Raw genomic sequence first — 72,089 nt, 5'->3', positions numbered from 1 at the left:
AGAACTGTGAAAAATGTTGAAAGATTGCCGAGTGTGCTACATACAGCGCTTTATCAAAAAGGATGGCTCAAGGAAAAGCAAAAATAAAGATTCACCATTATGTGGTGAAAGAAATAAATAAAAGAATGAAGGAAGGACGGAAGGAAGAAAGGAAGAAACTACGAAAGAAAGAAGACAGAATATTGCCATCCTTTCCCAAAATACGTCAAGATGCTTGCCAACTTGACGCACCACGTAAACCAAATTAAACGGAACTCTCTATTACAGCTCCTGAATGGGGCGTAGAGTTAGCCGTTTGAAGAAGAAAAAATAGTCCGAGGAAGGGCTTTACGCTTTCGAGCTTTATATAAAATTTTAGTTAATATTTCATAGCGGAGACAAGTGCTGTGTGGAGCCAGGGAGAGCCGGTAAACTTTCATTAAACAGGCTATTTCGCTGGAAGGGAGTTTCAGCATCTCTCCTTTTTTCATCTTTTTTATTGCAATAATACTGATATCTCTGTCTCAGCAGCCCCTCCTCATTCAGCTCATTTTGCCCTCTCTGTCTCACTTCGTGGTTCTTTTTTTTTAGTTTAGTAATAAAAACATTCTAGATCCTTTTAAACGCACTATTACTTACCATGGCCTTTTCATATTGTACCATCACAGGCGTTTTAGAACAGCCATAAAAGCGCGTCATTTATTATTCAAAGGCAGCGTCTTCTTTTGCATATTGTCTTCGCTCTTTGCAGCAAGCCTGCCAGACATCCGTTTAAAATGTTGGGGGAAATTGATAACGGCAGCCGCACGCAATAAAAACAGTGCCGGGGGCAGATCGAGTGGCACGTGCGTCGTCCATATGCAGATCCACAAAATTACCCGAACAATTCGCGTGCCACAATTCTCTATGCTCCCCCAATGAGTATACTTAACGTTCTCAGTTTGCTTTTGTGTAGGCCTATATATTTGATCCCGAGACCCCGACATGTCACCTTGCGCTTTTTGACAGATGGGGCCGGGGGTCAAAGCCTAGCCTACTTGCCACGTTCAGCTACTAGCCTAAAACATCTCAGTTTATGAAGACATGCCCTTATGGTTCTACGTAGATTATATCCTCAATAATGACTTTACTATTAATCTCAAGATATGCCATCAAGGCGCTGGCAAGAAGCCTACATTATTGGACATGAACCAATTTATGGCCTAGTGAGAATGCTGAAATACTCTTACAATTACTGAACACCAGACTGGTGTTTGCCATATTTTGTGAGACCCCATTAAACACAACATTGATATATAGGCTACTTAAACAGTGTAAATATAGGCTACAATATAAAAAAGCGCATTATGATGTACTAATTTATCATCACTTGCATGTTATGAGCGTAATGTCTGGATCAGATTTCACCACGCCGTGATTTCAGATTTAGCAGACGAAGAAGCACTGCTAGCATGATGTATGACGTCAACGCCATTGAACAACTGGACAGTGGCTGGTTTCCCAAAGGGATTGAGCATTTTACCCCGGCACTCACTGATGGTCGATTAAAATATCAACTACTTCAAAGTAAACGGATTTCAGCCTCACCAGTTCCAGTCCCCTGAAGCAAATCAAACGAGGCGGGCAGGCCAATAGAGCATAATCGTTTTTACGTAGAGGATTACAAGGAACCACTTAGATCCGTTGTCAGCAGATCGGGTATCCCGACGCTGTGAATTAAATCCAGCGCTCTCAGTGGAAAATCTTTAAGTCCAAACAAAAGTTCCTTCTCCAGGTTATGATAGACTGTGGCTCCAAACCCCATCCAAGAACTTGCAAAAGGCTATTCAACACAACTACATGGCTATTTTATGAAAATAGTCCTATGCATTTTCTTGATGAAATGAGTTTTCTTAAGTCATCAGGCATAGCGGATGATGACAATATTAGCCTATTTTGCCAAAAATATGTCTTACAAGCAGAAAAAGCACGTTATAAAACACATGTTAGGCCTATATTAATCCTCCTGTTGTGTTTGTTTCATGTTTAGGCTACTAGTTTTGTGTTCCTGGTCAAAAATGACCGCTGCATTAGGCCTAACTTCTTAAATCCACAGTAACCTATATTATCATCTAATGTTAGACCTTTGTATTAACTTGTATTAGATATTACCAGTTTTGAACTTCCTTTTGCTATTTATGGCCTACTAGCCTCATTGACCTGAGCTCATGCAAGTCAGAAAGGCATAGAAGCAAAGAGGGGAAGTGAGGGTGTGTGTGTGTGTGTGTGTATGTGTGTGTGTGTGTGTGAATGTACAGAAGCACAGATACAGTCCATCTGATCAATATGTGCCTCAATTACTAAATACTACACTGACCATTTCCTCGCCCATTTATTTCAGTCGGTCAAAAAATACACATGGGTGTTGTAAAGTTAAATAAAACACACAAATTGGTCTGAAAATGATCAACATTAGTTTTGTGTGTTCAGATGTTCTGTGTTAACAACGCCACAGCCTCATGATAGTCAGAATAAATTAACAATATTTTTGAGAGAAAAAAATGCACAAACACAACATGAGGGTAGGCTACGTTTAGTCTTATGGATACGTTACTGTAAAACTATATTAGAAACGCTTACAAAGCCTATCCATTTAATTATCTTTTGACGTTTTTCAGTGAGGTTTAAAGGCATCTAGGCTACATACATATCAAGGTTGGCTATTCAGCGATGAATGCGTTATTTAACGTAGCCAAAATCTGCGCCTATAATGATGGCAATTCTGCTTGTTCTAATCTTACTTGCCATTTAACAGTAACCTACCTATTCAGAATGCATGAATTTTGATGCGCTGCGTGCCATCATTGAAATCCCCCAAAGCAGCCATGAACATGATGCAACAATAAAATAAGCGTGCTATTAAATTTATTAGGCAACCAGTGCACCAAATATAACATCATTTGAAGGGTGATGCGCATATTAAACGATGTATGGGTCAGGCACTGTAGGCGAGACTACCTAGCAATGCATACTTCCCCTCCACCGTCGGGGTAAATAGCCTCGCTTTTAATACAGCAGCTCAAGTTTCTTATCGAAGATCTATAGCGAAAATAAAGGATTTATCATATTAGCGTTCTCTCAAAAGAGCTCCACACATTAGGTTACACCTCCATAAGTGGATTGGTTCCATGTTTGGAAACTGGATGGGCTGAGCGATACCCAGACTTAGAAAGCATGTCTGCCTTTTACTGTCTATAGGCTACAATAAGCCGACGATTTCTGCTAAATTGTTACATTATAAAGAAGGTGCACCAATCCATAGTGGCACTTTGAAGGTAAACCGCAGGTTTACTGGTAGGCTATGCTTTTCACTCATCTGTTTAATGCCTCGACTTACACAAGTGAGCAGATGACGTTTCATTTACCAAAAGAGTAAAAGTAATTGTTACATATGATGTTTGAAGGCCCCTAAGAGAAGTTTGATGTAGCTCACTATGCCCTGGTGTCATTTTGAAACGCATCCTCCGTTTCGCACAAAATATCAACCAATGGGACGGGGGGAGGGAATTCTGACCAATCGAAAGGGGAAGCAGAGAAACTTACTGTGCTGTGCCGGAGCTGCCGAGAAAGACAGCCGGCAGCAAGTGAAACTAATCAATTCACAGAGTGACAACTTTTCCCGGACGAGCGTTGAGCCTGCGCTCGAATTCCCTGGATTTCTCTAAAGAAAAAAAGACAAACGTCAGTAAATTATTTGGAAACTATTTTAAATCAAGCACGCAACTTATTTGTGTCTCATCCGTAGCCTATCTACCAACTGGTTCTGCGGTGGACCTGCCAGCGACCCACCTGTCAGTGGATCAAGTCCGGTAGAATCAGAGAGGGAAGGGAGCGAGGATGGACCGAGCCTCCAACCCGACTAGCCCGACTGGCACCAGCCAGACTCCGCAACCCTCCCAGCACGAACCTATCAGCTTCGGTATTGATCAAATCCTCAGCGGGACCGACCAAGAGAGCTCCCAGCAGAACACTTTACGAAACAATCTGGAGACTGGCACCACAACAAGTGGAGCTAGCTACCACTTGGGCAGTCCTAGCGGGGCTGGCGCGGCACCCTACACTACACTGTCGGGATCTTTTCATGGTATTGCCGCCCCGTATGAAGACACAAGTTCTTATGGAGTCAACCTGACCCTTGCGCCCGGTGGAGTGATACGGGTCCCTGCGCACAGACCTCTGGCTGCGGCAGTACCACCACCCATGGCCAGCGCAGTGCCAGGACTGGGAAGCATCAGTTTCCCTTGGATGGAGAGCAGCCAGAGGTTTGCGAAGGAACGTTTTGCAGGTACAATATTCCTACGTGAGTTTTGTTTTAAAATACGAAGCTGTCTAGAAATGCGTTTGAAATGCGGATGTTCCATGGATCTATAAGGCCTATGGCCTAAATATACTAAGGCCTAAATATACCTATATTCTGCAAGTCAAGAACGTTTAATTTTGTGTATGATAACAAACTGTAAAAAGGACATAGGCTAGTGTTGCATCACTGATGTTGTTCATACGTGCCCTGACAGTGCCATACGGTGCCTATGACAGATTTAGGGTAACGCTATCACTTTATTTTTTAAGTAATTCGATATATTTCTAATGAGAGAAAATAGTGAAAAAAAGTGTATAATATTAACTTGTTACATAGGCTATAGGCTACAATTAGGCCTATATTTTGGAGATAGAATATAAATAAAATAGGATGTTTATCATCATTTAAATCCTTCAAAATGTGTGTGGTTTGTTTGTTTGGTAGCACAGTTATATTTTTATTACATACAATTATATACAGTTATATATAGGCCTACATGCAATTATGGGCCTATATTAGCCTTAACCTATTAATATCTGTGCACCTTTAGATAATTGTCATAAAACATTCATTAACATTATTAAATGTAATTCAAAACAAAATTACGCACGTAGCCGATATAGGCCTAGGTATTTTTTTTGTATTTGGCATTTCCGTCAACATTTTCATTCTCTTCGTCACAGGACTCCTTAGCTATATTTTAATGACCGATGAAACTACTCACGCTGTAAAATTGCGGCATTGGGGACCCCTGCGCTCCATTCGCAGGGCCAAAAATCACAAACTCTTGATTTAAAGAGCCGTTGTCTCCTGTAACTCGATCTCGTCCAATTACTTCGACACGTCTGTTACAGCTCGTGTTGATAGTAATAACTTGTACAAGTAGTTGTCACCATGAAGGGATTCATAGAGTGGAGACATATCGACTTGTGATACAGTATCACAGGATATACTCAGACATTATATCCCAATTTATTACATTTGCCCAATATTGAGGTAATCTGTTGAGGTCTTGAATACATTTAAATCCATTAGACAATATTAAGATATTCATTTAATTTAGGCATTTACTCATTTCATTTCCAGAAAATCGAATATCACCACTCTTTTAACTTTAGATGTTGAGAGATAACATTGTAGATATTCAGATTGACAACATTGCAACATTGCACTTGAGAGAAGTGAAGTTAGATTAAAAGTAGTAAGAGTTCATAAGCATAGCCTACTTATTCCTATTTGAGGCTTAGAAGCAAACACAAAATGTATCTTGAAGTGTCTTGAAATGTTGACCATGTCACATAAATGCTATTAGAAGTAGCTAGTCACAATCATGAAATGTGAATACTGTAAGAAATAGTTATTTCATGGTGCATAGACAACTTAACCCACAATGGACCACTTGAGAGGTCATAAGCCTATCTGTTGAAATCCCTGATGTCACTTACTGCCTTCCCTCTGTTGGTCATGAATAGCTGTCGAGCTGTCACATTTATCAGGAGCCTTTTTTCTCCTCCAGCCAGTTAAAAAAATGCAATGCAGTTATAAAGGGGCATACATATTTCAGGAGGGTTATTAATGGTTGCCTGTGGGCAGTTTCTGGGGTCCTAGCACTTTTGAGAGAGGAGTTTGACTTAATAAATAAGTCAGGAATACACACAATATTACTCATTAGTTACAACGTCCATAAACTTTCAATTCAGCTTCAAGGCTCTGGCTTAATCAAGCAATACTGCTGTTATATTGTCTCTAAACTGAGAGGAATTTAACAACAGAAATATGCTGAAATTGACCTCCCTCCAAGTGAATACTCAGAGTATAATATGTGTTTTTTTCACCCAACTAAATGAAGTGTCCATGATGTAAAACTGAGTAAAATGGTGACATATTTTAAATTAAAATAAAATAAAAAAATCAGTGATTGCAACTTATTTTTGTTATCAAAAAAAGTACAGAAAAACAACTTTTCTTACCATAATCTTTCTGTTAATTTCTCATGACTTTTGACATGACTCATGCCATTCCAATAGAACCTCTGTCCATTTCATGCTTAATTTATTCAATCAAATATTACACATGTGCTTGTTGTATTTATTTTTTCCGACTTCTATGGACTGCCATTTATTTATTATGAACAAGGTACTGAACCCCAAGGAGTATTATTATTATTCTTTTTATTTGTCACTTTCTTATTCTCTTTCTCTTCTGCTCTCTGGCTTTGTCTCTCTACACACACACACACACACACACACACACACACACACACACACACACACACACACACACACACACACACTTTAAAACCCAACATACAACATATTGCACAATAGCTGCCCTCACACCTTTCACAGTGGCACGGCGTATAGGACATCCATACCAGAACCGGACGCCACCGAAGCGGAAGAAGCCCAGGACGTCCTTCTCACGGGTGCAGATCTGTGAGCTGGAGAAACGCTTCCACAGACAGAAATACCTGGCCAGTGCAGAACGGGCCGCTCTCGCCAAAGCCCTGAAGATGACAGACGCACAGGTCAAGACCTGGTTCCAGAACAGAAGAACCAAGTGGAGGTGAGATTTAGTGTACTTGTATGCATTGTGTGTTTCCTTCTTTCAGTGTGTGTGTGTGTGTGTGTGTGTGTGCTTGAGTTTGTCTTGAAGTATAAGTGGTGATTGAGAAAAGCGCTTCATGGTATAAAATAAGTTGGTGTCTGTATGTGTGGTCATGGTAAAGTGTGTCTGTGTGGTATTGGATGAGTGAAATGTAATAAGACATAATCTGTAATGCACATGTGTGAATGCTGCTAACCGGAATACAAAAAGGCTTGTTTTACTGAGGCAGAAGTCTCTAAAGATAATATCCCATCTACGCCGTTCAAATGAATGAATAACAAAACTTTAATCCATTTATTGATGTTTTTTTTAAAAAAGCATTGTAAACGTACTGGACCCATAATAAATACTTCACAATCTAGCACAATCTACACAAAACATTATTGTTTAGACACGACAAGCAAGTGTAACTAAATGCATGTGCCAATGAAATATCCAGAGACAGACACCATCATCATTATATAACAAAAATAATGTTTATGTTAAAACTATGGAGAAAGGATGAAGAGTGTGTGCTGTTAAAATACACGAAAAGCCAATTATTCTAGCTTTTAAAGATGGAATAGAAATAAGAAATTAGATGACCACACAGTATCACCATATTTTATTGAGTCTATTTTTTTCATCCACATGTTTCTTTAAAGATTGCATGGAGGAGATGAGACTTGTCTGTCCACAAGTTAAATTATTATTATTTTGTTTCTAATTTAACATGAGAATAAAACATATTATTCAAGGAAGACAAAGTTTGCAGGTCAACTTTAAATTAACATCAACACAGTTTCCCAGATTGCTCTGCTTCATGAGTGAAGTGGCAGGCAGGCAGGCCTACAATTATTGATTCATCTAAGCTTCTACTGTAACCTTAGGTAAACAAAACAAAAAAACGAACTAGAGAAACATGGAAAAAAATAGCTTGATCATTTACGTATTTTGGTCCCTGAAATCACGACGTGGCCAAAATATTAGAACAAAATGGGAACAAATAGGAAACGCAAAAAAAGTCCATCTGCAAACTTCCGGTAGGCTATGCCTTAGAGACCATCTTCGCGGACTGAGCAGACGGGCTGAGAGCGTGAATAATTCTCAACGGTGGCAAATAGATCAGAGAGTTTGTGTCATTCCGAATAGACGGTTTGATGGCTGCCCAGATTAAACACTCCAACTGATGAAATATTAACGGAGTGCTCGGCTAACCGTCTGACACAGTGCGTGTAAACTACACTGCGTTTTTAAATTAAAGTGAAGAATGTCTCCCCGCGACTCGGGTCGGTAGACATATAGGTCTAACGTTATTTAGGAGAGCATAAACTACTGAGCGAGCCGTACATTTCCAGTGGTATCTCAACATAGTGCCATATCTGCATAGACTACACTTATAAAATTAAATTATAGAACTATTACGACAAGTGTGTCATGAATGTCGATGTGTAATAATTTGTCATCTGCAGGTGACAAAGCTCAATCCTAATACACCCGTTGGTTTAGCCCTAATACTCCTCCACTACAGCAGTATGGAGTGCACGTTGACCAGTGACATCCTTTCCTTCTGGGGCCATAGGCCTACAAATTCTGTCTTTGGAAATAAAATGAAATTCTATTACAACAGAGAAAATTGATTATGTAAAGTGTAGTCTAACAGTACAGGTGCAGGAAACTGACTGGCTTTACTTGCTGACAGTGAGCATTAGCTATCATCACCAATACATATTGTTTTATGCAAATAGGGATAAAGTGATTTTTTTGCCTACAGAAAACAATGCTTTCTCATTCTAACAGCATGGTATAATTCACAGTTTACTAGATTAGATATAGTTATTTTTCCTCCCTTTTACTATAAGCAAGTGCATTTCATGTTTCCAATGCTATTGCCAGGCACTGGACTGCATATATTGGATTGAGTTTTTGATGCAGACCTTGTATGTAATGATTTTCAAAGTGAATTTGCATCCATTTAATATTGACCTTTTCTTAGTCAATCAGTGTGGATTTCCCTGACCAACCCTTCTCTTTACTCCACGTTTCTCCTCTCCCTCTCTACTCCACCCTTCTCCTCTATACTCCACTTTCTCCTCTCTACTCCACCCTTCTCCTCTCTACTCCACTTTCTCCTCTCCCTCTCTACTCCACCCTTCTCCTCTATACTCCACTTTCTCCTCTCTACTCCACCCTTCTCCTCTCTACTCCACTTTCTCCTCTCCCTCTCTACTCCACCCTTCTCCTCTCTACTACACTTTCTCCTCTCCCTCTCTACTCCACCCTTCTCCTCTCTACTCCACTTCCTCCTCTCCCTCTCTACTCCACCCTTCTCCTGTCCTCTCCACCCTTCTCCTCTCTACTCCACCCTTCTCCTCTCCCTCTCCTCTCCATTGGCTTTGGCAGACGACAGACGGCGGAGGAACGGGAGGCGGAGCGACAGCAGGCCAATCGGCTGATGATGCAGCTCCAGCACGAGGCCTTCCAGAAGTCCCTCAGCGACTCGATTCCGACCGACCCGCTCTGCATCCATAACTCATCCTTGTTCGCTCTCCAGAACCTGCAACCGTGGGCCTCTGACGACAGCAGCAAGCTTGGAACCGTCACTGCCCTGGTATGAGCAAAAAGGAACCCCAGGAATTCCGAGAACTTCTTTGCAGATAGGCCACTGGGGGTTTTCCTGAGCAACAGATGGACCATTACGTCAAATGGCTTTTGTTGCTAAAGGACCAACAGTTACCAAGCCAAACCTTTTATTTTGACTGTTGATCAAAGAAACTGGTTACTAAACTGCTGAATGGGGGCACGTTGGGGAACTGGAATCCAAGGCAGGATCTTCAAAAGACTGCTCGCTCATAGTGTTCAGTGAATCATGGATGTATTCTCTCCCAGATAAAATGCACGCACGCACGCACACACACACACACACACACACACACACACACACACACACACACACACACACACACACACACACACACACACACATAAGCACAAGCCCAGCGTGGATGCTGCCACAGAGACCTGTGGAGAGGACTAGTTCATGCGTCCATGTGCTGGCTCCCACCCCCAGTGTGGCATATTGACCGACTGACAGGTCGCAGACACTCTTGGACCCTCCCATATGTGCACTACCTCCAACGCTCTGCCCTAGTCCAAACAGAGCTCAGTACTGACAAATGTAACAATATGGAGGAAATAAAAAAGAAAGAATGGTTATTTTTAAAAGCTTATGTTTATAATATATGGTGTCTCTCTTTTTTGGAAATTGGAACAAGAAACAGCCAAGAAGTATAAATATCTTTTATGAAAACAAGCAAGATCAAAACAATTTACACAACGTGCATACATACACACATATATTCATAGTATATTCAGTATTCAGTAGTATTCATTCATATCTGCAAAATTGAACTCATGTTTGTTTTGCATCATGTGTGTGCATGTTACAGACCTTACGTCTGAGAAAACAAACACACATATACCATTATTGATGAATCAATACCATAATAAACTCAAGGGCTTCAACTGATACAAATATCTGGATAAGAAGATGTCAACAATGCACACAGAGTGAAAAGATAAAAAGAAGGTTCAGAGAGAATATGGCTACTGGTAGTGTTGCTGTTGAAATTAAATGTCTGATTTGTAAGTATTTCACATTTATGAACATTGCACTAGTGTCTAGGGCTTCAAATCCATGCAGTGCAGAAGAAATGATCACATGTAGGGGTTTCCACATGTAAACAGTAATAATAGGCCTAATTATTGAAATTATCCTGTAAAATCCCTCCAGGTTTTCCATTGACTTGTGTAATTAAAAAGAGAATTATTGCATTCATCCATGTATTATAGTTTGCATTTGATAATTATGTAAATACTGATGAAACAGTAATAAAATGTTCTCACATTTTCTGTAAAAAAAACTCAAACTTCTGGCCCGTTTGCTGTGAATTATGTCGGCTACTTTCTTTGTTCTCTCTCCATATGCTTATGGTAGTGGCCCAGATATTTGCTCAGCTCTACCTTTTGGAGATGCTCAAGGGTCTTTTCTTTTAGTAAAACAAAGCCTTCCGTCATAGATCATAGCCTGAAAACAACAAACCCACATTGGTTGTCTGAATGCAGATGATTATGCCTGCCGCAGCACGGAAGCACTTAGGTCTTCACGCAGACAGAGATCAGGGGAGTCCGCTGGGAGCGCAAAAATTGCCTTTATGTTCTGTGTTAGCTGTTTGCCACCCCGCCCCCCAATCTCTGAGTGCTGACTCCCAGGAATTGACCCGTCTCAAATGGGAGCGCGGAGGGACTGGCGAGCCCGCACTGTCCATTATCAAGTGATTTAACCTGCCTCAGCTCTGTGCGGGGCTTTTATGGCCCTTGCCAGGTGAACACCCCACCACACATACACATACACACACACACACACAGAAACACACACACACACACATTCCCCTACACATTCTTCCCGTGTTGTTATCGACTGCAATGGGCTCACGTAGTTTAGTTCACCAAACAGTCCCGATAGATGCAAAGAGATTGGGAAAGCCCTTCCCTCGATGTCTGGAGGGAGGCATTTAGTAGAGCAGTCATTAATAAGCACTCCCGTTCCTGCGAATTGATACAGGAAGTCTCATGACCTCTCGGACCTCGTTCAAGGGAGTGGTTGACGTCATCTTCTAACTCTTCTCAACAGAGCTCAGACAAAGTTAGGCTACACCGCCATCTCCTGTATAGTCTGTAAAATTGCATGGTATGAACAGCATAAATGCCCCTTGGCCAATGTGAATGGAGGTTTGTGCTAATGCATATTTAATGGCAACTTAGAGTTACCTCATCTCTTTGTAAATTGCATTTTTTTTAAACCTGGAAAGTCTAGGCCTAGGCCTATATCACACCTCTGAGAACAGCAAAATGAATAATGTACCTTTGTGACAGATATGTAAACATTATTAAATGTAGAACGCTCTCAGTCAGTGCTACGTAGTCTATCACTAGAATAAAACAACTAAACAGGGCACTGTTTGGAGCAGTCTCAGCAATTAAATCATGTACAAATTCAAGATTTCCTGCATCCTATTATTAGAATGTTTTCTTTCTTTCCTTTTTTCTTTGTTTTATGTTCTTTTCAACATTATTTTTAAAGTATTTTCAGCTTAAAATAGGTTACTTACCTCACAGTAAAGATAGGCCTACACTGAAAATGCAAGTTGAGAGCCGTCTCTGTGTGAAAAGTCTCCAAGTATACAAATCATAAATTGTTGTGGTCAACATTAATACATTTTGATGCAGCTGTTGTGTGCAGATGGAAGGTTATAAATGCAGCAAATGAAGACACCTGAGTGTGTTTTCCTCTTGTAAGATTTATTCTTTGATAATCGTAGCTCTGCACAGCACATTGCCAGAGATGCTGTTACACTGCCTTTGCCTGAAAGTCACTTCATCACATGCTACCTGTACAGACAAATATTTAGTGTATTTTTCAATATCAGTCAGATTGTACTGTCCGCTGATTATCATCCAGCACAAAAAGGACATCTCTCTGTGTTGTGTAAACAGTTAGGTCTGTAAATAAAATCTTTATTCTGAATTTGTAAAATCTGAATAAAAGCTTTTATGTACACAAATGGCAAATATACACTAAAACACTGACCGAGGTATGTCACCCAAAAAATAGGAATGTCATACTGTAATTATTGATGCTCACATACTGTCTTAGTGACAGTTATGTGTTTAGGTCTGTAAAATATATATCTGCTCTATTTCTCCGTACAACAGATGGACATAGTGGAGAAGATACTATGTTTACATATACAGAGTTTGGTGAAGTAAGGTGGTTAAGATCACTTTTTTACAATCTGTAACAATCACACACACACACACACACACACACACACACACACACACACACACACACACACACACACACACACACACACACACACACACACACACACTTTGTCACAGACTTTTCAGTTTTCATGTACCAGTGGGACACTGCAAGATCACAAGATCACAGTCTAGTTTTTCAGACCCAGAGTCATTTACATGATTTTCATGATTCCATATTTCATAGCAATTCATATCCTCAACACAAAATCATGCAGTTTTGCGCTTGCAATCTGTTTTTAAAACAAATGTTTCAATGAGTCTAATCGCTCATATATTTCTAAAGATATGAGTCACGTATATTTAGACAAGGCAGAAGACGTTGAGAAAGAGACAGACAGACAGTCAGACAGAAAAATTGGCAAACAACAGGACACAAGAACACACAACAATAATATCATGACACTCAATACATGCCATGAACATATAATTTGGACAACCAGTAAACTATCAGAATGAGGCCAATTGCAAAATGTACACAATATATAATTTACATAAATAAAATAATAAATACATATTTCATATAATTTAGAGGCTCAACCAAATTCACAATCAGACAACTCAAGGGATGCCTCTTCATTTGAAAACATGCAAATTCGAGAGTGAGACGAAGTCCAAGATATTTTCCACTGCAGTTCTGTTTTCCACCAGCAGGGGAGGCGTCTGAGTCACACTTTTGGTATCTGTCCAACGGGAGGCGATAGTGTCCAGAGAGACATAAGTAAATTGAGCTGGACAGTTCCCCAAACAGTGCCCGAGGACAGACTGAATTGTCATTTGGGTTGAGTCAAACCAAGTGGTGGCCATTCCAGGCCATTCTGGACCAATCTGACTCAGTAGACACAGGGGGGGGGGGGACACAGGGTTCTACAAGGACTACGTCTCCTTCAAAAACAGAACCAAAAGAATTGTGATCACTATAAATTTCCCCTGGGAGCCACTCAAGATGTACGTTTATTTATCATGTATATGTATTGGCACTAAATAGCAAGCCCCATGTTCTCTCATTCTCTCTTCACACACACATACACACACACACACACACACACACACACACACACACACACACACACAAACACACACACACACACACACACACACACACACACACACACACAAACACACACACACACACACAAAAGGTCTTCTCTGTGGGCACTTCTTTGCTCCTGTCAGCTCTATGGCCAGTTGCTTTCCATCTTTGTCCACTCCGCCTGCCTCTATATTACATTCTCAAAGAGCTGCATCGACCTCATCATGGTTTCATCCTGAAGTACATCAGAAGAAGCAATTCACTTGATATCCACAAGATGTCAGTGTTTACATGAGTAAATAAGGAATGGAGATGGGACTATGAACCACAACATAGTGTACAGTATATTCATTGCATAGTAACTCTTTACACATGTATGAAGGATGAAGGTGCAGTACTCTCTCTCTCTCTCTCTCTCTCTCTCTCTCTCTCTCTCTCTTACACACACACACACACACACACTCTCTCTCTCTCTCTAGGCTTCAGGGAAAACACCACCATAAAAAACCTCACCTCTTGACATGCCAGGACAAACTCATCTAAAGTTACAACCCCATCTTTGTTTTTGTCCATTTTCTGTTGATTCAAACACATACTGTTATGGAGGCAATCATAATATGCTATTAAACATTAAACATTGCTTGTAGAGCTTTCATACACAACGTGCTCATAACTAACAGACTGCCCTGCACTGACCTGAAAGAAAGCATCCACGTGTTGTTTGGGAACATCACCTTTCAATGCAGGGTAAGTATACTTCCCCATCATATCATAAATTGCTCTCACAATCTCAGTCATCTCCTGTGAAACAGAAAATACAGTGCCAGTAAATGCACTGTACCGTGCATTACACTGTGCAAACATGAAAAGAGAGAAAGGGGCACACACACACACACACACAGACACACACACAGACACACACACACACACACACACACACACAGACACACACACACACACACACAGACACACACACACACACACACATACACACACATACACACACACACACACACACACACACACACACACACACACACACACACAGGAAAAAGAGGAAAATGTACAAACACAATACATTTCTTTACCTCTCTGCTAATGTAACCGTCCTTATTGATGTCATATAATTGAAATGTCCATTCAAGTTTTTCACGTGTTGATCCACGCAGCAGGAGGGATAGTCCCATCACAAAATCCTAACAGATGAGAGATGAGGAGAAAACAGAGGGATTTACAGTGAATGTTCTATGGAAGAACAGAGCACAAGGTAAGAGTTAAGAAGTCAGTGCTCTTTTTGGTAATTTGCGATGTACCTCAAACTTGATGGAGCCATTCTTTGTTGAATCAAATGCATTGAAAAGGTAATGAGCATATGTGCTTGCATCTGTTACAAGAGAGAAGTCAGACATGAATGGAGTAAATCATTGATTAAACAAGACGTACAGGACAATTGTGTGAAGAAAAAAATTAAATTGTACAGTTTGTCCAAGTTCTTGTACATTAATGTAGCCCCACTTGTCACTGAAATGTGGCCCTCCAAGTTGTGTTACCATATATCATACATTTGGTTTACAAGGTAAAACAGACAAAACAATAAATCTGCTTCTAGCATACAAGAACTGCCATGACCCAGTTTAAACTGTGAAGGCCATACTGAATAACATTTTCGTGCATTGGATGCAACCATGGTGTGTTATGAATGCATATATTCAATGTAATTTAATTTTATCACATTCACATCCGAACAATGTTGATGAATGTTATTTTCATATAAACACTGATAAAATCATGGGGAAGTTATGAACTGCAGAAGTGTTTAATTCGGGCGGAGGCAACTCCTCTCCGCTGCGTGTCGGGGATGTCTTTGCCCCTCGCCCTCGTCCAATAATTCCGTATAACAGGACACCTTGGCGGCCGTTATCCCTTACTTATTATAAGCTTTACATTCTAATGTAATAGGGAGATTTTATAATTCGGGGTAGCCTACATTTTGTGTCTCCAAGATAAAGATTTAGTTATTTAAAAAAAACATCTTTATGGAATCAATTTTGAACAATTATGTTAATTAAAACAACCTTTCACCAATAACAATGCTTTATATATAGAAGAAGAGAAGTTTGCTATTTACAATAGCAGAGTAACATATAAATACATTGCAATTCTAGAGGGAGCTCTAAACTCGCTAAAAATATCTAAACCTGCATAGTATACATTTAAGCTTCTTCTCTCATTAATTTGAACAACATGTTGAGGATACACATTTAAAAATAAAAAAATATTAAAATCCATTCAATTCTGTTTTTTTATACATATCATGCGGAAGCTAGTTTGAGGTTAGGATGTGGAGCAAAGCCACAAAATAATGGGAAATGTCAACTCTGTTATCGTCAATTCAGTTAATTCTGTCATATGTGAGTCATATGTGTTCAATAGCATTTAAGCACGTTGAATGAGAGTGTCAACTCTGTTTGTTTAAGATTTTGCTCATTTAATGATGATAAAGTATGTATCTAGAATAAAACAACTAAACAGGGCACTGCTTGATGATTATGATGATTAAATATGTATTCTTGTTTTAAATGTAAATCAGAAGATGTGTTACAACTAATATATGTACCACAGTATTTCTTTTTAATATATATATATATATATATATATATATATATATATATATATATGTCATATATGTTAAAGCTATCTTTTTTTCAGAAAATATGCACCAATCAATCTTATCCAATTTAAAGTTGCTTCAGTGAGTGTAGAGACCAAGATTCTCTTAGGGAAGACATCATTTTAAAATGTATCACATTTGCTAAATATATATATTTTACCGAGTTTGTCTCTAACAGAGTTGACAGATTTTTCTGTTAATACATAATTAAAATAAATACTTGAAGTCTTACAGGTTTAAGATTAGTAAATACTTAATAGTCATGTTAACTTTGAAGAGCGTTCTATGACTATAAAAAAGTTTAATGATAAAAAACATTTTCTCAAAATGTCCCCTGCATTATAGAATGACCCAATAACATTTGTGTTAACATAATTTTGTATTATGAGAAACATTGATGCTGGCTTAGAGGCATAAAATAAATACCACAAGGAGAAGTGAATGCCTTATAAAACTTTGTGAACTTGTTTGAAATGACACTTCAGTGTTACCCTCAGGCAAGTCGAGAATAGACGGAATAGATACGTGTACCTCCATGCGGAAAGAACTGTGCATAGATGTGTTTAAACGTCTCCTCATTCACAACTCCACTGGGACACTCCTGATGGGGAAAAGAGTCAAAGATCATTAATCTCTCAACCCTCTCCACTCCACCAGAGAGAACATCTGTATGCCGTTTGCCTGTGGAATTCAATTAACAGCAACCGAGCATATGGGTCTCTGAGCACTAATTAGATATACAAGGAAGTGGGCTTCAATACACCTGACAACTCCATAGTTAACGTGGGTTAGTAATGGGTGTATAATCTGTCAATGCAAAACTATGCATTACATAATAATTCATTTTGTTGTTCTGTTTGTTATTCCCAAAAGCTGTTTCAAGGCATTGGCTTTACCTAGACCCTCTTACCCAACACGAGTCACCTGAAATACTACTGCACTCTTTGCTATGATGAACCATCTACTTTATTTGCTTCAGAACCCTGTGTGTTTGTGCGTAGAGAGTGCAGCTTTCGCGGGCACTCGTGTTTGTGGCGTTTGTGTGCTTTTGACGTGAAGTGTGTAATGCATCACGTAATTGTTCTCATTATGGAATATGACAGGCAGGGTAGATCTCTGCTGCAGGGGCCAGCACATCCAGATTAGCAGCATGGGAGGTGAATTGGCAAGACTAAATGGGTATCTGCTTTTCACAGACAAAGATGAGCTGAGCCAAATATAGAACATGAGGGACTTGCTTCAAAGTGGCTTTGAATGTGGGGATTGTGCTGTGCTGGTAAGGGGGGGGGGGGGTGAAATCGAGGTAGGGAGTTTACTTGTGAAACCAAATGGAAAGCAGAGTAGTGGTGAGCCAGCCAGGAGTGGGCATCTAGACGAGTTAGCAAACAGATGGACTTGCAAAAGCAGGTCTGTGCATGGGCAGTGCTCACGTTTTTGAAGCCCCTGTAGAGGACCTGCAGCTCTCGCTTGGTGAAGTTGGTCTGGGCCTCCAGTTGCTCCAGCCCCTCCGGCCGATGGCACACCATAGTCATCTCCAGCTCATCGTCAAGCTTATCTGTGGACACAAGCCATCTAGGTCAGCCCTTAGGTCACAAATCTACCTTTTCCCCATGCACAGATATCACTCATCATATGGAAGTAGTTGTACATTGAATTTGTTTCTCATACTCATTCATTTCTCATCAGTTTTATCAGAACATAAATCTAAAAGCAACTCTCAGGGTGGTAACCTCTATCTACTGCTGAGAAATGCAATTTAATTCCAGCAGCAGGAGATATATTATAGAAATACATAATATGAACAAGATGAAAAATACTGTACAGCATGAAATTTGAATGAAACACAAAATTTAATCTGATGCATATGTTGTCTCCAGACACATTTAATAACTATGCATTAAATTATTATTATAAGTCATATCTATAATGTATATTTTATTATATAATTACATTTATGTATAAAATAATTTATGATTTAATAGTTCTAGCAGTCTACAGTTTCCCAGCTCTGAAATAACAAACTGATGGCTAGATGGCCTTAAAATGCAATTGGTGTTGCACGGATTAACTGAAAACAAGTGCTTATCCATTGACATTAAAAATGACTTAAAAGTAGACACCTCTTGCCACAGATCCCTGTGACATTTACTCACAGACGCTCACCAGTCTGGCAGCTACTCGGCCATAGAAAGATCGTTTGAACATTTAATCAGAACAGCTGCCCGACTGGACAGCAGTTACACGGTCATGTAAACTGCAATTATGCAGGAGAATATTCAAACGAAGTGATCTATGGGGAAATTTAATAAGAGAAGACAGGGGAGGGCAGTCAGACAGGAAATATGATGACTGTGACCTTTAAACCTCACCAAACTGCCAAACAGGGCTCTGGTTTATATGTGATTTGAGAGTCTAGACCTTAATAAAACCTCACTGATTCCTTCTCAGAGGGTAATAGTGTGAAAGAGGAAATTGGAAATTTAAAAAGAAAAATGCTTAAATCAAAATAACATTATGGAGCCCCTAAAAGTTAAAATAGAGATAGAGATTAGATATTAACCAAACAAAGCAAGATTGTGCAGAAAATACTGCTATTACTTCTGTATTGGTTGATTGGTGTATTGGTTGAGAATGAACACATTAAAAGTTCCAGCAGGCACTGTTCAGCAATAAAAAGGATCAGATAAGGATATACTGCAATAGCCTATGGCTTGAGGACAACTACTGAAGAAACTGAAGCAAGTTGTGATATTGTTAAGCTACACTCTTATTTACGCAAGTTGATGTAAATAAAAATGTACACACATACACACACACACACACACACACACACACACACACACACACACACACAGTGATCTGTCAGCTGTCAGCCCTGCAGAAAAGTTGGGACATAAGCGGGACAGATACTCGGGCATGAAGGATAAGTGAATTTGGCTGAGCAGATGAGAAAACGTGTAGAAGTGCAGCCCAGAGGGAGCCCATCATCCTTCACCACAGACAGACAGACAGACAGACCCCGTGCCACGGAGCTGATCTGAGTTCAGCTCTCTCCCATCAGTAGAAGCCATGCAGACCATGCCTCAGCCTATTTCAGTAACACACCACACCACATGTCACACCTGATGGGCCGGGGACAAGTTTTTTGTCAGACCCATAACTTTGAGCCATGTCGGACGTTCTCGCCCGGATCGCTGGTCATCATCTGTCTGGGCTCCAGCCAACGCGCCTTAGCTGGTGATTTATGGAGTCTGTCAAAACACCTGTTTCAGCACCGCCCTGTTTCCTTCCGTTGGATCCCTGCCCATTCTCTCACCACCCAGCTCATTCTCTTGCCACCTCAGGAACAGACGGACCGTACGTTACTTTCTTTTGCCATCAGGGAGATGGACATACGCCACTCTCACCAAGGAGTTTGTTCAGTGCTGTTGAATGGAATAGTATTCACAACTTTCCTGCGAGTCTTATTGGCCGTTGGGAAAGTTGTGGATAAGATATAATAGAATACCATAATACAAAATAGAATACTATGGCTCTGGAATAAAATACAGCCACAATAGAATAGTATAGATTTTGAATAAGGTTTTTAAACTGAACAGCATGATGAAACAACAATGCAATGCAGTGGGTGGGAAAGGGACTGAAGTGCTCTGTTCTATAATGCAGCGATTTGAAACCAATGGCTGATACATAGTAGCTGTTTGGAAGTCTTGGAAGCGAGGGCATAAATTCAGGTTCAGAGGTTGATCTGTATAAAGTGGCTCATTTGGTTTGCTGCTTGGTGCTGTGGGCTAGGCAGTGATTCTGTCTCTTCCTGTTGGCAGCTTCTGCTCTGGGAGAGCAGGGCTCATTGCCGATAATGCCCATCATGCAAATACACCCAGTGTCCTCTGGCTGCCCACTAATCTGGAGGAAGATTTGAAACATCTGAGCAGTTACCCATGAGAGGGCCTCTGCCATTTGCCCTTTAAGCACACAATCTCAGAGCCTTTACATTACATATAAGGACCTTGTTACTATTATTACTCTCTTCAAAATCTTATTTAGACATTTGCTTTTCCAAAAATTCTTCCATGATATTTGCCTAGAGACGGATGAAACAGGGAGAATTGTTTAATTTTCATGACAACAGGGAACATTTTTGTTTTTGACTGAGGAACATCTGTTCAATATAGCGTCCATGAAACATGGGAATCGTTGCATTTTATAATCACTTCACACTAATTAACACATTGAGGAGGAAAACTGACAGATGTGAAATGAGAGAAGGAGGAGATATAAAGGAGGGGTGTGAGGGATCCAGTAGAGACTCTTCTGACGGAGAGAAACAAAAGACATAAAAGAGGAGACAAATAGACGCATAAACAGATTTAAAACTCAGAAAAAACAAACAAGCAAGTCGAGAACAATGAACAGAGTGGCACTGGGTGGCATGCTTACACAGGAACGTTGAAAACCAGAGGAGAGGACTTACAAAATATGCGGAAGGCCTGGAGGCGTGTGTGTGTGTGTGTGTGTGTGGGGGGAGGGGGGGGGGGTCGCAGAGATGAATGGAGGGACGCAGAGAGGGTGATTTAAGATTGAAGATTTGAGGCCATAAAATATTTAGAGCAACTCCGACTGCTGAGCAGAGAACTCGGGCTAACGGGCCACAGCGGAGAGGAAGGAAAGACGTTCATCATTTAAGGCCGAACCCTCCTGCTCGGAGTCTCCATCATGAACGAGCTATGAGGCCCGAATACAAACACATGTGGGGAATGTGCCAGAAATATTCTCACTTGTCAATGATAGTTTGAATAGCAAGGTTAAACTTGATAATTACACATTTTATACACAATACATATTGTATTGTAAGTGCACGCACACACACGCACAGAGAGAGACAGAGAGAGAGAGAAAATAGTAAATAAGTGTTACAGGTTTGGTGCCCCCCCCAGGTTGTTTGTTTGTTTGTTACTCACTACGTGCGTAATGGAAATGGATTGCTCATTAGTTGTTTACTATCTGACAGAAAGAAAAACTCAACTCTGCACTTAGTCTAAAATGTGAAACTGCATGAGTAACTAAATCAATGAGGAAGGGCAGAATAATTTTAAGCTCCCTATGCCGCCCTAACAGACTTTTAGATGATTCATCCTGACTCTAAATATAAACCTTGCGCCAATTGCAAACAAACAACCTGTCCTATTGGTGCATATGATGATGTTTATATGGAAAAAGTGTAATCTATATGTGAAATATATGTTCTGTTAGGTCAACATGAAGGTAGTACAGAGTATATACAGAGATGTGGCCTATAAACCATTTTATGGATACCACTGTGTCAGTGAGGAGAAAATATCCTGGGTTTCAACAAAACCACATGAATCAATCAATACCCTGTACAATACTGTATATTCTCTGCAAATCATCAAAAACGTCTGAAATGTATTAAGGCTAATGTTGAAATAATATGTGTCACAATATAAATTTATTTGAGACACAAGTTGCACTAATTCTTAATGAATTCATCACCTCAGCAGATTGTACCTACTACGACAACACATTTGTACTGTATTATGTCAGACCAGAAATATAATTCATGTCATTATTGCTATCATTTCTAATTACTTTGTACCCTTTGCCTTTCATGAAGAGTAAAGGCTCTTTACAAACCGACATTTGAATTCTCACATCGGTGGCTTGCTGAATCACATTAGTATTTGCTTTTGTGGTGAATTGTTACCCTTCATTCCATTAACAACTGGTTTAACACCTACACATAATTGGGCACTAAACAGCAGGCACCAGTGATATGATTGTTGATTTTGCATTGGTCGACCGTGAGCATCCCATCTGTCTAGACTGGGCCCTCACCGACTCCCATCCAGGCTGCCAGCTCTCACAGCAGACCCACAGGAGGACAACAGCAGGATGCCGCTGACCTCACGGTCCCCACTGAATATTCACTGCCACCTGTTAGCGTGTCAGTCATATCACCGCTCTCGGCCCCCACAGATCATTAAGCTCTCTCTGTTTCTCTCTCCCAGTCTCAAAACGCTGAACTTGTGTGTTCGTCATCACCAATTTATTCATATCAAAAGAGCACCATGGTTGAGCAAGATGAGTAAGTTATGGGGTTTTTGTTAGATTGTTTTTATTTATTTATTTTTTGGCTCACATAAGTCGACACAGAAAACGTAGAGAAGAATCTGGCTTGCTGTCTGTTCAGCTTTAATTTGGATGTATTTATTCCGTCACATAAGTTTGCCTTTCTTGTATGCATTGCATACCTAAGCAAATCACATGACAGCTTATTCATCAGTAGGAAGAGCTCTCTCTAAGCAGGCTCTCTAAGTCGGGCGATATCACTTTTAAATGACATGCCTACCCTATTTTAATAAGCTCCCTTCACCAAGAGGCTTGATCCAGGGTCCAAATTATACACACTCTTCTGTGCGCCAAAGCTGTTATATAATTAGCCCTACTTATTATTTAGATGGCTGTTTCATCTCAGGTCTGAAGACATCAAATCTCACACATTATGGTTTTTGGATCTCATATAAAACATATAGTCAGTGCTTTGGGGGCAAAAGAGTGGGGGAAAAAAGATAAACCCACAGAAGATCTCACTGTGTTTAAATATGAATGTGTACGACCTGAGGTTGTTTTTAAGGAGAGTACAGTTGCTAAGGATACGGACATGATTGTGGACCACAGTTAGCAACACTAACTTCTTATGTAACAGTGATATAATAACACCACCACACAAAACCTCTAACATACCTTTCATCTACAATTTAGGCATTTTCCAAGTAAACCTGTAAAGTTGCCTGATGAAATAGGCTGCAGTTTTGAGCATGTACTGTTTATTTTGCTTGTCTGTATTGGACACTTCATGAAGGTACAACTAGATGACTCTCAAACTCTTTACAGCGGTCTTCAACGTATCTTCAGAAGTATCTGAAGTATCTTCAGTTTTCAAACAATTGCACATTTTGTCTTATTACCTCAATATGTTCAGGAAAAACGAAGCAAAGCCATGGGATTTCTGCATTGTTTGTGATTGACATTAAATCACCATATTTTTGGGGCTTATTGCCTGAGAGACAGGAAATGATGTGATATAGAGAGATGAGGGTGGGATCCCCGTGTGCAAATGTGGTCGGGATACGTCCGCCTGCACCACAGCTACCCCAAGATCACTACAATTTGAATCCGTTTTTAATCAGTTGGCATCAACAATCGCAAGAACCTGGATCACAATTTTTAGAAATTTCTGCAGTAAATAATGTCATTTTCAATCACAATCACAACAAAATGCTACATTTTTAGAGGGACTGTTTTCAGATGCAAGCAGTTATTTTGTAAAGGTATATGTCCATGTGGAGGGGCAAATGCTCTCCTGCAGAGAGGAGGGAGAGAAGACCTCAGACGGATTGGACGACCTTTGCCACTGCAGCACATACCGTATGTCTGCTAATCCCTCACCTGAATTCTCTCTGCCTTTCAGGACTAATCACTAGGATTATAATGGGCAAATAGCAGACATTCTTCACACATTGTCCAGACACAAATCCATCTAAATTAGTCAGACGTGTGTGTGAGTTTCTGACTGTGACCCAAAAGCTTGTGTGTGTGTGTGTGTGTGTGCAGGTTTGTGTGTTTCTGCAGGAAAGATGTAGCTGTTGCTCTTCACTCGGTCCCATCAGCATCAGCCACTATTGTTCCCGCTTCCATTTTTTGCTTTCACAGACCTGTCTCCATGACAACCGGGCTCTCAAGCATGTGGACAGGAAGAGGGATGCTATGTGAGGTGGGTGCTAATACTACTGCTGAAATATAACCGTACATGCGGCACACACGCACACACATACACACACACGCACACAAACATACTCCGACCTCATTTAGGTCTGTATGTGGGGGTTCGCTATCATATTTACAAACAGATGTACAGTGTGTCTGTGTGCATACAACACCACAAGATGCACAATACTCAAGACATGAATATGCACTTGAAACTGCACTTAGACATGAAACTGCACTTAGAAGAACACACATAGAGATCACAGAGAGATCTTGAATGCAAGACCCAATTCAGATACAATGATCCACACATGCACAGTAGGGGCTACAACTGATGGCGAACTACAGAGCTGAACTACAGAGCTTATCCAGTGGAAGAAAGTTAATCAGTGGAGCATAAATATGGTTATGGCCACAATTCCCTAAAAGCCTCCACTCTTCCCTCTCTCTACTCAGTCTCTTTATCTCTAATCTCTCTCTCTCTCTCTCTCTCTCTCTCTCTCTCTCTCTCTCTCTGCCCCCCATTGTTTCTCCCCTCACACTCCAATTTCCTGTCTTTGCTCAAGCACAACTGTGTGAAAATCATCTTTGCTGTGTAGTTAGCAGGTGTGAGGAGCATTACCACAATCAGCATGTGCTTTGTTTTGTATTTGTGTGTGTGTGTATGATGGAATATTCACAGGTAAAAAAACAAAATAGCTTACATATTCTTAAGACATCAGACACAAAGTACAATTTCTATTCAGCAGCATTTGAGATTACAATTTCAACAAGTCTCTCCCTCCCTCTCTCTCTCTCTCGCTCTCTCTCTGTCTCTCTCTCTGAGTGTGTGTTATGGTCGTACCGCTGGATGTCTGAGTGTGTGTTGTGGTTTTATCTCTGGATGTGTGTCATCTCTTCCCCTCTGAGTGTGTGTTATGGTCGTACCTCTGGATGGTCGCCTCTGCTTGGTCTGCATGGTTAGGGTGCCCACTACAGCGCCCATGTTGTCTCCGTGGCAACTTGAGTATCCAAACAGCCGCTCGGTTCCCTCTTCTTCCCTTCTTACTCTCTCACCCTCTCTCTCTTTCTCTCTGAGACACTCTCTCTCTTTCTTATCTCTCTGTTATCGTGTCCTTTGCTGTTCCTCACAGATTCATGTCCTCTCCTCTGTTTTCTGTCACATACAGATGCTCTCCCGGTCTCTGGTTCTCAGGCTGAGGAGAAAATAGCGTGCCAGCTGTCCCTTATTTCACTCTGCCCCTCCCTCTCTCTCTCTCTCTCTCTTCTGGATTCTCTCTCTTCTACTTCTCTTTCTGACTCAGTTTCTCTCCTTGTCTTTGTATCCCTCTCTCCATCTCATTAATCTCCATTTCTATCATTCTGCCTCACTCTTATTTTCCTTCAACTCATCTTTCCAACTCACTCTCTTTGTTGTCTTTCTTACTCCCCTCCCCTCTCTTTTTTTTGGTTCTTTGCTGTTGTTATGGGGTGTATATGGGGTATATATTGCTGTACAAACAACACTGAATCAGTGCAGAGCAGTTGTTGAGGCAGAACTGTTTTGAAAAGACATCTGAGCAAAATCTTTTCCCTTAATTGTCCATTTATACACTAACTATGCAATTTAGATGATGAGAAGATATAACATGAATGTTAGTACTGTATCACGTTTTTCGTCCCTCTTTTCTCTTGACACGAGGGTATGTATTTCCTGTTCAGTGGACACAACGTTGAAACTGTAACCACTGACTCAGAAAACAGGCATTACTGTAACGACCACATTGTGGCTGATTGCAGCAGTTCAGATAATCATAACAAAAAATACAATATACTTACTCTCTCTCTCTCACACAGACACAGACACACACAGACACACACACACACACACAGGAAGAGAGAGAGAAAGAGAGAAAGTGTTACATAGTATTTGTGTATTTTAAAATGTGTTTACTCTCACTAAAGCCAAACAATACAAGAATCGGTATTTACCATCTAAAAGGCATTTACCCCTTGGCTTCAATTTTAATCGTACTACCCCATGGCATAGTGTTTCATTTGGAAACGGATGCCAAAAGGCCAAGGGTACCCAATATATCGAAAAGCGACAAAAAGGGTCACCTTTCCTGCACATTACACCAAAGCTGCATACTGCAATACCAGGCGTTCCTGCTTTGGCAATGACAGAGGCACCATTCTCTCTATTAGAAGTCAGTATATTATCAAAATCAGTTTGAAGTCATTATTTTGAAGATGACATTGAATGGAAAAACATTTTGACCTGGGCATTGTTGCGTAAGAAGCGTTCAGTGCATGGCTAAAAAACGTGTGATGTCATAGCAGGCTGTGACACAAACCATCCCTCTGATCACCGCCCCTGGATCCTATTGTGAACAGTCTTTGGGTGCTAGGCAGCTAGTCAGCGTAAACAAAGTCCTTTTAGGCAAGTCCCTCCCCTCGGCAGCCATATAGCAACGCTATACAACACATGATTGGGAAGATGTCTTCACAACACAACATATGATTGGCTCAATGTATTCACATCACACCACATGATTGGCTCAATGTATTCACATGTCGACGTTTTGCCGAGGAAGGGGTGGGATATGTGTAGACAACAGCCATATTGGCGTTACAAACTAACCCCATGCATTTCTATAGAGGATTTTTTAAGTGCTGTGTCTCCTTATTAGAAAGTCTCTGGCGTAAAGCTCACTTAATTATACATATGGGTGCCAGATAACCATGAGGGGGTGCAAGATATCTGCTAAAATGGGCCATTTTATTTCCCAGCCTAATAATAGTTCATGGGCTTGTAAAATAGCATCTGAGCATTTTTGACAGGCCAAAGTTGCCTACCTTATATGTTAACATTAAAGAACAAGGTAAAATACACTGTTCCTCCATTCTATTGTTATTATTTAGAAACTACAACTGTTGCTTTAATTCACTGTTGACCTAAAAGACGTTAAGGTGATGACCAAATGCCTACCCTTCTCGGTTTCCAGTATGCCAGTATGGATCATGATGTGCAGAAAAACAAATTGAAAAGTCATATTAACAGAGTGTGTAGTCTAATCCTTTCTCTTCAACCAGATCCAATCCCAGATTTACATTTTGATGAATTATCTTATGACTTCTGACTTATAACTGCACCAATGTGGAACAAAAAAATCTTGTTTCACAGTTCTAGTACTGTGTGTTTCAATTGGAAATTAATATCAATTAGCTGATTCTGCAGAGAGCTCTCCTCTGCCCAGTTCTCTCCTGATATACAAACACGGGCCATGTTTTTGGTTCCCTGAGATCTGCTCACTAGTTCAGTGGTTTGACAGAACCCAGCTAACATTGCTAATTAGGGAAGTTCACAGAATGGGAACATCACAGGGGGTGGGGTGGCATGAGTATAGAAAGAAGGAAGAAATTGAGGACAGAAAAAGCCAAAGTCGAAACATCTCTGTGTAGCCTAATTATGGGAACAAATCCTGCTACACCCCCCCCCGCCAGCACCCCACTCTGAGAGGCTCCTGTCCTCTGAGGCTGAGTCCAGTTGCATCTTACAAGACTGAAACAACAGGTCTATGCACATCAGAATCCACATACGTAGGAGGAACCTTTCACATCTTTCACTATCTCAGGGAGAGAGAGAGAGAGAGAGAGAGAGAGAGAACGAGAGAGAAGAGAGAGAGTATCTGGTTCAAAGTGAAAACACAGAACAGCATCCCCTGTCTGTCTGTCAAAGGCATCAAATGGCAGTGCTCCTCAAACAGTACACATCCAAACGCAACCCCCCAGATGGTTCTGACCATTTCTCATGGAAATCAAAACTGGCCAGATGCTCTGAGCAGCAGAACTGAATCGGAGTCTGACTCACAAGCTGGGGGGGGACTCTGGGGTATTTAAGCAAAGGCTTCAAACATATTTGTGGCTTTTTTGTCTTTCTGCCCAGACCCCCTAATCCGTTTAGCATGGTGCGTGTGTGTGTGTGTGTGTGTGTGTGTCCACGTGTGTGCTTATTTTTTAAGTGTGTGAGTTGTCTGTGTGTCCGCGTGTGTGTACATAGTGTCTCTGAAAAAAGAGAAAGGAAAGGAGACAGCTACGCAGCAAGAAAGGGACAGAGAGAGAGGGGAGGAGAGTGCGTGCGTGCGTGCACGTGCATGGACGTGTGTTTCTGTGTGTGTGTGTGTGTGTGTGTGTGTGTGTGTGATTTGAAATAAGGCTACATCTGTACCAACATCAGTATAGGCCCACATACAGAATCTTTCTCAGCCCACGTGTAGTTCCAGTTTGTTTGTGACTGTGCAAAAGGTGGGTTGAGATTGTGTGTGCACAGATAAGTTATTTGCGTTACACAGATGGTGATTTGCATTCAACACAAATATTCAACACGTGTGTGTACATCTGTATACAAACATTTCGTACTTCTATTGCACAAGCTAGTTCTTTTTCATATTCAGTATATGACTAGAGAGTTTGTAGAGCGTTGAGGAGATAACTGCAGACTTACATTACAGTTTATGATAGAATTCTGAGTAAATAAAGAAACTTAGCATAGAGTAGAGATTAATTAAACATAAAGGCATGAATAATTATGGATGTGCAACCATCCGCCTCCTCTTACTCATTTCTCTTCCTCTATCTGCCTCTCTTATCTCTCCTTCACAGACTCCTGTTTCCATTTTTTCATGTAATTTCCATCGCCCCCCCCCCCTCTTTCTGTTCTCCCTCGTCATTAAATCCAGCTTCCGGCTAGTTCTACGCATGAGGAGATAATAGTTTTGGAAAGAGCCACCATGCAGTACTTTTCAAACCCAAAGTGCTTTACATTGAGTAAGCCTCGGCTGTCACACACAGCAAATTAGCAAAAGCTTAGAGGCAGACAAACATGTGAAACCATAACACACTCACATACACACACACACACACACACACACCTTTATCACAGACTTTTCAGTTATCATGTACCAGTGGGACACTGCATGATGAGAATATCACAGTCTAGTTTTTCAGACCCAGAGTAGCAAAAAGTAAACACGATGCTGCAATGTTCTTCAAAGTACATACAGTACTTCAGTTCATGATGAATTGAATATGAACATGTTGCCAGACAGGTTCAATCCATTTGCACATCTAAACCTGGGCACTTGATACCTCTTCATGACAGAACCATGAAACTTGAAAACCGCCAACACAGACAATCCCAGCAAGGAAAGATTGCTAACTAAAGCTACAGAAGATACTTTGAAGACACAAAGGAGGTTACCCTGAACAATGATGGGGCGATGCATGGATGACAGCAATAGACAGACAGCAAAACATAAGTAAGACACCTGACATGCAACAACCATAACTACACACTCCTAAATATGCACAAAATGGCTTACAAAGATACACACACCAATACCCTACTTCCACACAGAAACATGCCACGCATTATCATATTAAGCTCATTCATTGCTCTCCCTACCTTTCCTGTAGTTGACCTGTTTAGTGTGCATCGAAAAAGTGCCCAAGACTACTCCCATCTTGGAGTCTGTGGTTTTCTTCTGTCTTCTTCTGCTGGTGTACAGTGAAGTCTCCTCACAAGAGAGAGGCTAGTACTCGTGTATTTCTGAAGTACGCAAGTCTGAGCTACGCAGGGAGAAGAAGCGAGTGAGTGAGGGAGCGAGGGAGTGAGTGAGTGCTGACTCGGTCGAACACTTGTTCTCACCCACACCTGTGCTGCTCCACACTTCGAGCCAATCTCCCTTTGTTGCAAAGAAATATATAATAAATAAATAATCTCAGATCTCCACCTGCCCTCTATCTTTTGCTTTGTTGTTTTTTGCTTTATCTCTCTCTCTTTCTCTCTCTTTCTCTCTCTCTTTTTCTGTATTCTTGTCTGTACAGTCCGTTCTTCCCACCAACTCTTCTCCACAGTTTAGCTGCTTACCTTTTTTGTACCTCTACTCGTCTCTCTCCCTCTCTCCCTCTTTCTCTCTCTCTCTCTCTCCCTCTCTCTCTCTCCCTGACAGTGTTATGGATTTTGAGTTCCACATAGATACAGAGGGGCTCACAGCAATGGTGATGAAAGGGTGATGAAAAAGGGGGGGGGGGGGGCATTGTAAGAGGTTTCTGACTTCAACTAAACACACCACTGTGCTGTAAATAAAAAACAAAAAAACGCTGTTGCCTTTGCCTTGATCACATGAGACCATATGATGGATTCAGTTGAAAAATTGAACAGCGTTTGAATGCTGCCTTTCGGCTGCTCTATCCCACTCTCCCACATCTCCCGTCTTTGTATGATATTTCATCGGTAGATCCTGCAAATATAAACAAAAATCAGTACCCTGTAATTCAAAGTGGACTATATGACAGTGTGCCCACATGGGATTTTCACCCACAACCAAGTCTTACTCCTTTGAGCAGCTCAATGGATTATATTAAATAAAGAATCTCACTGGAGTTCAATTTCTGTGATGCTATGAAACTCTTGTATATTCACTCACAGAAAGACAAGCCATACCATCTAATAATAAATAATTCTGTTAGTTTACACCCACATCCAGTGCTGCCACTACAAAATGAATAATTCTCCTCGGCTGCAATGAGACATGGAGTCCTATATCTATCTGAAGCAGTGGAAGAGTCATGGCCAGTCAGAGACCGGTGTGGATATTCAATTAAGTCCACCACAATGCACTCAATTAGTCTGTAGCATCCTCTCCTGCGAACCAAAGGACCCTCACAAACACAATTGATTAATTGATCAGTTTTGAAATGAACATAACATAGAATAGAATAGAATAGGGGAGGGAGTTACCATACAAAAGTGTGAGAAGAAGTAGAGGCAGAGAGGGTGGTGGAGGAGGAGGAGGAAGTGGGGAGGGGGTTGTCAGAGTGTAAATTTGTTTTCTCCTCACTTCTCACATTGAGGGCTCGTCCACACTGAGACGCTTTGAGGGTTTTGCTTCGTCTTGGCCGACCGTCCAAACGAATCCTGTAAACGCACTGCCCGAAACTGCACTTTTTTGAAACCTGGTCCCAGAGTGGAAAAATCTGAAACCGTAGCCCTTTTGAATTTGTTTGGACAGCAAAACCGCACATCCTACTTGCGTATCGATGATGTCATCGCCACACCTCAGCTGCCCTGGACTTGACACGTACTGCCTAACAATGCTAGTTTTCATACATGACATTACCTACGATTACACTCCGTAGGATAAATATCACAACTGGTGCTGCGCAGCGCTGATAGCTTATGACTTGGTGGACTGAACACTGTCTTTCCCGGTGTTTTTTTATGCATTCTCGCTACTGTCAGTGATGCGAGAGAACTTAAGTTATTAGGGAAGTGCGATGTAAGTTTACATTAATTTGTGCGTAGTGCCGGTGTCATTCATTTATTTTACATGTCTTAAACATAAATGAATAGTGAAGTCAGATATGAGCATACAAAGACGCTAAGAACTCATGTTAAGCCTATAGATGCGCACTAAATGCGAATGCGCGATTTGATGCAAGCAAAAGTATCGACTGTTACTAACAAAGGTATTATAGCAATAGTATAAATGTGGCGACGGAATAGCCTAGTACGCCTAGCCTTTGCACTTGCGGTGATAACCAAAACTAATGTGAATCACGGACTATCCTACAACCAAAGAAAGTAAAGGAGATTATTTTTACCAGCGTTAGCCAAATACAGGACGGGACTGCACCCTTCACAAACCGTAAAAATTAAGTTTATTAGTTTTACAGTTGACAGTTCACTATAAGTCCACACAAACAATTCTGGTTTACTTGCACTAGCCAGTTTTGTCGTAGCCTACTCTGTCTGTTGTATGGCCTACACAGCGCACAAGCTTTGGTCAATTTCTGTAACAAACAGTGGCACCTATAGGCCTGGGATATAAAGTAACGTGTTGAGTCGTGTTGAGATGGATCCGTTTGGACGCAAATATTCTTGATACGGTTCCAGGGAAGACGGAGGAAAAAAAGATCGGTTTGGTACGTGTGGACTAGGCCTGAGATGGCCTTAAAGGGATATTCCACCATTTGGGGAATTACACTCATTTTTCACCTCCCCTTGAGTTCCTCCCCTTTCTCCAGTTCATCCAGCCGTTCTCTGAGTCTGGCGATACCACTTTTAGCTCCAGCCTAGCATAGATCATTGAACCAGATTAGACCATTAGCATCTCGCCTGCTAGCATCACCTTTAAAAGTGACTAAGATTTCCAGTAATTTTCCTATTTAAAACTAATAATCAAGGAACACCATGGGCGCAGCAGCACAATGATATCATGCAGCACCTGCAGCAGACAAATTGGTTAGTGACTCTATTATTACGCCTGAATGAGACAAGTTTTAAAAAGGGAAATTACTGGAAATCTAAGTCACTTTTTAACGTGATGCTAGCAGGCGAGATGCTAATGGTCTAAACGGTTCAATGATCTATGTTAGGCTGGAGCTAAAAGTGGTATCGCCAGACTCAGAAAATGGCTGGATGAACTGGAGAAAGGTAAAAATCAATTGTTTAACTCAAGGGGAGGTGGAAAATGAGTGTAATTCCCCAAACGGTGGAATATTCCTTTAAAGGTAAACTATGCAGTATTGGCAATTTCCTTACTGTTTTTTTTCGGTTTTTGCTTATTTTTCGCTTGCTCTGTCATGACGAATGTCTGAGAAACTCCATCGCTACCTTTTTCTAGCCGGTGCCTGGCGTGTATGTGTATTGAAATGCAGTAAAGCAATTCGTTACACTCGTTATAATACCGCCGGCCCACAGTTGCAAGGGTGTTTTTTCCGCTCACAGGCGCTAGGGGGAAGCGAGACGGCCACCATTCAACCCGAAAAAAGTCATATAACCATTCCAATGACTCTGAAGCTGTTAAATGAAGGTAAATTAAGCGAAAAAACTTGCATATTAAGTTAAACAACCTGCATAGTGTGCCTTTAAAGGAATGCCCTTGCATAGTGTGCCTTTAAAGGAATGCCCTTGGGGGTAATACATGTTGGGAGGCTAGACAGGTAGTGAATAAGAGAAAGAAAGAAAGGCAGAAACAATGATGTAATCAAAGAGAGAGAGAGAAACCGAGAGAAGGAGGGAGGCATGGGCAGTAAGAGATGGAGAAGATGCTCGGGAGAGAAAAAAGAAGAAAGAGAGAACAGTTATGATGATTGAAAGGGCGTGTGTCTCAGGTTAAAGTAGCAAAAAAAGATAAAAAGAGAGAGAGAGAGAGACTTCTCCTTTTGTACAGACTCCTTCATCAGACAGGACTGTCAGTATGGACATCCATAACGAGAGTCACTGCAGGAGTTCTGGGTTTCCCCCCCCCCGTCTCTCTGAGCTGCTCTCTGCTGCCTCAATCTGGCTTTCATCTCTCCAGCCCTCTCTTCCTGTCCTCACATTTTACCTCTAAACCCACAGCCACAGCTTGAGAACCTGGTCTGAACCCATTATCTCTCTCTCTCTCTCTCTCTGTCTCTCTCACTCACACGCACACACAGAGATAGAGATAGAGCAAGAGAGAGATAGATAGATAGACACACACACACACACACACACACACACACACACACACACAAACACACATAGAGATAGGGATAGGGACACACACACACACACACACACACAAACACACATAGAGAAAGGGATAGGGACACACACACACACACACACATCTCTTGATTGTGAATCACTCTAGAGAACACAGGCATGGAACAGCAGACATGGCCATCAGAGAGGTGAGATGAGGTGAGGCTGCTCACCAGCTACAGCCCCTAGGGAGAGTTACCGTTCCCTCACCGCCACTTCCTACTTCTCACTTTCACAGCCAGCTCTGTAGCAGGGCTGAACATCAGCTCTTACATGCACACACTCACACTCACACAAACACACACACACACACACACAAACACATACACATGCACACGTACACGTACACGTACACGTACATGTACAGTACATGTATGCACATTCACACACACAAATGCATAGACACACACAAACACACACAAATACATGCGCACATACACATGCATACACAAACACACATGCATGCGTACACACACACACACACATACACACACTCACACACACAAACTGACACACAAACACATACACACACACACAAACACACACACACACACACACACACACACACACACACACACACACACACACATACACAAACAAACACACACATACATGCACACACACATGCACACACAAACACGCACGCACGCTCACACGTGCACGCACACATGGCTACCCATGGGTCGGGTCGGGTTCGGACAAATATTTAGAAATTGTATTCGGGTTCGGACGCATGGGGGCAATATGCATGGGAAGCTTTACATTTAAAATAGCTTATTATGTTGCGTAACCAACAGATCTGCTTTACATGATGCAAATGTTTTTGAGAATAAAATAAAATGTAAAAAAGCTTTCTTCCTGTGTGCAAGATTTGTTCATGTAGCCGTGACAACGAATGTGCATTTCAGTCTTGGGGGACGTTAAAAAAAAGTTGTTAGCCTATCAGGAGATTTTAAGACCAAAGAAAACTAAGCAAATTAAAGGAGAATTCCGGTGTGATTTTGACCTAAAGTGTGTTGAAACATGATACCAAGTGTGAACGTATGTCTCTTAGCTCATTTCGGCTTGTCCCCTGCACTCAGAAATCTGGCGCTAGTTAGCCAATGCTACCAACAGTTTTTCGATGGGGGTGCCTCGGGCATCGGCCTAGCCATGCAAATAAATCACATGGTTTTACACCATTTACAAGGCTCAAAGTAGCTCCATATTTCATTGGTAGATCTCCAAGGGCCTTGACATTTAAAACGAGACATTGAGAACTTTGAAAAAGCACTGGTAGTTCACTTAACATAATTCTGTGGAAAAGCATGGATTCCAGATTCTTCAAGTAGTAGCAACAGCATTTCCACAGAATTATTTTTGGAATCTGATCCCTTATCACAGCGGTCCGGTACCGGGCCGCAGGACATTCCTAACCGGGCCATAGCCTACGACATGAGTTAAAAAAAAAATACATGCAAACTAAACTAAATTTAATTCGCAATAATGTCACGCACGTTTTTACATGGCATAGGCCTATATGCAGTTGTTTGATTGCACGCATGTTTGCATTTTGCAAGGTCTATTTTCTTACGTCTGTCTGTCCCGCCTTCAACACTTTTACATATTGCCTTCAGCGCTGCGCAGCCTCAGGTCAGCTCACTTCACTTGATCAGTTCTTGGCGAACGGTAGTGTCACCTGTACCTGTGTGACATATTCGGGTTGCTTAATGACCTCAACCTGTCACTCCAGGGGAGAATGACGACTGTTATTAAACTGACAGATAAAGTCGCTGCATTTAAAGCCAAGCTTGATTTGTGGGGACGACGAGTGGACCGGGGTGTATTTGATATGTTCCAAACAGTAGTGGGGGTTTTGGGAGAGACTGAGGCAGGGCCCTTTCTCTCGCAGCTGGTGCGCGATCACCTTGTTGCGTTTTCAAATGAGTTTGAGCGTTACTTCCCATCCTCCAAAGATCCACGGCAAACCAATGAGTGGGTCCGCAACCCATTTGTCAATATCCCGAATAGTCCTAACTTGTCAGCGCAGGAGGAAGAGCAGTTGATCGAAATTGCAAATGACGGTGGTGTTAAGAGTGTGTATAAGGAAACCTCTCTGGCGGGTTTTTGGATCAAAACCAAAGCAGAATATCCCGAGATAGCCGTAAAAGCGCTGAAAACGTTTCCCACCACGTATCTATCTATCTAATGACTGCAACTAAGACCAAATTGCGCAATCGACTGGACATTTCAAACACACTGAGGGTGTCACTGTCTTCCATCACCCCCAGATGGAAGCTTCTTGTTGTAGGGAAACAAGCAGGGCTCCCACTGATTATATTCGTAATGCACCCATGTTTAGTTCCCATGTTTTGTTCCCATATTTTGTTAAGCATGTTCGCACTTATAGATGTAGCTTCAAGTTGTTCAATATTCATAGTTCATATTGTTCAATTTTCACTTCTTCAAGTTCACGTTTTTCACAAGTTTGTTACCTTCACTGTTCATACATAACTAAAGCTAGTTCTTTTCAAGTAATGCATGAACAACACATATGGAACATGGAACCCCCGAACCCAGCCTCCCCGCCGGTCCTTGAAAAAAAAATAGGAATCAAACCGGTCCATGGTACATAAAAGGTTGGGGATCCCTGCCTTATCATACCTGTTCATTCATACTCGTCGCTCGACTTATCGTGACTAAATTTAAGATGGCTGCAAACGCTAAACTCCGTGAAGATACTGTCTGTATAAATCGTCTTGTAAGTAAACTACCTAGACTAGATGGCTAGTCAGTTGGAGGAGCAACGGGCAGGGAGTGCCAGCACGCCACAGGTATGTCGGCTGCTCTCTGATGCTCCTACCCAGCTGACATACATAAATGCACATATCATGGATGGGACCAACTTCCAAGTTGAGCACCACACGTAGGGCTTGCTGTAGGGTTGCTGTTAGGTTCTCTTATGTGTTTTCTTTTAAGTTACGCATTGCAGAAGGCTTTTAGTTTTAGTGCAATAATACCCCTAGACAATTACAGTTTCGGCCTTGAACCTCTTCTGCTCCATAACAGAAAATGGTGTCTAGTAAGGACTGTCACACATTCTCTGTTTAGTCACTCATGAACACATGGAAATTCTCATCACAACATCAGGCTAAGACCTTTATGGAGCCCTTTCCCTTGTAAAATCAAGGCAATGTTTTGCTCTGTATTTGGACACAGTACTTCCATTGTAAGGACCCCGTTAGCTTTATTGGCTGTGCACTCATTCATTTAGTCATGGTCACCAGCACACTTCCCCATCACGTTGAGATGTGCCCGCAGCGTGACTGAATAGTTTACAGCGTTGGCAAGGCGGCTTTTTCTTGTTACAGCATCATTATGCAACTGAATACAAAATGAAGCAACCTAAATTCTGCAATCAAGGTTGCCTCTCTATTGACAGACCCGCCTCTCCTCCCTAGCAGTCCCAGATGTTGTAGGAATTTCTAGCCTGTCAGGCTGTTTACCGAGTCTGCCTGTAGCGCATATGGAGACTGTTTGCGCTGGGTTTTTGGTAAGCTACTTAATACTTTCCCATTTGTTGACATTTGGTTGTTTATCCAGGATGCTTCTTACATGTACAAACACAAACAGGTGCTGTCAGTCACAGTAATTCTTGTCTGCATGAATTATCTTCTGTGGTTTATGCCCCTTCTGCTGATTATATTTGTGGTCCACAGAGGCTTGTGTGTGAAGCAGAAGAGAAGAGGATAAGGCAGATTTATTGAAAGAGAGAGAGAGAGAGAGAGAGAGAAAGATAGATAGAGAGTGTACAGGGTGGTTTGAGGAATGAGAGGGGGACTTGGCGGTGAAAAATAGGGATTTTTTACCAGAGCGTCTGTGCGCGGGCTCCTCTTTCTCTGGTGGGATTAATGAGACATTTAAAGGAGATCCTAATCGCTAATCAGCGTGTGGAGAGTGGAGTGGTCTGCACCACCACTGACCTCCGATTCATCACCACCCTCCACAGCTGTCTCCCCCTAAACATAATTCACTACCTTCCTCTTTCTCTATCACATTCTCTGATCATCTATTTTTATTTCTCATTCCCTCTTTCTTTCTGTTCTCTACCTCTGTCCCTCTATCTATCTCGCATTCACTCCTTCTATTCCTCTGTCCCTCTATCTATCTCTCATTCACTCCTTCTATTCCTCTATCTATCTCTCATTCACTCCTTCTATTCCTCTGTCCCTCTATCTATCTCTCATTCACTCCTTCTATTCCTCTGTCCCTCTATCTATCTCTCATTCACTCCTTCTATTCCTCTGTTCCTCTATCTATCTCTCATTCACTCCTTCTATTCCTCTGTCCCTCTATCTATCTCTCATTCACTCCTTCTATTCCTCTGTCCCTCTATCTCTCATTCACTCCTTCTATTCCTCTGTTCCTCTATCTCTCATTCACTCCTTCTATTCCTCTGTCCCTCTATCTATCTCTCATTCACTCCTTCTATTCCTCTGTTCCTCTATCTATCTCTCATTTACTCCTTCTATTCCTCTGTCCCTCTATCTATCTCTCATTCACTCCTTCTATTCCTCTGTCCCTCTATCTCTCATTCACTCCTTCTATTCTTCTGTTCCTCTATCTCTCATTCACTCCTTCAATTCCTCTGTCCCTCTATCTATCTCTCATTCACTCCTTCTATTCCTCTGTCCCTCTATCTATCTCTCATTCACTCCTTCTATTCCTCGGTCCCTCTATCTCTCATTCACTCCTTCTATTCCTCTATCTCTCATTCACTCCTTCTATTCCTCTATCTCTCATTCACTCCTTCTATTCCTCTGTTCCTCTATCTCTCATTCACTCCTTCTATTCTTCTGTTCCTCTATCTCTCATTCACTCCTTCTATTCTTCTGTTCCTCTATCTCTCATTCACTCCTTCTATTCCTCTGTTCCTTTCTTCCTCTCACTGTCTCTGTCTCTTGTTCAGTCTTTGTTTTCCTCTTGTTCTCTTTTTCTCTCCCTCTCTTTCTGTTGCTCATTTACTCGTCTTCTCTTTCTCTCACTTTCTTTTTTCTCTCGCCTTCTTTCTCTCTTTGCCTCTCCATCTCTTTCTCCCCCCCCCCCTCCAAGTCTGGCTCTGTCTACTTCCTGCGTGTCGACCGTGTCTAATCCGCCTGCAATTCAATTTAACCTGCCGGTGTTCAACTTAATTCAGCTCAATTCAATTAAACTAAAAGGCAACATAAGTATAAAACAAAATGTAATGAGTGCAGGGATGGTTGTATTGATGACATCAGAGCTTGCCCCTCTATCCCTTGGCAGACTTGCACATTGTGTTTTTCCACTGTCAAAAGAACATCTATCGCTCTATTGAAACGTGTGGGGGCTCTATGTGCATGTCTTCCCACATGTCTCAGTTCCAGGAACTACTTGTACCATCATGTGGGATTAAACCAACAACCTCCTCCAATCCAGGTACTTTTTGGACAGTTTGAATTTGTGATTGTTGGTTTGAATAAGCATTGATGATGGCTATAATGTCTGGTGTAACATATGGCCTACAACTCACTATACACACTTTAATGCAAAAGTCTCAGAGACTCGCTGTCACGGACCAAAAGACACAGGTTAATGTGCTACAAGATTGTTGCTAGTCATACAGACCAAAATGGATAAAAGGATAAAAAATAAATGCTAAACTGAGAGATTGTGCAAACCTCACCATGTTCCTATTTGTAGGACAAAAAACAGTGTGTCCACAGGCTATTGCACATAGAGTGGTCATTATAAGTTTAAAAATGAAGTAGGATTATAACAAGTTAAGAAGTTTGCTCCGCCAAAACTTCCCTGACTTTTGCTGTTTTTTTCAGTACAGTGCATGGAAAAAACAAACTGGAACTCTTTCAGAAGTGAGGTAGTTACATAACTGTGGTTCCTTCAAAAAATAGAAATATTTTTCTATTAATATTAACTTATTTACAGATTTTCTCTGTCACTTTGATACATTTCTCGAATCATCCTCGACATTTGCAAAACAGTAAGTGCATTTCTCAAATCAATTCGTACAAATAACAAAACATCATGGATTACCTGCAAAAGCTAGTCTCTTGCTCAAAATCTCTAGTTTATCTCTCAAAAGTAAATATCTATGTCAATAAACATGTCACTGCCTTCAGAATGACAACTCCTTGTGTCATTGTGTACGGATAAGACAGTCAAATTGCTTAGTCATGTTGTCAATATAACAGTGTACTCTGGAGGGATGGTCTGATGTAAACGGTTGCAAGGACATTTACAGTTTTTCTCAGTCGCTTTGGTACATTTCTCGAATCATCCTCGACATTTGCAAAAAGGCTCTGCAAAAAGTTTTGATGACAATTATTGTAAATTGTAGGTTACACCTTAGTGTATATGGGAGTTTGATTGCAAGAGACTGGACAAGATTCACATTTACGCTTCTGCTGTTTGCACTGTCATTTGTTGACAGACCATGTCTTTGCGATACAGAAAAGAAAAGACAGCACTGGCACAAAGAAAAAAAAAAGAAAACAAAAGAAATAGAAATGTGAACATAGGACAATCTCCTTAAAGGCCGTGTTGCAGGGTTCATTTTCCAAAGAATTTGCACAATTTGCTTGTTGGTAATAAACATTTAAACTGTTATCCATTGTATTTGATGTTGTCGGGTATCACAAAACGGAATATAATACGAAAAAGCAGGAACTATTTTCACAGCGTTTGAAGTGATTCTCCTTTCCCCCACAATGCATTGCATTACGTCACCTTGGGGAGGCTACAGACCAAAGCCTACCTTGAGACCCTTGAGAGTAACGAGAGAGGAGTAAAGAGAGACGAGTAAGGGATTGTTCAGCAGTAGATAGCGCAGATTATAGATAAATAGATAGACAGGTAGATAGATAGCTAGATAGATCGCTTCCCTATGTATCGCTTCCCTAGTTACTGCAGCTCTCCACCACAGTTTCCATCGGGACGGCACAGCCCACACAAGCACCTGCAAAACTGCGACTTGCCCATATTATCGCCCTCTTTGGTAAGCCGTACCCTGACGATGTCAATGGCAATCAATCACGAGCAGTAGTTATCGAAAATATTCATGCTGAAGACACGACCAGCCTAATCGGCGGCGGCTAGAAGCTAAGTTATCTAACTGGGGTGGCTCACAGGTGGGACTAAAAAGTTAGCTAGCTATCATGATGCTTTATATTCTGATCTTCTGACTAAGTTTGCCCGGTAGCCTACTTATCTGAACTAACGACATGATCACTATCACTAGATATAAAGAAAATGTTGACTTTCACTCGGTGCTGTTCACTGACAGTAACAAAAAAAGTGTCGTAACGTTATAAGCATAATGCATTGAACTGAATAGGTGTATTATGTAGCCTCAAAACGAGGCCTCTCAAATTCAGAAAATTGCATTAAACTAAAATCGGAAGACATTGTTATCTTTGTTAGACGATAGGGTCGTTGTCATATAAATGCTGTAACGAAATTCGAAGTGTAAATATACAAACTTTATGTTGAAAGTGTAACCGCGACCGTTTCCCATAGGAATAAATGTAAAACATACCCTCCAAAACGAGACCTCCCGAAATTCAGAAAAATTACTAAATTGATATCAGGCACCGTTATTACCATTGGTAGATCATAGGGTAGCTGTGATATAAATGCTGTGACGAAATTCGAAGTGTAAATATACAAACTTTATGTTGAAAGTGTAACCGCGATGTCCATTGAAATGCATTGAAATGAATGAAGCGCAGATCATGTAGTCCCCAAAGTGACGTCATCACCGAATTGCGTAAAAAAACCCTGCTAATGCTAAAAACAACAAAAATTGCCATTTAACACCATTTGGAGACATTTTTAAAAATGATATACATATATTGAGTGCTTTATGTACCCGTTAATCAACAGTGGTGGTTAACCTGCAACACAGGCTTTAAGGAAAACTGTACGTATGCAGTGCTGTAGGAATTACAGTGCAGTCTTCCTACACCTCCTGATGTTCCTGTCTGTTGGGCCACAAATTTTCATCCACATCACGACATATTATGACAACTTGTTCAACCATTTTGCATGTAAAGACTTATGCTATGAACTAATGCCTAAATGTTGTGGGGGGTGAGACCCATTATAATACATTTTGATCAACATGACATAAGCAAGGGATAATGTAAGAAACAGCAGAGAATTGTACATATTCTATGCATGGATGTACCAAAGCATTTGCAACTTGTTCAAAGAAATGAGAAACTGCTGTTTTGATGTGCACAAGTGACACAATGATGTGAAGATTGAACAGGTAGTTTTCAGAATTTAAATTCTGAGAAATGTACCAAAGCGACTGAGAAAAACTGTAGGTGGAAGGTAGAGGCACATTCTTTTTCTTTTACTCTGTTGAACGATTACATTATGATTTTAAAATAGAGGTATAGTTCCCCCTACTGGTGAAAATAGTGGTAGGAAACCATGAAACCCAGCTTGCTTTACGATTTATGTCCAAAAGAGGGCAGTGGTTTTCCAGGGAATGGTGGCAATTTCTAGCAAAACTTGTACCTCCATAACCATTTCCTCCTCCACAAACACACATAAATTGAAACACACACACACACACACACACAGATGCATATATGCACGCATATACATACACACACAGAGAAAGAACATACAGTACACAGAGGCACACATTCACTCAGACACATTCACAAATTACTAGTGAATTATTACATATACTAAGACTATAACTTGAAGGGTGTCAATAATTTCCGAGTTTTTTTGTGAAGTATTTACCATGATGTAAATTGTGAATACTACACAAGGAAGCGTGATATGAGCACAACGAGTGGTGAGAGTGTGAGTGATAGTGATTATGTGAGTGTGAGTTGTGCTGATGGTGTGTGTATGTGTGTGTGTGTGTGCATGTGTGTATGTGTCTAAATAAATGTGAGTGTGTATTTGTATGAGTGTGTGTGTGTGTGTGTGTGTGTGCTCGCGTGCGTGCGTGCGTGTGTGTGTACACATGCATGTGTGTGGAGATGGAGGCCCAGTAGGCCTGGGGTGCCCCACATACCGAAGTCCTGAGTCAGGAGCCAGAGTCTCGTGGAGAAGAGTGCGCCTCGACAAGGGGCAAGAATGAGAACGAGTAGGGGATAAAAATAAAGCGCCAGAGGAGGACGATTACGTCAGAGGGGGAGGAGGGGAGATTTAAAAATTAAAAGTGGTGGAGCACACTGTCAACTTCAATCTGTTTCTCTTGAGAGAGAGAGAGAGTGAGAGAGGAAAACAAAAAGAGACTGAGATAAAGAGAAAAGTAAAGTGAAACAGTAAGGAATAAGATCAAATTAGAAACAGAAAAATATATAAGAAACAGAGAACATTTGAAACAAAAAAGAAATAGAAAAAAAAATTGAAAAAATAAAATAGTAAAAGAAATAGACAGACAGACGGACTGATTGACAGACAGACAGACAGACAGACAGATAGATAGATAGATAAAGTGAGTGGATTCATAAGGATGTTTGACATTTGATATGCCTGCACCAGACTGGTCGAGATTGACTTCCACACACAAGCCAAGCCCCTTACTTAACTGAAACTGCCAGCCCTCTGGCTTACACACGGTACAATGTTAATGTTGAATGTGTTGGTTTTAGTGGCACTGCATTTGCTCAAAAGAAATTACTGTAAGTTCTCTCCAGCAGGCATTACAAATTCCACACAAATAGTCTGCTGATTGTGCAACTTCATTCTTGTTTACTACAAACAGGGATTTTAACTGAGCAGATTTAAGCTACCGGCTTTAGGCCCAAACAAGGTGAACAGCTTTCTGGTAAGTGACAGGGTGATACCCAGGGATGGATTACTGCACGGGCCTACCGGGCCCAAGCCCAGGGGCCCAAGGGGTCAGGGGGCCATGAAGCCCAAGCCTTTTACATGGAATCACTGCTTCAATATCAAATCAGGATGTACTATAAATGTGATTGAATTAAAGTATTGGCCATCCCCAAAATGCACCAGAATACAAGAAATCACATCAAACAAATAAAAAAATTCTGGGGGAGGACCCCCAACCCCCCCCTCCCACATATGCGACAATTAGTGGGGGGCCCTTAATACATCTGGGCCCAGGGGCCCGAAAGTTCATAATCCGTCCATGGTGATACCTGTGTGTGTGTGTGTGTGTGTGTGTGTGTGTGTGTGTGTGTGTATGTTTTAGACAGCAGGTGGGCAGCAGAAGATCGGGATGCACAAGCGGAACAGTATGACAAGACCACATCACAGGTTTTTCAGCAGGAAGAGCATTGAAGTGTATTGCATTGTGCGTGCCTGTTTGAGCAACTCATATCTTATACTCATGAGGGCACCATACCTGAGTGTCTGTGTGTGTGACTTGTAAGTCCTTGTGCATACAGCATGTGCATGAGCACTCGTTTGCATGCCTGTGCGGAGGCCGTGTGTGTATTTACGCATCAACGGCGCCGCCCACCTTCTCATCTCATCTCTCCCCTCCATGGGGCAGGGCTCATACAGGGGAGGAGGTGGGGCCAGTGGACCGGAAGGGAATCCGTCCCTGCTCGTAACCCTACTCCTCCACATGCAACCAAGTTGGCCTCTCACTTTCATATGCTATCATGCTCTGTCATCTACCCCCCACCCCTCCTCACCTCTCCCCACCCCCGGCCAACCCACCAAGAATAATGTAGTGTTTTTTTTTCTTCAGAGCAAAACCTTCTTTCTACATGCACATGCCATGCCAACTCCTCATACCACGCTTCACTTTAAAGGGCTTAGAACATGATGTTTGTGTAAACATGAAGAACTAGAATGTCTGGAATCTATATGCAGAACACTCTCTGAGGAATAAAGCAAAGGACCAACAAACATGAAAACACCAGGAAATCACACACATATAGACACACAACCACACATACTCACGCACATATACACACATATATTGTACAAGCACACAAACACTAATATACAGTATTCTGCACTTTAACAAGTTCTTGTAAAGGTCCCAAGAACGCCATTACAAGCTAAGGATATATGGGTGTCAGAATGTTTAAATAGTTATCCCACTCCCATATCTCTTCTTTCTTTCTCTTTCTTTCTTTCTTTCTTCTCACTTCCTTCTCTATTATCTCTTTTTTTCGTTCTTTCTCCTTTCTCACTCTCTCTCACTGAAGTGAGGCTTATTTCTCTCTGTCTGTAGGACGACACTGAGCAATAGTAAGAGATGCCACGAGGCTCTGGATGATCCATAATGCAGTAGCAGGCCCTGCAGCTGAGAGGTGTGCAGCGTGTTTATACACAAACACACACACACATTCACATATACGCACGCACACACACACACACATATACGCACGCACACACACACACACACATATACGCACACACGCACACTCACAAGCACACACCTATGAACATATATGCTTATTTCCACACAAATACATGCAATCTCACATACACATAGACAGAAAGTGACACACACAGAAACATATTTCAGTTGATTTTTGCTGGAAGAGATGGAAGTGGTGAATGTGTGGAGGAGTAAGGGTGCTGTATAATGAGGTTAGGAGCATGACATGTCTAATGTTACATTTACATAACATCCAACTGGAAGACAAATCTGGCCCTAACACATTTACGTAATGCCAAGACAAAAGAAGAAGAAGAAGAAGAAGAAGAAGAAGGGAAAAAACACATTGTAAATCCAATAGTCAATGCGAGAGGGTGACAAACCAATAAAAGGCAGAAGAAATCAAAGGGTTAGAGAGAGAGAGAGAGTTAATCCCTCCTTCAGTCCTTTCTACTGTCAAACTGGGTAAATGTGTGGACCTGCCAAGCACGCTGTTTGCGGAATAGATGACTTGTTGAAAGAGAAACGCAGGCTTATGGAGCCCCGGGCAGCTTAGCCCAAATGATGTTCCACTTTATTTGTGTGGTGCTAACAAAAAAATGCTTCGCTGGATTTTTGGCACATAGCTGCGATGCGTGGCAGCTTTTAAAATGCACTGTTAGCCTGTGGGGTAATGGCTGCAGTCCAAGTGCTTAAATCCTGAGAGTGGCAATCATTTTATGGTGGTCTTGAACGTTACAGCTGGCCCACTTTTCCGCATCACGAAGCAGCATCATTACAAACCTAATAACAGTGTAAATATTTCATTACATAACACTATGGAAGCCCTGTAACTATAACTGTATAAAGGCATGAAAGGCCTAATCTATTTCAACTCCTGGCCTGAGAACAAATCTTCACACGGCTGCCAAAACATCATCAGGAACAATCAAGGTTTACAGGCACTCTATAACAAGGAGAGTTCTCAAATGAACAAAGCCAATTCCTTCCAGGCTAGTTCCAATGAAGGCACTGTTGTAGTCATTAGTGTAGAATGCAGTTCTCCCCTGCTCTGTTCTTCTCCTTCTACCCTTTGTATCTGGTACAGTTCCAAATGAACTAAAGAGTTCAGATAACCGTCAATTTATTAGGGAGAAAGCGGGACATTAACTTGTTTTGTCTCCTCAGCATCATTTAAGTTGTTATCATTTGAGTTCATGTCATCTGAAGCGCTGTGTCAGCCTCTTTTAGGAAGTTTTGTCACGAGTAACCACTTAACTCACTACTGTACTTCATGGAAGAGTTGTACCTGTCCCAGTGTATTAGCACAGGAACCAGCCATTAGTGCAGCATTTCAACCCACATCGTCTACACTGGTACAGTGCCAGAACTACTCTGGTCTCGTAAGCCAGCGTGTCAGTGGGAAAGAGCTCTACTCCCACTGCCCTGCACAATGCAGAACCTGGCGTAGAGGGCTTAATTATGGGGACATAAACTTGGACACCATGTCAGTTCAGGTGCTGTAAGTCTTTCAAGGAAATTCCTTTTTTTTTTGTTGGCAGGAAATCACTAACGTTGTACTTTTTGGAACAGATGTACCTTACCCAATAGATCAGTACAGGAATTTCACAGTTCAGCCCCCACATAATACAGCCTATTGCAGTGCCAGTGCAGATTCATCTAGTCTAATAATCCAGCATGTCAGCGGGAGAGAGCTCTGCCTCCACAGCTCTGAAGATGGCTGTGCCCCAGGGCATGCAGCTTGTGCCTGCAGTCAGCCTGAGAGAGCACAGAGGGGCCTGGGCGTTTGGAGCTCTGACAGGAGTCAGCGGTGCTGGAGCCAGGACGGTGGGCAGGGAGGGACAAAAGGCGTGGGCCGGACGCTGTCAGGAGCTCAGCGTTGGTTCGAGCTGCAGGGACAGAGCATCCAGTTCAGAAGCAGAGGGCTCGGCGTAGGTGCATTCAGCTTGGATTTACCACCATTCAAAAGCCACAGATTCAACTCAGAGTGTGCCCTCAAGTGCAGGCCAGAAGCCGAGGAGGCACAAATAGGCATTTTTTTTGTTTTTGTTTTCTTTGTTTCTTTTCTTTTTCTGTTCCTCTAGGCCCCAGAAGAGGAAAATAGGCATGACATAATTATGTCAGGATTTGATGAAGAATATATTACCGTACATGGAAATACCAGCACAGTGAAAGATTGAGTTTGTGTGTCTTTGCCACTAGACTATAAGATATATAGCAGTGATATGCTCTTTCACTCTCCTTTCTGCATCTCATCTCTGTCTCAATATTTATCTTTCTCATTCACTCATGCATGCACACATACAGTACACGCATACACACACACACGCATACACACACACACACGCATACACACACACACACACACACGCATACACACACACACACATACACACACACACACACACACATTCACACAGATGATTGTACCCTGAGGTGCTGACTGAAAGAACCAGGGGAGTACTATAACATTATGAGGTGCTGATCCTGCAGTAATGTTTATGCACTCAGACATGCCCCCCCCCCCCATGCTCTGCCTTTCTGCCTCTCACACGGCAACTGACACGCTTCAGTACTGCTTGGACCCCCGATGATCACCACTACTGGATGAGTGCATGTGAATGTGTGGAAAAATAGTGTGCAAACTCTTCTTTTTTAAAACTGTCTCACTCATATTATGAGTGAGACAGCGCCTAGGACTCAACCACTTTAAATTGCACACTGGGAATAGTTTTCCGACAGAGATTTGGGAAGAATGTTTTTGTTTTTTTAGATGGCAACACCATGAGGCTGTCATATTATGTACTGCTGTGTGATACATCCCATTCAAGTTCATCAAAAACCAGGTGACATGTTGAAGTGCACCGTGTGAGCAATAACTGGTGCTAAAAGAACAATAAAAGAATTGCACCACCTACAAGAACATCAGTAACAACAGCAGTAACACTGCAAGTTGCAGTTCAAAATGCATCTGTTCTACAAGGTCCAGTGTTTCCTCTAGGATTTTTTTAAGCAGTGGGGGCAGGCCTGTCCAAACCACCTACCCCCGCCCCCCCCCCCCCCGCCCCTGTCCCACTGAAACGACAACTTAAACTTCGCTGCAACTAAAACAATTATATGTATTCACCTCTATTCACACACAATGAGGCATTATTTTCAGTTGTGATTGAGCTGTATATTTGGAGAATCTACAACAGGTCTGCACAATGAATTTTGAAAGGCAACTGCGACTATTGTACGTCTGCCCCATTTCTGATACCATGGGGGAAGAAAATTAAAACGTGGGGGGCCGCCACTACCAAATCAACATAGAGGAAACACTGAGGTCTTTAGATATGATACATTGCAATTTGGTAAACAGACTGGTAAATGGATCAATCCTGACAAAGTCAGCAATATCCTTGTCAATCTGTATTGAAGTCTTGAGTGTATTTCTGTTGTTCTAAGGCAACTTGGCAAATTGTATAACAAACAAGACCATCATATTACTATTCAGACCATATCGTCACATTTAGCAGCTTGCCATATGCCTTTTAAACGAACTACTGCCTTTGCAAATTCAAGAGCTAATAACAGCAGGTTGAAATGATGCATCAAAGAAACACAAAGGGAAAGTTTTACAGCCCACCCTTTTTATACAATAATGGATAAAAATACCACCCTGGATATACAGTTTCCATACTTGTGCTGGTAAAGTGTTTTAGCCACAAATCCCACAACCCTTTCCACCATCATCGTCACAAATGGAGGGAGATTGATCGAGCGCATGTTCTTTTAAAATGTCAAGTGCTTTTCTATTATTCTCCAGAGGGCAAACTGTCTGCAGCAGAAAACAGGATGGAAAAGGGTCTCTGTCACCACACAGACATAGCTAACACTGGTATACTGCCAGCCTGTACATAAATGCTTTCTGAAAACATGTCTACAGCCCTACGTTTTTTTTACGTTTACGTAAAAAAAACCCTTTAGGCTATAAGAGGTAAGCTATTTAGTGTTCACAGACATCACAGTCATTGAAAGACTTCATAGCATCATGGCAGTAGGATTTTTGCAGCAATAGGCAATATCTGAGAGAGAGAGAGAGAGAGAGAGAAAGAGAGAGATTGATTCATTCATAGTGGATAAGAAAAGGTATTTTGGTTGGAGTTGAGAGTGAATCTCTCATTTGGGCAAATACTGTACTGTAAGTCAAAGTGTTTCCCTTTCACCATACCTCCTTCACACTAACTATATAACAGCATATTCATACTGTATTCAAATGGCTTTCACCATATCTCCTTCACACTAACTATATAACAGCATATTCATACTGTATTCAAATGGCTTTCACCATACCTCCTTCACACTAACTATATAACAGCATATTCATACTGTATTCAAATGGCTTTCACCATACCTCCTTCACACTAACTATATAACAGCATATTCATACTGTATTCAAATGGCTTTCCCGTTGTATGTCTGGTTATATGTCTGAGTGACTGTGAAACCTCTAAACGACAGACTTGCAAGAGCATTAATATAATAATATGGAGTTTAAAGTATGACAAAAGAAACATAATGTGGCAGTACACAATTTAATTTAGTCGTATAACACGTTCTGTTCCACATCCATCTCTGCGATAAGAATAGAAAGACAAGCAACGCCCTTACATTGTACAAAAATACTGCTACTGCAGTCACAAATCTCCAATGCTTTCACCACACATCAATTAGACTGTAACAGTAAACCCAAGACCAGTAAATCTACCCAAGAAAACCTCAGTAACTCGTTTCCATGGAGCTGTGCTCAGTTTTAAAAAAACATTCAAACATAAATACCCACACTTACACACACAGTGAGGGCAGAGAGAGAGAGAGAGAGAGAGAGAGAGAGAGAGAGAGAGAGCTTACATGATGTGTACGTGCACAGACTCCTGGGTCTATGCAAGACGTTTGGGTATTCCAGTCCATTACACAAGCTACTGGTCATAGTGCATAGTCCAGTGAAACATTCAAACACCCAAGGGGTGATGAAGCAGTATGCTGCTGCAAAGGCAAAATAAGGCCTCGGACCAAAAATCACCAATATCTACATCCCTCAAACCTTTGTTAACAGTTAAGATGGATTGAAGTGAATTCTAAGTTATTTTTTTCTCTAGCTGAGATATTACATATTCATCAACAATAATAATACTGTTAAACTCCACCATGCACCCATTCATCCATGAGCCCCTCTTTCTCTCTCTCTCTCTCTCGAACTCACACACACACACACGTCCCACACCCACAGGCCATATCAGCATGGTGACACACCATGCAGTGCTTTTCTGCTGATGCTGCGATAGCAGCCCAGTGTCTGTGAGATGAAGCAAGATAAAAGTGAGAGAAGTCAGTCAGAGGTGAAGGGGGAAGGAGAGAGAGGAGGAGAGGGAGAGAGGGGGGAGGTAAGAGGAGAGAGGTGGAGAGAGGGGGAGAGAAGGAGAGAGAGGAGGAGAGGGGGGAGGTAAGAGGGGGAGAGGGATAGAGGGAGGAGGTAAGAGGAGAGAGGGGGAGAGAAGGAGAGAGAGGAGGAGAGGGGGGAGGTAAGAGGGAGAGAGGGGGGAGGTAAGAGGAGAGAGGTGGAGAGAGGGGGAGAGAAGGAGAGAGAGGGGGAAAGGGAGAGAGGGGGAGGTAAGAGGAGAGAGGTGGAGAGGGGAAGAGAAGGAGAGAGAGAGGAGAGGGAGAGAGAGGAAGAGAGGGAGAGAGAGAGGGGGAGAGGGAGAGAGGAGGAGAGGGGGGAGGTAAGAGGAGAGAGGTGGAGAGAGGGGGGGAGAGGGAGAGAGGGGGAGAGAAGGAGAGAGAGGGGGAGATAGGGGGAGAGAAGGAGAGAGGGAGAGAGAGGGGGAGAGGGAGAGAGAGGGGGAGAGGGAAGCTTGGAGGGTAGGTGTAGCAAAGAGAAGAAACAGTAAGACTGCAGGTGCACAACAATAAAAACATGCCTAGTTAGTGTATTACAAAGCAAGTATTAAAAAGACAACACAAATCATAAAACATCATGCAAATCTACTGTTATTGCGTATATAAATAGGCCTAATCTACTGTTATTGCGTATATAAATAGGCCTAATCTACTGTTGCGTATATAAATAGGCCTAATAAATTGCATACATGATCTATGAATTTATTGGATAATTGTCACACCTGTGTACTTGTGCTGTATTGTGAGACCAGATGACTACTAATTGTGTGGCAATAAAGTATATCTATCTATATCTATCTATCCATCTATCTATCTATCTATCTATCTATCTATCTATCTATCTATTCCTCTATCTATATATCTAGTCCTTTTTCCTTTTTGGGAAAATAGAAAGGTGGGACTGTCTATTACTTGGTTACCAGGTTATTCCTAGATTGCTCCCAAAGACCCCCCCCCCCCCACCAAAAAAAAAAAAATCGAATCAACGGGATTTTATGTTGTACCTTGAATGTCACACCAGTCTGTGTGCGGTCCTCCCACTCCCTTAGTGGACATCAGCTGTGCTGAGACCAGGGGAGCTGACCACTGGGGCAGAACACACCTCAGATCCGTTGCACACACAGACACTCACACACGCACACACACTCACACCCACACCCACATACACACACTGCCAAACATACACATACCAGCCCTAACCCTAAGCCTACCTCAGATCTGTTGCATACACAGACATTCACTCACACACACACACACACGCACACGCACACGCACATGCACTAACACACACACAAACCTTCTGTTAAAGTAAGATTTGTAAAATTTCTTAGTAGCTTCTCCCTGAGGACCAAAGCAAGACACACAGGTGCACAGGTAAGACATTGGGGGTTAAAAAGGAATACTAGAGCCGCCTACCTTTGCTGAGCGTCCCAAAAACGAGTCTCCGGAGAGACTGCATGAACTTGAGCACCCCCTGACGACAGCGGCTGGTACACCCTGCCATCCTGATTTAAGGACAGTGGGTCAGGCCGTCACAAAAATAGCACCCTTTTTCACGGTGGGTGCAGGTGCCAGCGGGAAGTTGATGAGTCCCTTATGAAGAGTTTTCTGTTGCGTCAGGCAGCAGAGTTCTGGAAGCTGAAAGATTTGTCCGATGAAGAGAATTTCTTTAGTGATGACTTCTGCCGCAGAAAGGGAGAGAGCAGAACAGTTCTGGCGATGGAGAGATATAACTTCTCTCTAAAAAGGATGCCATGTTCTTCAGAGACAAGTGGTCATTTTTTTAAAAGGCTGTGAAATGTCATGCCTTAGACCTAGGTTTACATTCATCACTTGCCAGACTGCACTTGATCATAATCAGAACTATACATACAAACGCAAATTCACACATGCAAGATCACACTCACTCACACAGACACTCAAACATTGGCACAGATGTGTGTCCCTGCATACACACTCACACAGTCTGTACTGCCTCTTCCGTGTCTTAAAACTGGCCAAGCTGACAGCCACTCTATTCCACACAGCCCAACGCTGTTCCCAGAGACAGTCTCAAACTTCTAAAAGGAAAAGTTGGTTTGCGAGGTGAGATGAATTATTGAAGCAAAAAGGTGAAGACCGCCAATGCCGCATGGCGCCCCGAGCACCACTCTATGAAAGTTCTCTGTGTCCATTGAGACGGCGAGTGTTTGCTCTCCCCTGCTCCTCTTCTCTTCCCTTCTTTCTTGGCTTGCGCTCGCTCTCTCCCTCCCTCTCCGTCTCCTCTCGTCTCCTCAGGGTGTTGTTGTCCTAATGGCCTCTTTCAATGTGAAGGCTGGGTGAAGGCTGCGTGCGGTAGGTGTGCAGACGACTCCTCTGCTGCTCCTCTTGCTGCTGTGTGTGTGTGTGTGTGTGTATGACTGTGTGACTCTCTGCTCTTTCCTCTCTCGCCTCTCTGCCTTCTTGTGTTCGGCTGGAGTCAGATCTCTGCAGTACCCAGACCCAGACTCCAGCAGCAGTGCTTTGCTTCTCTTACTCTCTCACTCTCTGCCTCTCTCACTCTCATGCAGCAGTGTTTCTCTCTCTCTCTCTCTCTCTCTGTCTCTCTCTCTCTCTCAGACACGTTTCTATGTCTCTCTCTCTCTCTCTCTCTCTCAGGCACGTCTCTCTCTCTCTCTCAGGCACGTCTCTATGTCTCTCTCTCTCTCTCTCTCAGGCACGTCTCTCTCTCTCTCTCAGGCACGTCTCTATGTCTCTCTCTCTCTCTCTCTCTCAGGCACGTCTCTCTCTCTCTGTCTCTCTCTCTCTCAGCGACGTCTCTCTCTCTCTCAGGCACGTCTCTCTCTCTCTCTCTCTCTCTCTCTCTCTCTCTCTCTCTCTCTCTCTCTCTCTCTCAGGCACGTCTCTCTCTCTCTCTCTCTCTCTCTCTCTCTCTCTCTCTCTCTCTCTCAGGCACGTCTCTCTCTCTCTCAGGCACGTCTCTCTGTCTCTCTCTCCTGCCCTCTCACAGACTAGCTTCAGGATGCTGCTTTGTTGCTCTCTCCACCTCTCCACTCCTTTTTTCTCTCTCTTCTACTCCTTGACACTTGTTCCCCTTGTTCGATCGCATCCTGCAACGGTGCACGACACCACACTGGACCAATGAGAGTCCCGTAAACACACATTACTGCCAACACGAGTCAGCTGGTGTTGTGAAGTTGAAGAGACAATGATGACAATGCTGTAGCTTTACTGTTTTTGGCTATTCGTGTAGGACCTCAGAGCTCTTAATTCCATATGCTGTGCCTATATCTTTTCACCACGCAGAAACAAATGCTTATATGCAGGCCGATGGAATTCAATTTAAAGGCCACCTTAGCGTGGGGATATACAAGACTGTTAAAATTCTCATCTATTTCTTCCAGCCCATGAGTTATTCAATCACTAGAAGCTGATTAGTGAGATTAATTAAAACTCAGCTCTTCAACATTGTATCGTCATGTGGCAAGATGCCATGCTTAAACCACAAACACTGATACTTTTGATCATAATGGATTTGGGATGTATTTCTGTTCTGTGTGGGTGGCTGAAGAGGAGAGGATATTTTGAGCCTATTAAGATATTTTTTTATGTTTTACATAACTGCATGTTTTGAGTGGACATCTTTCAACAAGCACTGTATTCACTGTAAACAGGAACTATTCCTGGCATTTGTATTAGGTGTAAACTAGAGCATATCAATATCTTATAATACAAGAATGTATTAGTTAGCGAATAGTTTTAATATTAGTGAATGTTTGGACAGATCCAGAATAGAGGCTGATGGACATTTTTCCTTTCAAGTTCATTTCAAGACTCGTGACTCTGTTCATTATTCAGTATATTAACCCTATGGTATTGTTCCAAGAAGTAGAAACTGTTCTACTTTACAGTATTCATATGCCTTATGTTAGGTCAACTGTTTGTCCCTCACATAGTCCTTCGCCTGCTACTGGTGCCCTTCACACATGGACACATACTAGGTCACATTAAATTATCATCCCACTTTGGGCCCGGTTGTGGTCAATGGAGAGAACAGCCAATCTAGCTGGCCATGAACTATGACCTCAGGCTAATACCCAGGCGTTATGATAGTATCATCATCCAGCCAGGCTCCTTGGAAAGGCAGTGAAAGTACCTACTCACCTATGGACATGGCCTCCATAACAGGCGTCATGACTAAAGCATTTCATATGGCATCAATAAATCAGCAAGATCTATGCAGTAGCACATGATGGCTGAGGGCTGTGTGCTATGTGTTAGCCACTGGTTCTGGAACACAGAAAGAGCACAGGTGTTGTGACATTACTATCTGGGACAACAGAAAAGAAAGACACAAATGAATGCGGCAGGCTAGGTAGAAGGTAGGCTATTTATGTACACAGTTAAAGCTGCAGTTGGCAAGCCTAACAGATTGAGAGGACTTTTACATTTTAAATGTTTACAACTCTCATGCCCCTCCCCCACTACCACCTAGCACCCTCTCATCGAGTTTGTGCACTAGAGACTGCACCAGACTGTGATTGACAGTCAGATCTCACACAGCCCTGCTCTGATTGGACCAGAAGAACCGGGAGCTGTGGATTTTTGCAAAACAAATAACAGGCTCTAGGTGGAGGTAGAAGTGCAGGTTTTTTTTTTTAAAACCGGCTGATTTATGATGTTCTGTCGGAACATAGTGTCGGTTTCAGTGAACATGATCAAAAAAATCTAGCCAACTGCAGCTTTAATGTGAACTGGCCCACAATGTGGGATGCAGTAAGACATTCACACCATATTAGGCCTGGGTAGGCGTACGCCAAACTGGAAACTGGTCTTGGTATGTGTATGCATGTGTTGTGCTGTGTGTGTTTGTGTGTATGTGAGAGAGAGAGAGAGAGAGAGAGAGAGAGAGAGAGAGAGAGAAAGAGAGAGTGAGATAACCAATGTAAGAGAAGGAGTATTTCCTTTGCACTGCAATGCTCATGCAGTATTTTACAGACTTTGATGCACCTAAGACTAATGATTATGTTAAACAGTTCAACCCTGAAAGAGAAAAGGCAGACGGAAATCTAATGTTCCCTCATTTTGGGGTTACCAAATTCAATCTCTCAGCAACTGAAATATCTGCATATGAATCCTTGTAATGTTCTATGAAGCATTTAAGATGTTCTGACCATAATCGGATTCTCACCTCATTTATCTTGGATATGAGGAGCTATTGTGCGCTTGACTTCCCTTTCCTGGAGCAGCCGGTACAATGACAATGGCTTTCTTGCCTACTGGGCACATGATGAATGTATGCATTTTCTCTAGTGTTTGGCCAATTGGATAAACCTATAAAACTACTATATTATTAATGCAGTACAATGGTAAACCCTGTCAGGGGGGAAGTACGATGAGGAAGTAAGAGTATTGCAGTGGTTGGATATGCACTGTGTGTACTGAATGCGTGTCTGCTTGTTTTGTGACACTGAGACGTGGTTGTTGCTCTGTAGCTAAAAGCACCACACATGCTTGCACATATTGTACATGTTCCACATGCTATTAAGTAACAGTTATGATGCCTTTGTGATTTCTCCGCCACACTGCATTTTTACCAATAAAGGAGGAATCATCCCTCTGGAAAAGTGGTTAACTCAAATAAATTATGGTAAACTTCTTTTGCTTGCATTCTACTGCTTGGTTGTGTTGTAAAAGGCAGCCTTTTACAACACCAGACTGTCGTGGCCTACTGGTTAGCGCTTTGAACCCCGACCAGTAGGAACGGCTGAAGTGCCCTTGAGCAAGGCACCTAACCCCTCACTGCTCCCTGAGCGCCGCTGTTGTGGCAGGCAGCTCACTGCACCGGGATTAGTGTGTGCTACACCTCACTTTGTGTTCACTGTGTGCTGAGTGTGTTTCACTTATACTTACTAAAGGGGTGCGTGTGTGTTCGCATGTGTGGTTATTTATCGCCTATCTACGAAAATGCTGACACTGCCCTATAGCACAGCATTACTGTGAGTGTGTAGAGAGAAAGAAAGGAAAGAAAGAAAGAAAAAGAGCAAATGGGTTTCTCTCAGAAAACAGAGAATTGTCATCTCAAAGTTAGGGCTGATCCCAGGACACATTTTCCGAATGAAAGCCTGATCCCCAGTAAATTAAACCACAACTACAGCGAGCAGCACAAAGCTGAACTAGCAGATTCGAACACTCCCAGCACCCAGGAGAAATAACACTGCTCACAATGTGTCAGTGAAAAAGCACTTTTCATAGCCTGCATATGAGTCCTTGCATTTCCTGCCTGAATTGATGATGGCTATCATATTATTTCAATAATAGACTAAAAATACATAGGCTATAAAAGATTCTCATATAAGCAGAGGTGAGGCTAGATTATATTCTGTGACAAAGCAATAAATCTGATATCCTTAGAGTGACGGTTGACCTAAGCAGCTGGACGCGTTCTCTGTTCCATGTCGAGGGATGAATAAAGCAGGTGCAGGGGAACAGTAGGGAGTCTTCCTCTACATGTATGTGCTGACATGTATAGCAGGAATTTAGCCAGAGGACACAAAACTGTCCTTGATCATTGACATCAATGCCCCCCCCCCCAAACACACACAGACACACACACACACACACATTCTCTTGGATGGAGTGACCAGCATGTTGATTCTGGACTCTGTGTGACAGATGCCGTCTACGGTGCCAGACGCTTTTGGGAAATGTCCATCAACTTGCATAAGTGACAGGGACACTCAGCCCACTCTGCTGCTGTCTGTAAACTGTTTGGAATGACTGCAAAAAAAGAATATTCTGAAATGAATATGAAGCTAAGCATAAAAATCTGTTTTGATCGACCTTCCAATCCAGTTGAACCTTGTTGACATAGTGTTAGTGCTTACCAATGGGTAGATTAATAGATACACATTTGGGCATAAAAAAAGATAGGCTATATCAGAAAAGGCTAAATCAGAACAGATTATACGTTATTTCACGTTGTCCTCCTATTTACATATAATTTAGACTAGAAGGGCACTTGCTGCAGAACTGCCGACATGGCTCTGGTGATATCATTCTGCTACACCACCTAGAGAGTGGGGGAGCTCTTTAAACATACATTGTAGACAAAAATGGCATAATCAGGCAACCTACATACATCAGTGTGTAGCTGGCTTTTACTATTGACATAAACACTGTCCAATAATGATGTACATCACCAGATGTAAATTACCTCTAGAAAATTCAGCCGGATATGAAGATGCTTACTTAAAGGAACACAATGGAAGAATTTATATCTACGCCCCTTGGCCTCAATGTTCAACACCATTTAAAGTAACGTTAAGATGGTACCCAGTTAGTCAAAAAATGACTAAAAGGGTCATGATGCTACCCGATCAACAATGTTACATAGTGTAATATTAAGCCTCCCAGGTACGCATTGGCAGTGTCAGGGACTTCATTCTCCATATTATAAGCCTGAATAGCAAAATATATATCATGAACTCCAATGACATTCATTTTGGGTGCGACTGACAGCAAATAAATGCACATCCTTGCTTTCAACACTAGAGGGCAAACCAGGCGTGAATGCCATATCACACAACAGTAACAATGTTATGGGTTCATCCATGGCCCAAATTTCCTTTTGACCATGTTTTTTGTGAGTAAGATGATCAATAGTATTGACGGACAAGCTGCATTGAAAATGCTACGCCCTGACAGAGGTAAATGTGTAAAAAAAACAGTATGTTCTATTTGCCTCAGGGTATGTAGTGCCAGCCGCGACAACAGCCACCAGGAGATGATTTTCCTGTCAATCATTTGCTCACGTCAAGCTCACGTAATGCTCTAAGCATGCAGAGGGAGGGACTTCAAGGGAATACCTGTTAACTACCTGTTGACTATTAAGAACCAAGAAACTCTGACTCAAGATATGCTGGGGAGACTGGGAACTGTTTTGGTCAGCCTCTGCCACATGGCTTCAACACAGTCCATTTGTTAGTCTAAAAATACACCTTTAGGTCAACTCCCACTCATCAACTCCCACTAGTGCTAAATCACAGACATTAATTAACCATCGCGATAGACTTTGAGATGTGCAGCAATTACAGCCAACGCTTATGACAGTCTACAGAAGCAGAGGCAGTGAATTACCCAGTGACATGCGAATTAGTTTGTTGGTATATTGGACAAATCCACTGTCTTCTGGCAGTACAGATTTATACTTTAGTACTGCAATTATACCCTTAATCAAATGACCTTATTTTGCCTCTCTTCAGGAATATGCTACATGCAGCTATTGTTTTTTCTTCTGGCCAAAGGTTACCTTAACTGGATCACGCTAACCCTGCCCCCATTCCGCCTTGATGAATCACAGCTTTGCATAATTCATTATGGGAACGCAACACATTTTGCCCACAGCCAAACACTGGCCAGGGCAGTATAACAGCCCTGAAGAGACGAGGTAGACAGAGAGAGAGAGAGAGAGAGAGAGAGAGAGAGAGAGAGAGAGAGACAGACTGCACACCCTAAAACCAAAAAAGCGAGTGGACCAGATGGAATTCTTAATGAAATGCTAAAACATGCTGATCACAGACTCAAAATGGCGATATTAAAACTCTTCAATTTTATTCTTAGTGTTGGTTATTTCCCTGACGTTTGGAATAAAGGACTCATAACGCCCATATTTATAAGTGGAGACAAACTAGACCCAAATAATTATCGAGGCATCTGTGTAAGCAGTAATCTGGGGAAGGTTTTCTGCAGCATCATGAACAAAATAATCATGAACTTCCTTATCAAGCACAGCGTCCTAAGCAAAAGCCAAATTGGATTCTTACCAAATTATAGAACATCAGATCATATCTTCACATTACAAACCGTAATTGACAAACATATGAATCAAAACCAATCAATACAGAATTCTGCAGGAACATTCTAAAAATGCAGAAACAAACACCAACTAATGCATGCAGGGCAGAACTCGGCCAGTTCCCCCTTCTTCTAAAAATTGAAAAGAGAGGCATCAAATTCTGACAGCATTTAAAAACAAGCGACCCCACATCCTATCACTTCAAAGCCTTAAAGAGCCAAGAATTGAACACAGAAAAGAGTCCCCTCATCCAGTTGGTCCATAGGCTCCAGCAAGAAACAACTAATAGAACTAACATCACTATTCAGCCTCAGGACACTGGCACCCCTCTTGAAAGAATAAATACCAACCAAATGATCAACACCCAGAAAGAAAAATATCTCACATACTGGACAAAAACAACAGAAAAACAAAGTAAACTACAAAGTTATTTGACTCTTAACAGGGAATGCCAATTAGCAAAATACTTGGCAATTGTAAGAGGCACCAACTTGAGAAAAACAATGTCTAGATACTAGCAACCACAGCCTGGCAATAGAAACAGGCAGACGCAGGCAAACCTGGATGCCTAAAGAAAACAGACTTTGTGTGAACTGTGACAAAAAAGAAATTGAGTCAGAATTACACTTCCTCACTAGCTGCCCAAACTACAAAGAAATACGCTCCAAATTCTATCCAAAATGTCAATCTATATATCCAAAATTCTTTGAGATCGAAGATCACAAGAAAATTAGATATTTACTAGGAGAAGAGGAAGATTGTGCAATACTAGCTGCACACTACATACACAACTGTGACAGAAAGAGGAGGAGTGACCACTGAGCAATGCGCTCACACACACACGCACACGCACACACACACACACACACACAGTGTATTGATGAAGTGTAAATGTTTGTAATGTTACTCTTTGAAGTGTAAATGTTTGTAATGTTACTCTTTTGTAATTATTATTATTCCTGTAAACACGATTTGTCGTGCCAATAAAGCATATTTGAATTGAATTGAATTGAGAGAGAGAGAGAGAGAAAGAAAGAGAGAGTGAGTCAGAAAAACATAGATGTATACAGGCAGATTTGATGATGAAGTAAGCTACTAGAGATACTGATGTCAGAGTTTCTGGGCATCACCCTCCTTCATAGCCATACCATGGCCATATGCTCCTCATGTGCACCTGCAGTTTAAGCAGCCAGACAGAGGCTCACTGTGGCCCAGAGCACAGACACAATACTCACAGCCTGTCTTCTGTCTGGGTGTGCAAGTCACTGTACTGTATGCACCCTGAATCACTTCATCTCTGTAGTCCCAAAAGTGTGCAACCTCTTAACATTACACAGACAGCACTGCCCTCTGGACTAAATGCCTTTTTAAATCCCATATTGCCCTTTACTGGAATCATTTCTCTCTCTCTCTCTCGCTCTCTCTCTCTGTCTCTCACACACACACACACATTTTATTTATCTCTCGTGCTCAGTTGAGTGTGAAGCCCAGACCCCCTCTGTAAATGAACTTATTAGTTCAGTACTGCAGAGGAACATTACCGTTGTTGTTTTCATTTGGTGGTGCAAGCTGAATGGGGGAAAATATTATTCCTATGAACATGGTCGCTACACTGCAGGTTTTCACTGGAGGTGAGAAACACACACACACACACACACACAGATATATAGACTTTATGTACAACAGACTGTGAGGTGTTACAAGTATTCAGATGTTACGTTGATGATTTCACTGCATTCAGTCATTAACATGACAGAATTGTGGGCAGCCTAATTTGCTTTGTTCATGTTGTATGATGATTTCATGAGAGTGAGAAACTCAGGTTCAAAATGCAACCTCACGCCATTAGTTCTCTCATAAGGCCATCATAGGCAGCCATAGTGATTTTTTCAAGGTTCAAAATACTAATTTCACTCATTGCAAAAGAAATATTAATGGCAAAGGTAAAACAGCTAGATTAATATAAAATTAATGGAAATAACACAAGATCTTGGGCAAGATTTATATCTGTGAACAACTCTTACATAGTGGCATTGGCAAGGACACAGCAAAGTTGAGGTGAGTGCACATGTGAATGGGTAAAAGGCAGAGGGGAGGTTTGCAGAGGCCCTGTTTTAGAAAATAATAACATCTTAGCCTCTCCGGTTCAATCACCCACAGATAGTCCTCAGCCAGAGCTGGGTTACATAAGCCTGAGCCAAATGCAGACAGATTGCTTTTAGACTACATTCCTCTTCTCGCTTCAGTAAACTTAGGAAATGTTCAGACAGTTTATGTACGTATAGACCCTCTATGCACCTACAAACTTTCTAATGCCTCGTTATTGGACTAAAGGTCATAGTTGTACTACTGCAGAAGTTTCGTACCATTCAGGGCATTATTAGTGGGGTAATTTACGAGATAAAAGTTGGTTCCATCACGACTGCAGAACGTCATTCGTTTCTGACAGCGCTACTCGACCAGGGTTCGACCAAGGGAAAACAGGTTCTGGGAGGGTGTTTGGCTCGGGGTCATTGTGCAAAGGACCCTAGGATGAAATTACTCCGAACCATTGCATGGACGGAATGCCTTCTGTAACACAAAACAATACTTCTGTGGACGAAATTGAAATAGGATGCACATAATGATGCGTGTAGGTGCATTCCGTATTTACGTAGACAGAATTACTTGACCAAACATTTTGTCTACGACAATGAATACTGCATTCAGCATTATGTCCACGAAAGGAAAAGGCCACCAGTCAATTTCGTCCACGAAATGATGTGCTCTCTTCAGTGTTTTGTGGACACAATGCAAACCAATTTGTGCATTCCGTGGACAAAAGGCATTACGGTTTAACATGGTTTCGTAATGAATATATGTATTTCGTCACACGAAAGTCATTCTGTCCACAAAATAAGGCATGTAACATTTGGCGCCCCATATTACCACAGTCACTAAAATATTTTTGTTTCCATTGTGCCAGTACAGTTTTGTGTGAGATAGTGAATGTCCTGTGTACTATTAGTATCTTGTAACTTGACAATAATACACATTTACTTTAGGTACCCAAACAGAATACTTAATGAAAAGTATGAGTATTGATACAAGCACTTCGGATACACCATGGGCATGGGGGCCTGCTACCTCTACTCCCATCAAGCCTGTTCATCCAAGGCCAGAAGACCTCGGGTTGATCAAGAGGAGGAGGATGAAAGTGACATCTCCACAATAACACCTGATGGCTCCACCTATGACCCAGCGCAATCAATGAGCAATGTAATAGAATCATCACAGCCAACGAATGTGTTTTGTGTGTTGTCCCTTCGGATCCCCAGGACAACACAAGCCGAAACAACAACTCAGTACCCTGGAAATCCAGAGTTCTCGCGAGAGCACAATTTGAATTGTGCCCGCAAGATACTCTGGCCACGAGCAATGATCCAAATTTCTTCTACCTCTCAAGCGAGAGGGACCAATCAAATCGGTGTAGGCGGGACAAAGGCGAGCTGCACTGATGACGACGGTGCTGCGACGTCCGGAATCATCTAGAAAACATTGCAAGATAGCTACCGATGAACACCAGTTGTTTGAAACGGCTTTGGCCGCTACAATAAAGGATTTAGATTTGACTTTTCAACTAAAAGAGGAGCAGAAAATCGCCCTCAAATCGTTCCTTTGCAAGAACTGGATACGTCACACCGTGAATTGTTGTGATTGGTCGTAGCGTTATCCAACTGCGTGCAGTAAGAGTTTCAAATGCATGCTTGGTGCCGCCCCTCGAATTGGGCCATTTTCATTACTCGTGGCCAGACCCTTAATCTGAAAGATTCCAGGGTCTGGTTTACCAGGCTAACAACTCAGACCTTTTTCCCTAAATAATCCCAGCACCATCTTACAAAGGATCTGTAGGCCAGATGTCTGCATCGTCTGGCAAAAAGAAGACATTGTTAATTCTGTACATAGTTTGGATGTTCTTGTTTTGTGTTTGCATTATTTTAATAGACTGCAATATTACTGTTTGTCAGTGTTTCTGAAACATTTTCAGACCAAGGACCACTTAAACAATAATAATTTAAACAAAAAAATATCACGGACCACCTAGCAAAAAAAAAAAAAAAACAGTAGACCGACTTCAACAGTAGCACCGAAAAGTTGAATATGGAGCACAGCACAGGCAGAATCGGATGAGGACACACTGGAGGGAGTGTCACAGTACTGTTAGCCAATCAGAGGCGAGGTCATTAACATGTCATGAATATTCATGAGTAAGAGGCAAAATCCTGTCGTTCCTCCCTTCCCACCTTCCCCACCAAGCTAGAACAGCATGAAATAGACGCAGGAGAGCATTTTTTTCACCAAAACCGGCTCACAGGGCATTCATTAATACTAGAGACCACGGCAAAATTAATGAAAAAACGATGAAATGAGACCTTGATCCACTGATCCAGGGAGGCATCTCAGTTTGCGTATGTGACAACAACACAAGTTGTGTTGTTTTCAACAATTTTTTTTTTCCAGAGTGTAGTCTTGGAAAGTCACTTTGTATAAAAGCACGGGCGAAATAATACTAACTCTGTTCTGTCCCAGTCCACTAACATTACATCAGTTAGTTAACATCACTAATAATACAGATTATTTCAGCGGCATCAACATGACAGGAAATATACTGTTTTCTTAATACAGCTGGGTTAAGTTAGTGTGTGTTTTAGTGTAAAGAACCTGTTCAAAGAAAACACTGTAAAACACACACACACACACAGGTCAGAAGGCAAAATGAATATATGGCCAAAAAATTCTAGTCATTTCAATATTATTTTTACCTAAATCATACTTTAAATTTATTGATCAGGGGCCGTATTCACAAAGAATTTTAAGGCTAAAAGTAGCTCCTAAGTGGCGAATTTAGGAGCAACTCCTAAAAATAATGGGCGTGTCACTCCTAACTTTAGGACTCCTCATTTTTTTCACTAAAAGTAATTCACGAAGCATTTTAGACCTAAAAGTAGCACCTAAGTCTGGGACAGCTTAAAAGAAGTCGAGAGGACTCCTAACTCACTAAGACCTATTCACGAACAGCTTTTTGTGGCATTTCACGTTGCGATGTTTTGAAATGCGTCGTCTATGCGGCAACAGGAACTTCCAATCGCGAGGGAACAATTTTGCATTCATAAAAGGGATGCAATAACGCCACCAACAACAACCAAAACTACTCATCGTTAACATGTAAATTAAATGTAACGTTTCATTGTGAATCAAATTAAAATGATCTCCTCTTTGCAAACGTAGGCATAGCCTATGGTGACAGCTTAATTTAATAATGTTGCAAAGATACTGCATCAATCCATAGGCCTATGTTTCATTAGGCTACTAGGCTATTTGTTTTGCCTTACTCTTTATTCATTTAGGCTAGGCCTTTTTATTCAGTTATTCATCATCTTGAATCACTTATCATTGTAAGGGAGGTGTTTGGAATCATTCCCGCGTTACAATCATCAGCCAATCAAGGTGGTCACTTCAGTCAAACTCGTGCATGAGTAATCCATAGCAACGAAGACTTCGTTTACACGAAGCAGGGTATTTTCCTAAACGAATGTCTGGCCATCTATGTTTGCAAATAAAACTGCATTTACACGAGACCGTTTATTTTTAAAATGTGTTTACACGAACCCGTGTACATACATGCTGTCATGAGCACACCAAACCACAGTGGCAGTCTAACGATAAGCTCAAGCTCACATTAACCAATCAGAACCCTGAAAAGTCGCACGTGAGAACATGTAAATGTAAACATTGGTCGCACATTTGGTGTACTTCTGTCGCATACTGTGACGTTGGCTGCCCAAAACTCCGTCAAAGATGGTTGATTACGAAGATACTTCATGAGAGGCCATTTCCTGTCCCTGGAAATTTATGCAAATAGGGTAGCAGTACACGCCCCCGCACATTTATGCAGTGATCGGGCTCCCTTTTTAACATTGAGGTCTATGGCAGAATCCAAGAATTTCCCAGAATTTGTTAAAGCCTTATTTTTCTGAGCAATGGATGCACATTTCGGACACGGTATCATGATCTCCAAACCCTCCTCCCTATTTCAGTAGAATGTTGTGACAGTATGACCCTCCAGTCGGGAGAAAATCAACATTAATGAAGGTGTACACCAAGTTTATTTTGTACTCTGGCTTGTCTGGCGTGGAACCGAGGCGTTCAAACGTAAGTCATACGTCAGTGACACGCCCCTGTGCAGGCGGGAACTGAACCAGAGCCCGTCTCTGACTGAACTCCACTTTGCCCTCATAGACATGAACTAGGACGACCCATCTTGCTACGCATTCATTATCTTTGACTCCGTTTACCACAGTTTAGAACCAAACGCATAAACAGAGTTTTCCAAAAAAAACACTTTGGCCGGAGTTTTTTTGGATAACCGTTTTACGGGGCGAATTCTCCGTTTGCGTCTAAATGAAAGGCTCAAACGTAGGGAAATGTCTTCGTTTATAAAAATACACATGCTCGTGTAAACGGGGTCTCACTCTTAGTTTAGGAGTTGTCATTTTTCCTTACTAAGAGTAGGTCTGAAAGGCTTTGTGAATAACTTTTAAGAGAGAACTCCTAGCTAAAATCTTTCAGTGCGATTTAGGAGTACTCCTAGTGGTAGGATAAAAGGCTTTGTGAATACGGCCCCTGGCAATCATCTCTTTTATATGGGGGTAGGGGGTGGGGGACTCCTAGAGGAAATCTCTGCTGCACCAATGCTAATCTTATTGTCACGGTTGCATGGGGAGAGCTTGACCCAAATGCTCGGCAAAGTACGGCAAGGCAAGGTAATCTTAGAATTACAAGAATCTTTATTAAGAACTGAACTAACCGTGTGTAACACAACACATAATGACTAATAACCAATAAAGACTGAGAGGAGACAGAGGGTTTACATACACAGGGGTAACAGGGCACAGGTGGACAATGATCAAGGTAAAACAAGAGACAGATGGAAACCATAATTAAACTAACAGACTAATTAACAGAAAGACAGAGGACTGGACGAGACCAACAAGACAATAATGGGGAACAGGTGTGGAAACAGAAACGGAGGGAAAACTAACAAGACAGGAAGCACAGACCAAATAAGGAGATGGGGTGGAGACAAAGACAGGTGACAGGCAGGTAAACACAAAGCACATGGGGAACAGGCAAAACTAAACACATGGCAAAACAAACTAAGGAGCACATGGCACAGGACACATGAAGTAAACAAAGCAAACCGGAAGACTCAAGAGGAGCAGACATAAAGGAAAACACTAAACAGGGAAAACAAAACATGACTCTCCCAAACTTGAACATTTTTGGAATTTCTGTCTTCTATATAATTTCAGACATTCTGCAAGTCCAATTACTGTAGAAGCATGCCCTCTACCAACAATTTTTGGTATTACACAAGTCCCACAGCTTCTTAATCGAAGACAGGCAGATGTTGTTGCCTTTGCTACTCTGCTGGCAAGGCAATCCTATTTTCTGGAAATCCTCTCAGTCCCCCTCTGTGTCCTTGTGGCTGAATCTTCCTCTTAAAATTAGAAGGTGACATTCACTCTCAGAGGATATTTTTTTCCAATGCTGGAACTATTTTATAACTTATTTCAAAGAGACTTCCTTGATTAGGGTGTGCAACCAACCACAACCACTTTTTACTTTGTATTTTTTCCATCTCTCTCTCTCTTTCCTCTTTGTTGTTGTATTTAGGGCTGCTCGATTTTTGAAAAAATGAGAATCACGATTTTTTTTGGTCAAGATTGAAATCACGATTCTTCAAACGATTCTTTTTGAGTTTGAAAATAAAATGCATTTATTCGGCATTTCGGCAAAAAAACTCACTGTAACTGAGTTTTCAAAATTCTTAAACTACACAAAATGTTCAAATAAAAAAATGTTCTTCAAATTGAAAATAATGTACAAATAAATATGTATCCAGCTGTTCTGTAATTTCTATAAGACTTCCAATGAATAAAATAAATATACTAGAAAATCAAATAAGACAGAACTTAAATAAACTTAAATTAACTTTCTCCTGTTTAGTGCACACATTTAGTTTAGTGCAGTTTACTGTAACGTTTTTTGTAAATGACACTCAACATATTGCATTCTGTAAATTTATCCAGTAATGGATTAAGGCTGGAAGGACTGGCCTGGCCCATCATACTCAGAACTCGAAACGAAACAAACTTGTCTTGAACTTTAGATTCATTTTAGGTGAATATGGCACATATTTAAAGGTTTTTTGCCAGAAACACCAGCCTGTTAACATGATCAGGCTTCAGAGATGAGCGCAAGCAGGAAACAATATTTCCACTAGTGCTAAAGACTCGCTCTGAGGAGGAACTTGTGGCGGGAATACACAAATATTTCCTGGCCAATTTTGAAAGACGTGGGTACATCATTTGGGTATCCCTCCACCACGTCAGAGGGTCCTCCTCAGGATCTAGTGTGTCCGTCTGGAAGTAAGACTGGATCTCAAGAGCAATGGCTTGGTCCTGTTGTGGAGGAGTTCCTGCAGCCTTGTCTGTGGCGACCTTGAAGAAGCTGCCCAGGCCCTTCTTCCTCTTCTTGCAAGCACCATCATCCTCTGTATCAGCAGGCCTAGCTGCTGTTTCAAGAGGGGCTTCCTAGAAGCAAAAAAAGAAAATGGGAAACAGTTGTGGTGTTAATATCACAACATTTGCTTACAATCTGCACTTAATCTGTTATTATTATTATTATCATCATCATCATTATTATTACCGTGACACTGTCAGCCATCAAATCCTTCATCTCCACTTTCAGTTGGTCTACAATGGATTCACGGAGGTCTTCATCAACATATTTTAATTTGAACCTTGGGTCCAGGGCAGACGCCATGTCAAGTAGCTCTTGTGTTGCTTGGTCACTGTATTTGTCATTGAGATACTCCAGTATCTTGTGTTTGATGGTTTTGGCAAGTTCTGTGTCATCCTCCTGGTCTTCCAAGATTGAATTGTTGAAGAGGTGAAGGGTCGGCTTCACAAAAGACACACTTACATATTTCTCTCCAGAAAGTGCATCCGTGAATTCAACAAGGGGGCTAAGTGACTTATTGACGGCTTCTAGCACATCAACATCTTGCCAGGAGAGGATGAGATGTCTTAGTTTCCGGTCATTAGAGAGCACCTGGGCAATGGCCTTTTGCTGCTCAAGGATCCTCTCGATCATGGCCTGCCTAGAACCCCACCTGGTTTGACGTTCTGTCTTCAGTGAGTGTTCAGGCAGATTCAACTGCTTCTGCACCACTTCAAGTTCCCTCTTTTTTTTCCAGCTACAGGTAAAACTGCTGACCAACCTCTTGCAGACCCCCATAGCACGCCCAATCCTGGGATCCTTCATGGAATTCTCTAAGAAATAAAAATAAAAACATTTAGTATCACATAGTATGACAGAACAGCAATCATGCTATTATTTGGCTAGTAATGGGATGGCTACACTTCACCTGGGAAGTCATTCTGTTCGAAACAGATCCCTTTTCATGAAAAAAAAAAACATGACAACTGCCATCATAGATAATTTGCTGAGAGATAATGAATGCAGTTCTGGGCTGTTCTACATCTCTGCCACACATTGATACACAGCCAATGTAATGTTTCCAAGCAATGATTGTGAGTTAAGCTTGAGCTGAGATGAATAAAATATTATATTATAGGCATATAACATAATATATTAAGTAGGCTATGGCATGATATTGTCATAAAAATTTAATTATTTGGTTCACTATCATCACTTATCTAACCCTCATCGTTTTTGTACACAAAAATAGCCTAATTGTAGTTTATAGGCCTACTCACCTATAGCCAGGTGCAGTCTGTGCCCGAAGCATTGGAGCCTCCGCCATCCATTGACCTCCGCCGCCAACTTTATGTTAGCGGCATTTTCTGTGGTTATGCAGACGAGCTTTCCCTCGTTTAATCCCCATTCCAGCAGAGCTTCCTTCAGTCCATGTGCGATGTTGCGTCCAGTATGGTCTTCGGGCATGAACGCCGTTTGGAGACACCTCACTCTCAAAGTAAATTCGGTATCAATGAAGTGCACGGTCAGGCTAATACAGGGGTGGGCAAACTTTTTGGCTCAAGGGCCACATTGGGTTTTGAAAATTGGCCGGCGGGCCGCACAACACCCCGCACCCCCCCCCCCCCCCCCACGACACACGCATACATTTATTTTGGATGAAAGTGCTTGGCGGGCCGGATCCGGCCCGCGGGCCGCAGTTTGCCCACCCCTGGGCTAATATATTGTAGCGTCGGCGCATAAAGACTGTGTTAGCGTTCTCCAGCGAAAGGCATGCTGGGACACGAGGGTGAACAATCGGGGGATTTATGTCGTTATTCTCCTAAGTTAGAAGTGTAAAGTTAGCGTCTTTATTGTAACATGTTCCCCTTTTAGTTCTCCCTCGTGTGTGATCCTTTTTGTGTGGGGGGCTGCGTCCTCCCCTGTATGTGTGGTGTGTGTGCGTGCTTGACCTGCCCTGTTTGCATTGTGTTCTATGTCTTAGTCTTGGTCTGAGTCCCTGCCCTCGTTCGTGAGCCAATAAAACTGCCATTGAACAACGTTGGTGTCGTGTGCATTAAACGTTACATTGGTGTCAGAAGCGACTTTCGAACATGGCCTCCGCCCAGCGAGAGAAGCTGGGAGCGGGAGATCTCACCGCTGGGTGGAGGCCCACGCAAGAGGATCCAGAGAGAGCCCTTGTAAGGGCTACTAAAGAGCTCGAGGCCTTCTATCGCTACTGCCGACGGAGGAGAGGAGCTATCGTCTGGAGCTGCCGGCGGCCATGGGAGAAGTTATTGCCGGAAGAGGGGCCTGATGAAGCGTTCGCGGAGAAGATAACGCTGGCCTGGGCGCTGACTCCGCTGCGAGCCGCGACGCGTGAGCAGAGCCGAGGGAGTGCGGCGAGGACGGTTGGCGGAGCCGCTGAGGGCAGCGAACTCACGACGGTGGGGCAGCTTCGACGGAAAGGCCCTCTAGAGTGTGACTGTTTTGGTGTGTTTTAACTTGGGTGCGTGTGAGGGGCACCGTGCAGTGCTAGGCGCTAGTTCTAGTTGGCCTGTTGGCCGGCGCCTTTTGAAAAAAGTTCGTTGTGTGCAGTTCGATAGCACGACCATCTCGGGGGTCGTGCCTTCGCCGAGGCCGCGAAGGAGTGGAACGGGCCGGGAACAGAGCAGTACGGCTCTGCGAGATGGCAACACGAGGAGGGACGCCGAAGACGGTAGCTGCAGCGGGAGAGCTCAGCGCGGTCCGGTTGCTGTGGAGTCGGTGCCTGTCTGTCCCGGTCGGCGACTCGACGGAGCGGAGTGGCGTTGGCGCAGCTTCACCTGGCCCCCCTCGAACCCCGGTGCTTGGTACAGTGTAGACGGTTGTAAGGCCACCTAGGGCCCCGTCTGGAGAGGAGGAGTGCCGTGGTGACACGCCGCGAAAAGTGCAGCCTGAGGGCGGCTGCTGAGAGGGAGCTGGTGACGAGCGGGTCGGCCACGTGGCTGCTAGCACGCCCGAACTGGATTGCTAGCAGCGTGGCGCCCCGTTGAGTGAGCTCCTGCGGCGCGTGCACCCCATGTGAGTTGGCGGTACTGTCGCACTGGACTGAGTGGCGGGCGATGCGCGCCGACGCTAGCATGTGGCTACCTCGTGGTCGTTGCCGAGGACGGCAACGGCTTGTTGGGGGAGCTATGTAGCGTCGGCGCATAAAGACTGTGTTATCGTTCTCCAGCGAAAGGCATGCTGGGACACGAGGGTGAACAATCGGGGGGTTTATGTCGTTATTCTCCTAAGTTAGAAGTGTAAAGTTAGCGTCTTTATTGTAACATGTTCCCCTTTTAGTTCTCCCTCGTGTGTGATCCTTTTTATTCGGGGGGCTGCGTCCTCCCCTGTATGTGTGGTGTGTGTGCGTGCTTGACCTGCCCTGTTTGCATTGTGTTCTATGTCTTAGTCTTGGTCTGAGTCCCTGCCCTCGTTCGTGAGCCAATAAAGCTGCAATTGAACAACGTTGGTGTCGTGTGCATTAAACGTTACAATATGGCTCCATCGTGCGACTTGACCAAAGATCTGTCGTCGCTGCGAAGTTGTCCGCCGTAGACACTTCTGCCTCAACTTCTTTTCGACATTTGTCATACATATTTGGCAGAACCACTCTGCTGAAATGGTGCCGAGATGGCAACGCATACCGTTTGTCCAAAGTTTGCATAAGGTTCTTGAAACCCTCGCCCTCGACTGTACTGATAGGGTGCACATCTTTAGCTATAAAATATCCGATAGCAGCTGTGATTTGTTTGTTCCTATCCGAATTTGATGGATAGGGAATCAAATGTACGTGTGTTCAGTTGGTTTTAACAAACTGCAGCAAGAAATGCAGCCGTCTGCTATGTGGCAATATCAATTTACTTTAAATAAATAAATTGTAGGCCTTATCCAATAAACTGTCATAGCCTACTCATAACCAAGAGGCATTATTTAGGTAGTGTTTTAGAACTAAACAGGCCGTTGTTAAAAATAAATAGTTCATGAACATCCATTCTTGCCGTATGCCTACGATAGAGTAGAGGTAGTGATGAGGACGATAAATCTGTCGACGTGGGTTCAATCCCCGTGAGTCACTATAC

At 42.2% G+C, this 72,089-nt stretch overlaps 2 protein-coding genes across 3 annotated transcripts; one reads left to right on the top strand and one right to left on the bottom strand.

The window, feature by feature from the left end:
* Nucleotides 1-3,855: 3,855 nt before the first annotated feature.
* tlx3b (T cell leukemia homeobox 3b) lies at nt 3,856-9,521 on the top strand. The gene is made up of 3 exons (XM_076274353.1): nt 3,856-4,303; nt 6,646-6,883; nt 9,308-9,521. The coding sequence occupies exons 1-3, from the start codon at nt 3,856-3,858 to the stop codon at nt 9,519-9,521; spliced, it is 900 nt and encodes a 299-aa protein (XP_076130468.1).
* Nucleotides 9,522-12,294: 2,773 nt separating this feature from the next.
* On the bottom strand, nt 12,295-53,188 carry LOC143111392 (A-type potassium channel modulatory protein KCNIP1-like). Of its 2 annotated transcripts, none has more exons than XM_076273620.1 (8): nt 52,041-53,188; nt 17,925-18,049; nt 17,026-17,095; nt 15,137-15,207; nt 14,912-15,019; nt 14,520-14,624; nt 14,337-14,399; nt 12,295-14,058 (listed from the first exon to the last, which is right to left on the bottom strand). In XM_076273620.1, the coding sequence occupies exons 1-8, from the start codon at nt 52,126-52,128 to the stop codon at nt 14,011-14,013; spliced, it is 678 nt and encodes a 225-aa protein (XP_076129735.1). In that variant the 5' UTR covers nt 52,129-53,188; the 3' UTR covers nt 12,295-14,010. The 2 variants fall into 2 exon arrangements, with proteins under 2 accessions (XP_076129735.1, XP_076129736.1); XM_076273621.1 differs by lacking the exon at nt 52,041-53,188 and adding an exon at nt 25,210-25,267.
* Nucleotides 53,189-72,089: the final 18,901 nt, after the last annotated feature.

This window comes from Alosa pseudoharengus, unplaced genomic scaffold, assembly GCF_046254945.1.
Source record: "Alosa pseudoharengus isolate Yale_2024_CS ecotype anadromous, Long Island Sound unplaced genomic scaffold, YU_APseudo_1.1 YU_APseudo_1.1_scf_8, whole genome shotgun sequence".
Taxonomy (NCBI): Eukaryota; Metazoa; Chordata; class Actinopteri; order Clupeiformes; family Clupeidae; genus Alosa; species Alosa pseudoharengus.
Note: the sequence above shows the minus strand (reverse complement) of the source record. Positions and strands in the feature narration are given on the sequence as shown.

Coding starts and splice junctions, on each gene's coding strand:
- tlx3b (XM_076274353.1), top strand. CDS start 3,856: ATGGACCGAGCCTCCAACCCGACTAGCCCGACTGGCACCAGCCAGACT. Junction 4,304..6,645: donor TGCGAAGGAACGTTTTGCAG/GTACAATATTCC, acceptor ATTGCACAATAG/CTGCCCTCACACCTTTCACA. Junction 6,884..9,307: donor AACAGAAGAACCAAGTGGAG/GTGAGATTTAGT, acceptor TGGCTTTGGCAG/ACGACAGACGGCGGAGGAAC.
- LOC143111392 (XM_076273620.1), bottom strand. CDS start 52,128: ATGGCAGGGTGTACCAGCCGCTGTCGTCAGGGGGTGCTCAAGTTCATG. Junction 15,208..17,025: donor ACAGTTCTTTCCGCATGGAG/GTACACGTATCT, acceptor CTCTTGTAACAG/ATGCAAGCACATATGCTCAT. Junction 14,625..14,911: donor ACGGTTACATTAGCAGAGAG/GTAAAGAAATGT, acceptor TCTGTTTCACAG/GAGATGACTGAGATTGTGAG.